Source organism: Hibiscus syriacus, unplaced genomic scaffold, assembly GCF_006381635.1.
Source record: "Hibiscus syriacus cultivar Baekdansim isolate YM2019G1 unplaced genomic scaffold, ASM638163v2 tig00117005_pilon, whole genome shotgun sequence".
Lineage (NCBI taxonomy): Eukaryota > Viridiplantae > Streptophyta > Magnoliopsida > Malvales > Malvaceae > Hibiscus > Hibiscus syriacus.
The window spans coordinates 2,173,954-2,246,042 of NW_024063519.1; the positions used below are offsets into that span (position 1 = coordinate 2,173,954).

Consider the following 72,089-nt stretch of genomic DNA (forward strand, 5'->3'; position numbering starts at 1 on the left):
TTACGTGATTATGTGGCTATGTGTGAAATGGAGTAAAATATGTAATTATAAAGTATATGAATATATGTTTATAAGATAAGTCATGTGATTATTGAGCTATATGAAATCAAGTGATAAGAAGTTATAAGAGTATATGTTTATGATAAAATATAAGAATAAGTTATAAGTCATGTGATATGTGATTTAGATGGAATTGTTCTACTTGCAAGTGATTACATGCATAATTTATCCATGTTTTAATATGACATTATGTATAATGAGCGATATTACCAAAGGATAATGCTAAGTGATATATGAAAAGATAGAGTGATCATATTTGTATATATGAAGTGAATGATGTGTTTATATGATGAATGATAAGAGAGATATGAAAATGTGAAGTGTATCCACATTTAAGCCTATGTTATTTAATATGAGAGCTGTAGGTATAATTGGCATGCCAAGAGTCGAGGGATTATCAGTGGTCCTTCGGGACATAGTGGTCCTTCAGGATATAGTGGTCCTTCGGGACATAGTGGTCCTTCAGGATATAGTGGTCATTTGGGATATATTAGTGGTCCTTCGGGACATAGTGGTCCTTCGAGACAAATATTCAGTGCCCCTAGTGGGAATTATTCGAGTTGTGGTGACAGCATTCGTGCACAACCTCAGTGTACTCACGTACCTTATGTTCTCAATAATATACATGGGCAATTCAAAGATAAATTGAAATGAAATTGCATCAGAAGATTATTTTTATATGTGCATAATATGATCATATGTGTTATAGTTTAGTAGACAAATGTGAATTACACTGTTATATTTGATTCTCTATGAATTTCTCTAAGTGATAGATGATGTGCACATTTAGTGAAGATGATAATATACAGGTGCATGTATGTATATGTTATATGAAATATTATACGGTTATGAATGATAGAATCATATTAAATGTTCATGCATTGTTCCGAATTAGAGTTTTTATATATGTTTTTTATGCCTCACTAAGTCATCGACTTAGTGTGTGAGTGTTTCACACGTAGGATCTGGATAAACGAGAAGAGAAGCGAGTTGAAGCTAGACAGATCAGACTCTCCTTTCCACAAATCAGAATTGTAGTTAAGTGTATGTATTTGGTTGTTTATAGTTTGTTGGCATGTAACAAAATTGTGAATTTCTAATGCTCTGATTAATTTGGTTCAAATTGGGTCCAACTTGTGTAAATTAACATATTTTATTTTAATGAAAGTTTAAAACTTTTTCATGCTTTTCTTTAAGAGTCAAAGTTTGAAAAGTCAATGTGAAACTTCAGACTCGTAACTGGGATGGGTACGGGTTAGGGGTGTTACAGATTTCGAGTGCAAGCTCTAGAAAGGAAGTATTGGAGAACTGCAAACCTCTTACAAAGGATCCGAGCAAGTGAAGAAGGTCTTTCTCCAAACATTAAGAAGTGAATTCGAATCCTTACACATGAAAGCATCTGAGTCTATTTTAGATTATTTCTCAAGAGTAGTAGTTGTTTCTAATCAATTAAAAAGAAATGGTGAAAAGTTAGAAGATGTGAGGATAATAGAGAAGATACTCCGTTCGTTGGATCCCAAATTTGAGCATATCATCGTGACGATCGAAGAAACTAAAGACTTGAAAGAAATGACTATCGAACAACTACAAAGATCATTGCAAGCATACAAAGAGAATCATAAGAAGAAACATGGGTTTACTAAGCAACTCCTCAATCTCCAACTCAATGATATGAATGAAAGCCAACGCAATGATAAAAACCAAAGTGGCCTAGGCAGACGTAGAGGTCATGGATGAGGTGGAAGTCACAGTCGTGGACGAGGCTGGAATTACAACAATAACAACTATGAGAAAAGAGAAAGCTCAACACGAGGCCGTGAAAGAATCAATCTGAACTCAAAGTATGAAAAATCTCAAGTTCGATGTTATAATTGTCAGAAGTTTGGGCATTATGCTTCAGAATGTAGAGCTCCCAACAAAAAATTGAGGAGAAGGCCAACTACGTGGAGGAAAAGATAGATGGCAAAGAAACTCTTCGTCTAGCACGAAATGAAACTGATGGTGGCAAAGCAAATTCCTGGTATCTTGACAGTGGTGCAAGTAACCATATGTGTGGAATGAAAGAAATGTTCATAGAGCTAGATGAGTTAGCAAGTGGAAATGTTTCGTTTGGAGATGATTCCACAATAGCAGTGAAAGGGAGAGGTAACATCGTTATCCGTTTAAAAGATAGAAGACATCAATTTATTTCAAATGTCTACTATGTGCCCAATATGAAAAGTAACATCTTAAGTTTAGGGCAACTGGTAGAGAAAGGTTATGATATTCATATGAATAATTATAATCTTTCTATAAAGGTGGTAAGAATAACTTCATTGCTAAAGTGACCATTTCAAAGAATAGAATGTTCTTTATCAACAAACAAAATGCTGTAGATGTTGCAAAGTTCCTGAAAGCTTTCTACAAAGATGCATCATGGCTTTGGCATCTTCGATTTGGGCATATCAATTTTAGAGGTATAGAGCTGCTATCTAAGAAGGAAATGGTGAAGGGATTACCTCGCATCAACCATCCTGACCAGCTTTGTGAAGGATGTCTAGTCGGGAAACAATTCAGGAAAAACTTTTCAAAGGAGTCAGAGATAAGAGCTAAGAAGCCACTCGAGCTCATCCATACCGATGTGTGTGGACCGATCAAGCCGATCTCTCTTGGTAAAAATAACTATTTTATTCTTTTCATTGATGATTTTTCAAGAAAAACCTGGGTATATTTCTTGAAACAGAAGTTAGAAGTTTTTGAAGTCTTCAAGAAGTTCAAAGCAGCAGTGGAAAGAGAAAGCGGTAGAAAGATCAAAGCCATGAGATCCGACCGAGGTGTAGAATTTACTTACAGGGAGTTTCAAGAGTTCTGTGAAGAAAATGGAATTCATCGACCAATGACAGTTCCTAGATCCCCCAGCAAAATGGTGTGGTAGAAAGAAAGAATAGAACAATCCTCGACATGGCACGAAGCATGCCCAAAAGTAAGAAACCACCCAAGGAATTTTGGGTGGAAGCAGTACTATGTACAGTCTACTTGTCAAACCGATCTCCAACAAGAAGTGTATGGGGAAAGACACCGCAAGAGGCATGGAGTGGAAGAAAGCATGGCATTTCCCACTTGATAACCTTTGGAAGTATAGCCCATGTTCACGTACCAGACGAGGGAAGAACGAAGCTTGATGATAAAAGTGAGAGTTTTATCTTCATTGGTTATGATGCTAATTCGAAGGGCTACAAGCTGTACAATCCAGACAATAAGAAGATTATGATTAGTCAAGATGTGGTATTCAATGAAGAACGAGAATGAGATTTTAACTCTCATGCAGATGACTTCAATTTCTTTCCTCAGTTTGAAGAAGACGAGCAAACAATGAGGGACCAACTAGGTGAACCTCAACAAGAACTTGAAACTCCACCCACTTCACCAACATCAACCACTCAAGGAGACTCATCACCTTTGTAATCGTCAAGTGGGAGTCAAAGTGAAAGAGTTGTGCAACATACAAGAAGCCTTAGAGATCTCTATGAGGTAACTGAACGACAAGATAATCTTACATTATTTTGTTTGTTTATCGATTGTGAACCAGTGAGCTTTCAAAAAGCTGTACAAGAAAATAAATGGAGAGATACGATGGATGAAGAAATCAAGGCCATCGAGAAAAATGACACATGAGAACTTACCTCACTTCCCAAGGGACATAAGGCGATAGATGTCAAATGGGTGTACAAAACAAAGCAAAACGCCAATGGAGAGATTGAAAGGTACAAGGTGAGGTTTGTTGCTAAAGGCTATAGTCAAAAGGTTGGAATTGACTATAATGAGGTATTTGCTACTGTTGCTCGATTGAAGACTATCATACTAATCATTTCTTTGGCAGCTCAAAACAAGTGGAAGATACAACAGATAGATGTAAAGTCTGCTTTTTTAAATGGAGTTCTTGAATAGGAAATCTACATTCAACAACCATCAGGCTACGAAGTCAAAAGCCACGAAGATAAGGTGTTCAAGTTGAAGAAGCCTCTTTACAGGCTAAAACAAGCACCAAGGGCATGGAATAGTTGAATCGACAAGTACTTCCAAGAGAATGGCTTCAACAAATGTCCCTACGAGCATGCTCTATATATCAAGATCAAAGATGGAGATATTTTGATTGTATGCCTCTACATGGACGATTTGATCTTCACCAGAAGCAACCCAAGCATGTTTAATGAATTCAAGGATGTGATGGTGAAAGAATTCAAGATGACAGACATGGGGCTCATGTTGTACTACCTTGGCATTGAAGTTAAGCAAAAAAAGGATGAAATTTTCATTTCACAGGAAAGCTATGCAAATGAGATACTGAAGAAGTTCAAAATGGAGAACTGTAAACCAATAAGCACACCGACAGAATACGGGATCAAGATGTTTAAACATGAAGAAGGTGAAAGTGTAGATCCAACATTCTTCAAAAGTTTGGTGGGAAGTTTATGCTATCAAACTTGTACGAGGCCCGATATTCTTCACGCAGTTGGATTGGTTAGTCGCTACATGGAATCTCTAACAACCACCAATTTTAAAGCCCCAAAGAGAATTCTTCGCTATCTGAAAGGTACAATTGACTCTGGCTTGTTCTATTCAGTTTCTAATGATTACAAGCTTGTTGGATATAGCGACAGTGATTGGGGAGGAGACATAGATAATTGAAGGAGCACTACTGGATTTGTATTTTTCATGGGAGATACTGCTTTCACATGAATGTCAAAGAAACAACCGATTATCACATTGTCCACTTGTGAAGCAGAATATGTTGCTGCTACCTCATGCGTTTTTCATGCAATTTGGCTTAGAAATCTATTATATAATATATGTTTGATACAAGAAGAGCCTACCAAGGTTTGTGTCGACAACAAGTCAACCATTGCCTTATCAAAGAATCCAATATTTCATGATCGAAGCAAGCGCATCGACATTCGCTACCACTATATAAGGGAGTGTGTTGCAAGAAACGATGTGGAAGTTGAATACGTGAAGTCACAAGATCAAGTTGTCGATATTTTTATTAAGCCACTAAAAAGAGAAGACTTCGTAAGATTAAGGAACTTATTAGGGGTCACAAGATCAAGTTTAAGGGGGTGTTGGATCATAAACTTGATCCATTATGGGAGGCTAAACCCAAACACAAATTAAGTTGATGTCATTACTTACATCAATTAGGAGAAGATGTCATTGCTTACATCAATTTAGTTAGGTGAGAGTTAGACATGTCTCATTTTTTTAATGGTTTTAATTAGTTTATTTGTGTGGTGTATGATTGTTCTTGAGTAGTATAAATACTCCTCCCCATTTTATTTTAAGCATCAAGAAAAATTAAGAGCTTCTAAGTGAGTGAAGAAGCAAAGTCTTATAAGAGTGAGTTATAGTTCTTGTTTTTGTGTGAGAGTGCTCTTGTAATATTTGTTTGAGTTTCAATAAAAGTTGTTTGTGTGAGTGCTTTATTTCCAACACAATTCGATCATTTTTTAATAATTCTTGGCGTGTTTTGTTTGCTTCTGAAGAAACTTGTTAAAGAGCAAGCTTCTGTGAAGACCGATCTCGAAATGGCGGTACTCTCTCTACTTCGTTCTTCCTCCTCCTCCTCCTCCTTGATGTTCATTCAGCTTCATGCAAGACATGCAGATTCAAGAGTTTCTTTACTCTTTACTGTTCTTTTGTTTGTTCTTCAATCATATAATATGGTTTAGTCTCACCATATAATGAAGATCTCTTCTTTCTCATTTTTGGTGGCTATTTAAAATCATTTCAACAACTGCATAATTGTAAGTTGATGAAATCAATGGAGCATATCCGGATATTAGATGAAAAATTGCAGAATGCTTTCAACGAGAATGCTAAGCTCAAAGTAAAGAAAAAGGAAGATGAGAAGCTTTGGAAAGGTCTGGAGTCCAAATTCTCTTCAACTAACTAAGACTCTTTATGATCAACTCACCGAAACATTACATCATTTAGCCGATCAAGTTCAAAATGGTAGGTGTTTTATACATATGCAATTTAATGTCCCTAAAAATTCATTTTTCAATTATATATTATATATTGTTTTAAGTATTTTTATTTATTTTCTTAAATAGCTGAGAAAGATAAGGAGTTTTTCGAAGTCAAAGTTGCTGAAGGTTCGAAAGCGATAGACTCACTGAATGAGCAAGTGGATGGCCTTTCATTGAAGTTAAGATCTGCTGAGGAAACTATCAGAAACCGTGAGTTACTTTTATTTTCTTCGCACAAATTCACCATTCTTCAGTTATGATGATTGTTGATATTCTTTTAATAAGAACATGAGTAGATCATATTGCATTATATGATTTATCATTTTCAATGTGTTGGACATTTGATATTTTCAATGCAGTTGGAAAGAAAATAGAAGAACTCAAATTTGAGAAAGAGGAAAATGATAGGTTTTACAAGGATGAACAGTGCAAAACTGAGAACCTCATTGAGGAAAAAGGTAAGCACATTGCTTGGCTGAGTTGGTGTTTAGGATTTCTCAAATATTTTGAAAGGGTCATTTTGGCTGATCACCAGCGTGGGTAAGCATTTCGGTCATTTTTCTTTTAATTCCAAAGGATTTTGGTTAATTTTTGGATTGATTGTGGTTGTAATTGGTGAGTGATTTAACAGGGAGTAGTTAGTTGGCAACTCTGAGCCCGCTGTCGGTGTCATGCGTCGTCAAACCGTACGTGGGGCTTGTTTTGGTCTAGAGAATTTTCCAGAACCAGATCGACCTGACTCACCTATCCGACCCGCCTGGTCTGGTCTAGTCATTGAGTCAACTCGTTGACTTTGACCGAGTTAACCCGTTGACAGCTGACTTTGATCGGTTTGACCGTTGACTTTGACTGAAAAAATCAAATTTTTCAAAAAGCTCTCTTTTATATGTTTCGACGTCCTGAGTCCGAATCCGAAGTCTATTTTGCCAAATTTGCACCCGGTAAGCCGTTTTTCCAATGTTTTACCTTCGTATTCAATATGGTTTCTCAATTAAGTTTAGTTTATACGTAAATTTGATTGCTATGTATACGATGAATTATTAGACGTTGAATTCAAGTTTGAGAGTGATCGAATGGAGTTTAAATGTTCAATCGGTGGGGCACGGAAATTGAAGTAATACATTACTACCTTTTTCATGCTTTATGGAACATGATGGTATTGATTACTGCATGGATGAATATAATTGGTCACATGTATGTTGTTAATCATTTTCTAAACTCGATCTGAATGTGAAATAAAGTAAAGTAAATTGAATAAGGCTCGGACTACATGCATAGACACAAGAAGATTGATAATAAATGATTTCAAGTTCAGTGATTATCTAGAAAAGGAAATAACCTCAGAATCTCTAAATTATATTTATTCTTGTTAAAAGCTTTAATACCGAAATCATCTGGTTAAGAAATTATGAAATTACGAATTTACTTTATGAGGTAAAATGGTTCGGATTGACCCTCATAGTGAAAGTACCCTGAGAATTCATATTTAATCTGATAAACTGTTGATTCAGCTGTTAAATTCCTGATCTGTTCGGAAAGTCACTGATAATCAGATCTTACATCCGATAATGTACAATACATAGAATTATTGATTTATCAGCAAATAACTAAAGGCTAAAACATCGGAAGTATTATTTATGTTTGCATTGTTCCGACAAAATTTATTAAATGGAAAGACCTGACTGAAGGAAATGACATAAATTCCCTTAAATCGTAAAATGACCAAAATACCCCTGAAGAGTAAAATAATCCAAAATATCTCTAAGCCCTGGAATGACTAAATTATATGATCTAGTTAAACTGAATGGAAGAACTGTATGAATCCGAATTTCAGAAATGATCGAATTACACTGGAAACTCTGAAGTAACCGAGATAGACTTGATTATTAAATGACCTAAGTACCCTTAATGACTTTGAATTAAGTGAATAACTTAGATAAGAATAACTTGGATAAGTCTGGAAACACCGATGATTATATATATATGAGAAAATCGCCTCAGTGACCAAAAATGCCTTATAATATACGATTTTAACCAACTTTTTTTGGATTTGCCAAAATGACCAACAAAATCGCAACGCGATCCCCAGAATCGCAAATCAGTTTCCAAAATCGCAACGCGATTCTTGAAAATCGCAATGCGATAGTACAAATTCGCATTGCGATTTTCAAGAATCGCAACGCGAATATGAAAATCGCAACGCGAACACATAAATCGCAACGCGTATCCGTAAACCGCAACGTGTATCCATAAATAGCAACGCGTATCCGTAAATCGCAATGCGTATCCGTATATCGCAACGCGTATCCGTAAATCGCAACGATAATCCGTAAATCGCAACGAGAATCTGTAAATCGCAACGATAATCCGTAAATCGCAACGAGAATCTGTAAATCACAACACTGAAATTTTGGGTATATAACTATGCAACAGCAGCAAATCATAAACTAAATCCCTAAATCGCAACTTATTCCATCTCCATCTATCACTCTCTCCGGCGACATCCGTTCCTATATCCAACGACATCCTTCCCAATCCGGCAACAGGTTTTAGTTTCGCAGCTCGTCTGTTTAGTAAATTAATTTACAACCATGAAATCATCTAATGTTGATCATGTTTGGATAGATTTGTGTTTTGGAGGGTCATGGGATAATGTTCATGGTGTTTTACAATATATGCCTTTACCCATGAATCTTCAACTAAAATTGTCTTTACAAAAGTTAACTTATGAAACTCTAATGCTACGTGTTTCAAATAAATTGAATTTAGAGCCCCTAAGTGGATTTAGGCTATCTTATCAGAGAAATGGTAAAGTTTATTTGTTAACCGACAATGAAGATGTTGAACGATTCATTGCTTACATTAGTGTTTCACAAGATGATGTTACATTGTATGTTGTTGAACCTAGAAGTAGTATTGTTGGGTCAGTAGCGGGTAGTAATCAACTAGGTTTTTCTCAAAACCCACAACCTTTCTCTAATCCAAATCCCAATCAACTTTCAGCACCAAATTCCGGTTTTCGTATTGACCAGTTAGACGATGATGAGCCAACAGAAAAAATTGTGAGTACTAGTCAGTATTCAAAATTTGGTCTTGGTCAATATCCGGACTTTGATATTGGTCAATACACGGATTTTGATCATGTTTCAGAAGAAGAAACAGACCCTGCGTGTAATGATTTTGATATTGGTCAATACCCGAATTTTGATGAAGAAACAGCCGTTGCCGAAGAATGTATTGTTGATGATAATGAGGAGGAAGTTACGACTGTGAATGAACATGTTGAACATCCATTCTGTAATTCATATAATCCTGAAGAAGAAAAAGAAGAAGAAAAAGTCCCCGAAGAAAAGAAAATGCCACGGGCGTATAACTGGAATATGCCAGAATTACTTCAGATACCGGAAGAAGAGTTGGTAAAGAAAGCAGTTGATTGTTACACAAAAGTTATTCGTATCAAGAAAGATGATTGTTTTGATACAAAGGAAGACTTGAAGATAGCTTTGTATACGAAATGTGTGGAAGATGGCTATCAACTAAAAGTTAACAAATCAAGCAAAGATCGTTTCGAAACAAGGTGTATGATTGACAAAGACTGTACGTGGCGTATGATTGCAAAGAGAATAAAAGATTGCGAAATGTTTCAAGTTAGGACTTTTATTGATAAACATACATGTTCAAGAACCCAAGTTTTTCCTCACCATAGACAGGCAAACAAAAAGGTGTTGGGTGGTTTTCTGGCTGAGTTAATGTTTTTGAATGGCAGGGTATATCGGGGACATGAAATTATGACTGACATGAATGCTCGGTTCAAGATTAGTATATCATATTCTCAAGCTTGGAGAGCCAAATGTTATGCCTTGGAATTGTTGAGGGGGTCGCCAGAAGCATCGTTTGCCCAACTGCCGGCTTATTGTCACAATTTAAAGCTGAAAAACCCTGGGTCGGTAACTCATATCAAAACAGATAGAGATGGACGCTTTGAGTTGTTGTTTATCGCCATTGGTGCTACGGTTAGTAAATCAATATAATTTTGTTGACTCATTTTTGTTAGTTACATGCATTTCACATTTAAATGATTATATTTCTTGTGTATATTATTTTGTAGATTCGTTCGTTTATTACTTGCATGCGCCCAGTTATTATAGTTGACGGAGCACATTTGAAAGGTTGATACCTTGGAGTAAACTTATTAGCAGTAGCCATGGATGCTAACAATGGGATATTGCCAATAGCTTACGGGGTTGGCAAATCTGAAACCTCTGATTCATGGACATGGTTTATGGGGCATCTTAGGGATTGCATAGGTCCTATTAGCAATCTGACAATCATATCCGATAGGGCAAACTCAATTGACAACGCTGTTAGAAGGTGTTTCCCAGATGCTTTTCATGGACTTTGTGGTGTTCATTTGTATAGAAATCTAAAATCAAGGTATGCTGGAATAAAAAAGCACAAATGGACATACTGGAAGGCTGTAAAAGCTTATCGGGAAGTGGATTTCAATAAGCATATAAATTGTTTAAGACGTGTTTTGCCTCAGTGTGCTCAAACACTAGAAGATGTCGGGTTTGAAAGATGGTCAAGAGTACATCAACTTGGAGCAAGATATGGTTTCATGACGTCTAATAGTGCAGAATCAATCAACGCTCTAAGTCGTCATTCCCGGAAATTACCCATTACTATGTTAATGGAGTTTTTTCGAGCCTCTATTCAACAGTGGTACTACAAGAAAAGAAACCATGCAGGTATTATTTCTTTGAATTCGTAACTTATCATATTATATATTTTACTAAGTATTGTTTATTTAAATTTACAGGAACATTGGAACATCGTGTTACACCATGGACTGAAAAAAAGATAACGAAACGTGTTGTGAAGTCAACGTCATGGAGAGTTGAACCATGTTCAAACACTTTGTTTCAAGTACTGGATAATAACTTAAATGGGCTAGTCGATCTAAATGCAAAGACGTGTAGTTGTATGAAATGGCAAACATCTGGTTATCTGTGTGGCCATGTTATAAAAGTTGCTCTTCATTTAAACCAAGATGATTCAAGCGCATACGCTATGGATTGCTACACTACAGAAGTTTATCGACAGACTTATACCGAGATTGTCTACCCTATTCCACATCCTTCTAAGTGGGACATACCAGATGACTTACAAACAAATTTTCCACCAGCCATGGACAGAAGGCTACCTGGCCGACCAAAAAGTCACGATCGTATACCGTCTAAGGGTGAAGAGAAGAAGAGATCGACATGTAGTCGGTGCAAGGAAAGTGGTCATACAAGGTTGACATGTGGATCACCAGTGCCATCAAAATCATCTTTTCCTCTACCAAAATATGGATCCTCATCAAAATCCAAAGCTCATATGGTGTCAAGCAAAAGGCAATCATCTTTAAAATCCCAATCACAATTGGCTTCACATTTTGGGACTGTTAACTTAGGTGATTTTTAAATGCAAACGTTGTATTATGTGGATTTTATGTGTGAACTTTTAACATTTTCAGTTGAATTAATGACTCAGGCCAACCATTTTGACTTAACCAACTCTTGTTATTCAGTTGTTATCACTTATTAGGCATGCATTTGACTATCGCAACACGGAAATTACAATCGCAACGAGAGAATCGCAATGCGAAATGAAAATCCCAACAAGAAATCGCAATGCGGAAATGAAAATCGCAATGCGAAATGAAAATCGCAATGCGAAATGAAAATCGCAACGAGAGAATCGCAATGCGGAAATGAAAATCGCAATGCGAAATGAAAATCGCAACGATAGAATCGCAATGCGAAATGAAAATCGCAATGCGAAATGAAAATCGCAACGAGAGAATCGCAATGCGGAAATGAAAATCGCAATGCGAAATGAAAATCGCATTGCGATTCTCTCGTTGCGATTTTCATTTCCGCATTGCGATTTTTATTTCGCATTGCGATTCTCTCGTTGCGATTTTCATTTCGCATTGCGATTTTCATTTCAACATAATGCAGATTGAAATCAACAAAATCAACCATTACATTTCAATCAATTAAACAAGCACAAATAAGAATTATGTTCGCATCAATTACACAAATCAACTTTTACAAATCAATTAAACAATCAATTAAACTATTGAATCAACTTTTGCAGCCATACATCATTTTCACGCAGTTCACTTCTGAGATTAACCTGCAGAAACCAAACATTTGCTCAAACAACACTTTCTACACATCTAAAACCTACAAACAGCAAATTATTCTATTCTAGGTACTTAACCAAACATTTTCAAACCAAAAGTCTATAAACTTACCAATTGTTTTTGGACATTTTTATAACGCGGATGCAGGTAGGCAGCGTCTCGTATATATCGATTTAGCCATATAATGCCGAAACCACAAGCCTACTGCAGCTCTATCTCTATCGGTGGGAGGTAGATACTTGGTGCTTCCCGTCGTCAAACGCTCCAACGCCAAGCATACGAGAGGACCACAATCTCCTCTGGCTCCTCCCGTTTGTTGTGGCGCGGTCTCGTCTCTAATAACTGTAATATTGAGCTTCTTTGGCTTCTTGTTTCTAGAACGAGTCCAATAATTGATCGCATCCAAGAATTTAGCCAAATGAGAGCTCCATCCCTTAATAATCTCTCTTAAATCAGCCAATGATATGTAATTTATCATGTTGTCATACACTATTGTCTTAAGGGATGGGAGCTGAAGCTCGACGAGAATCCAATGTTTACGTTCCAAAACAGGGATAAACACCTGCAATCATAAGTAATAATTCATTCATTTGCGCACTTATTTCATAAAACCTTTAAACTCAATCTAAAATAAATACTAACCTTATCGACCTCCCACCATGTAGGATAAAGTTTAGCTTGTCCATTACCCAAATCAAATGATTCATCTCGTGCATTCTTCAAGTGAACGGCGTTAAAAGACGTCGGCATAATTGTATATCGTATATTTTTATTTTTCTTAAGTTTTCTTATTATTAGAAGACGTGTCACCCACGCATCGATATGCTGTTTTACAAAAAAAGACATATATTAGTGACTTACATAAATTTAAAAAAAAAATTAATCAAATTGAAATATAAGAAAAATATAAGACTTACCCCCCCATCGAAATAGCCATTGTCTTCGACCCCTAATAATACGCCCCACCAAGACCGATCAAGCAACAAATAGATATCATCGGTGAGCTTGCATATGTCAGTGAAACACCCCTGGCTCCGCTCATGTAGATAAAAATCAACTGCGGTCTTAGCCCAAAGGGTGTTATCCAGAATTGTGTCCGGTAGTTGTTTCCTCTCCTCTTCAGATACCGGTATGGTACTGGCCGGTAACTCATACGAGAGCCAACTTGAATCCATCATGTCCGGCACGTCAGAGGGTTTCTCAAGAAGCCTATATATGACGCCATGTGAATCGGGCTCTTGAATGGTGGAAGGGACCTCTTCAATGATGACAGTGGCCTCTTGAACGGTGGGAGGGGACTCTCGAGGAATGATAGGGGGGCCTCTTCAACGATAGGAGTGGACTCTTGAGGGATGACAGGCGAGTCGGGCTTCTTCTTACGGTGTCTTCGCACTATTGGGGTGTACGGAGACTTAATAGCACGTGCACACTGTCTGATGCGTGAACTCCGTCGTGCAAGCATAACCCGACGTAAAGCATCCACTCTATCGGGCCGCTAAATAATTAAATACAAAAATCAGTAAATAAACAGACATGATATTTAAACAGTGAAAACAAAGACAAATATGTTTCAAACTTGCATTGTATTCACCCAAGTCATTATTCTATCATAGTTCACAAAATGCATCAGATAACAAAGAAAAATATGTTTCAAACTAATACCCTGAAGTTAGTATTTGTCTTTGTTTTGTCTATTGGTTGAAGTAATGCAATCCATTCAAGTTTCAATTTGCAGAAGAAGAAATAGTTTACTTTCGCAACACGAAACTTAAAATCGCAATGCGAAATGAGAATCGCAACGAGAAACCAAAATCGCAACGCGAAATGAAAATTGCAACGACAGAATCGCAACGCGAAATGAAAATCGCAATGCGATTTTGGTTTCGCGTTGCGATTTTGTCGTTGCGATTTTGGTTTCGCGTTGCGATTCTGTCGTTGCGATTTTCATTTCGCGTTGCGATTCTCTCGTTGCGATTTTAAGTTTCGTGTTGCGAAAGTAAACTATTTCTTCTTCTGCAAATTGAAACTTGAATGGATTGCATTACTTCAACCAATAGACAAAACAAAGACAATACTATTTCACAGTGTTAAAGAATACACAGTTTAGCAGAATTGGCAGCAACCGAACAAATTTACTTTCAACCAAAAGACAAAACAAAGACAAATACTATTTCACAGTGTTAAAGAATACACAGTTTAGCAGAATTGGCAGCAACCGAACAAATTTACTTTCAACCAAAAGACAAAACAAAGACAAATACTATTTCACAGTGTTAAAGAATACACAGTTTAGCAGAATTGGCAGCAACCGAACAAATTTACTTTCAACCAAAAGACAAAACAAGACAAATACTATTTCACAGTGTTAAAGAATACACAGTTTAGCAGAATTGGCAGCAACCGAATAAATTTACTAAGCAATCTAAGTGAAATGGCTAATCTAAGTGAAATTACGAGTAAATTTATCATTAAGTTAAATATGGAAAATCTTAAACTTACCTCGTTGCGTAGAGTATGAACCTCATTCTGCAACGATACTATCATCTCACGTAGAGCGGCAACCTCACTACGTAAAGTTGACACCTCCACACGCCATGCACCATCGTTATCGCGTAGAGTACCGATCTCCTCACGCAAGGCATTGACCTCATCACGTAACTCATCCCGTGGAGGTGGAGAACAAGGAGATAAATGTCGTGGCCTCTTTACCGGTCGCCTATCATGAGGTGATGGTGGAGAAGAGGCTCGATGATGTGACGGGATAGGTGATGGCTCTCGTTCTAGAGGTGTATAGTCGGGTCGATCGGGTGATGGCTCTGGGTGAGGTGATGGCTCTCGAATTGGAGGAAGTGGATGCTGCTCATCATCCGTGCCATCAAAAAAACTCTGACTAGCTTGCCACCAATCAGTGGCAAGCTCTTCCTCCGTGGGTGTCAGTCTTTGTAATGGAATGTTGGCCTCCTAACAATATAAAAACTCAAACAAAGTTAAACGTCTACTATTAATAACTTGTTTATATATTATATGAAAGTATTTGTGTTAACTTACATTATTTATTGTCGCATATGGTATTAAGTCTTCCCAATCCAACAGATTTTTCCTCTTCCAGGAAATAGCTCTGGGAATATCATTTGACGTTTTTATTGCATATGTACGTATGCTGGGGAAAGCCTCGAATATCCAAATCTACAAACAATATAATAACAAAATTAGTAATTGTTAAATAATTAATTATAATTTTAGAAACATTATATAGAAATTCTTACCTTAAAGGCCCAAACAAAGCCTGACAAAGTGTATTTCGACCCATCGCCACGCAAACTTTTGCGGTCTTCAAAGGCAGTAGACAACTTAGTCCAGGTAGCTTTCCATATATACGAACCCCATGGAAACAGATTCCATGCATTCAGGTCCTCTACCAATATTATTAGCTCCCGAGGAATAGGTTGTCTGGCCTCTCTGCCTAAAAAGCCGGCATACACAAGTAGTAGAAGGCATACTCGGACAACATCGACGTCATCCATCCGAGTGAAACCAGCTTTCTTATTAAACAATTTCTTCAGGTCGTCGACGTGTAGGTTCGGCTTCTCCATTGACTCATCCGGAAAAACCCGGGATAACCATGATGGGCGGGCGATATGACGAGTGTACCGGCCTACATCATCGTGTCCGAATCGTAGACCAGTGATTAAGCAGAACTCCTTCCGCCCAAAACAAGTATACGCTGGTGGAAAATGAAACCATATCTCTTCCTCACCACGTTGTATACTGTCGGGTAGATTTGATGTCATGGTCTGTCTTTGTGCAGGGCCCGAAGCAGGTTTCCTCAAACAATTGTCTTTGTGCAGGTGAAAGCTTCGAAGCAATTGTAGTGGCTAGGCTAACTTTATTCCTTAATGTCAATGAAGCCGAAAAAAATTTCTACAAAAACAATAAACATACCAAGTTAGATATACCAAAAACTACACTGAAGATATACCAAAAACAATAAACATAAAAAGTAGTAGTTTTTCTTGAAACTAAAATTTGCAACACTGTTTTGTCTTTTGGTTGAAATGAAAATCGCAACGAGAGAATGACTGTCGCAACGAGAGAAATGAAAATCGCAACGAGAGAATCGCAACGCGAAATGAAAATCGCAACGAGAGAATCGCAACGCGAAATGAAAATCGCAATGCGATTTTGGTTTCGCGTTGCGATTCTCTCGTTGCGATTTTCATTTCGCGTTGCGATTTTCATTTTTCTCGTTGCAGATAGTCATTTTCACGTTGCGATTTTCATTTATCTCGTTGCGACTCTTCTGCAAATTGAAACTTGAATGGATTGCATTACTTCAACCAAAAGACAGAACAAAGACAAAGACAAATACTAACTTGAAAATCGCAACGAGAGAATAGCAACGCGAAATGAAAATCGCAACGAGAGAATCGTAACGCGAAATGAAATCTAAGTGAAATGGTTAATCTATTATTGAAATGACCAGTAAACTTATCATCAGTTTCAATATGAAAAACCTACAATAATGCAAAAATTTCAAAATAAAAATAATTAAAAAAACTAACCCTCGGAGGTTGATTTTCCATTTATGAATATTGTGAGGGATTTCTGACCGTGAATGGTTGTGAGGGATTTCGCCGGAGATGGGGACGGAAATCTTCGGAGATGGGGACAGATTTCGCCGTAGAGAGTGAGAGATGGAGATGGGGCTGAGTTGTGATTTTAGGTTTTAGGTTATGAGTTGCGATTACGGGATTTTGTCTTAATATTCATTTTTGTAATTTGAAAATAAAATACGCGTAGCGATTATAATGGCACTTTAAAAATCGCGTTGCGATTTACGGATACGCGTTGCGATTTATGTGTTCGCGTTGCGATTTTCATATTCGCGTTGCGATTCTGGAAAATCGCAATGCGAATTTGTACTATCGCATTGCGATTGTCAAGAATCGCGTTGCGATTTTGGAAACTGATTTGCGATTCTGGGGATCGCGTTGCGATTTTTATTTCGCGTTGCGATTTTGTTGGTCATTTTGGCAAATCCAAAAAAAGTTGGTTAAAATCGTATATTATAAGGCATTTTTGGTCACTGAGGCGATTTTCTCTATATATATTGTACCGTCCATAAGGGTTTTGAATCCCGGATCAAGCACGTCGACATTCCTTGATATCGTTGCAATGTAGAAATGAAATAAAGACCATTGGAATAATTGTTCGTCTACCTAAGATCCATTCATCGATGATTCTGAAGATGATCAATTTGACAAGAGTTGCCAGTATTAAAGAGTGAATACTCTTGAAGTGCAACGATTTGACCGATTGTCAGGTATCATGGTTGGGATTTGTACATTTCAAGTTAACTCGATATTCCAATAGATCAACACAAATTGTAAATGCCCTGAATCTTCGTTTCTCCCTTATCAACTCAAATCACTAAGAATTCTCTAAGACCTAATGCCCAAAATACCTACGATTTTCCTAAATAATGGAATCACTCTGGTCATATCTGAAAACACAAGTAACTCATATGTAAAAGATTCTAAATACCTTTCTAATTACCTAGTGCCTTCGAAAAATGTTCAAATACTATATGATCCTGATAAATCACGTTATGAATAACTGATGATTCCGTAAGCTAATGAACTCTTTCAATAGTGATTCTAATTTCTGGCATTCTATCGGTATACTGAAGATCCGTGTTTCCCTGCCTGATAAGATTATCAAGTACCTCCGAATAATATATGGAACCTCTAGTGTGTTCCCTGATCACACGAATGTTTTCTCTGATTTTTTTTTTCTGACCTCTGCTTTGATTTCTGATATCTCTGTTTACTGACTGAAATTATTTTATACGTGGTACTCTGGGACTCTGGTATGATTGAAGACTCTGGCAGGTTCAGTCGCTGCTGGTAATTCCTTGTATAGGTTCAACACCAACTGATAATTTCTTATGGACCTAAGGCGACCCTTGGATAGGCTCTGCGGTCCTGAGATTTTTTTGGGCAGGCCCCGTGGCCCCGAGAATCTTTCTTGGGTAGACTCTCAGGCCCCAATATGCTCCCTTAGGTTATGCAGTTCTGGGGAACTACATATGGCGTTCGGTTGGAGGGTTTTACTATGGTTTTTGAAAAAAATATGTTTTAAACTACTACTGTTTTAAAAAGATTTGTACCTTTTCACTGGTTTTGTGGGAACACACTAGACACCCTATTCTGATCTCCTGAACCCAGTTATCCAAAACATTTTTCCTCTTAACTGAAAGCTTACTGTCTTTTACTATCTGAGATATCAGTGGGACTTCAGCTCAACATAAAAGTATGTAGATGTTTGAATCAATAAGGAAACATATGCTTATCTGTTATCTGCATGTTCTTCAGCATCATCTGGTAGTTCTGTATTACTAAGCTTTCCAAAGCTTGCTCTGTTACTCACTATTTCAGGTTAAAAGGATTGAACCAGTGAAACTATCGACATCAGTAAATGAGTTCCACCAGCGTTGCTTGCGGAGTACGGTGCATATGTTTAAGGAGAATGTAAGTGGCATTCTGTTTTTACATCCGAGTCTGAAATGTGTATGATTTTAACTCTGACTCTAATATATGAATGTTTTTCAAACTTGTATTTTAATTATAATTTTGTTTTATGATTTTACATGTTTTAAAAGAAACTTTAAAAAAATTTCTAGGATTTTTATGGTGAGTCACTCCGGTGGCCCTAATGAGACACCCCGGATAGGATCGGGCCAGGGTTACAGAGAGGCTGAGGAAGAAATATGCAATTTATAAATTCTACCCTGAATATTCAGATACAATTATTTGGAATATATACAAGTTACCTAACCAATAAAACGATGACATCTGTAACTTATATTTATCTAATAGATAGGGGTTTTAAGTTCATCTAGCTGGTCATGTCCCCTCTTCTCGTGGCAATAAACAAGCAGAGTTAAATACTACCATATTATATATTAATAAACTTAAAGAATCTGGAAAAATTATTGTAGCATAAAACTGAGCAGACATATTGAGTAAATTTGTTTAGCATACTGAACTCACAGAAACAAGTAAATTTTCCCATCATGGTTCATAATTTTGATCTCCTAAATGAGTGAAAAAATATTTGAAAACAATTTGTTCCTTAAGTCTGAACGGAATCATATCATCTCCATGTGTTATTAAAAGTAGTTGCAATTAAGGGTTTGTTTGTTTGTCCTAATTTATTTTAGGAAAAATGTTTTACACGTTTTCCCGTGTTTATTTAATGTAAAAGATTTTGGTCAATGTAAATTAATTTACAGTCAAAGGAAAATCCAAAGGAAAAGCCTGTGTTTTTGTGTAAAACAGCTTACCGAATAAAATCTCGCAAGTCATTTTCCATTCTTCTTCAAAGCATTTTTCACTCAAAGCAAATTCTTTAACAAACCACAACCTCTTCACAGAATGCCAACATCTCTTCCTCTTTGATGGCAACATCTCAGACGATTTTGAAGTTTTTCTTTGTTATTCTTTCCTTTTATATATGTATAATTTTTCTTAATATTTTTGTTTAAAGAAAAGAAATAACGACAATAATCTCCCCGTTCACAATCAGAAAATATTGGCGTCTATGAACAATGGGTATTGAATCCTTTGTTCGTCAAATCCAACTTCTTCGTGCTCTGCTACTCCCTCTTTAAGGAACTTCATTACTTCTCCTTCAAATTCGTTTTTTACCTTTTTTTTATATGCAATCTCTTATTTCCCTTTTTTATGCCTTTTTATCCCTTAAATTCATTTTCTTTTTCTATGTTTGCAGTTCCTTTAACATGATTGTATACGATATCCACGCACATATATACCATGTATTGCATGTTGATATTGTAGTGGAAATTTACACTTTTTTAACACAAAAAGCAGTAAATGTTGTCTGGGTTACGAGTCATCAGACATATTTTGCATTATTATTTGGCGATAGTGGATGATCCTTGTACTTTTGATGATCATATCATTTTATAAGCTGAGATTAAAGTTTGTTTGTCATTTTTTAGGCCTTGTGTTATTAGGTTAAATTTTTAATTTTTAAGATCAAATGTTGAAAGTAGGCGTTGTATTTAAGTATAGAATGAATTTTCATAATTTTGTTGAAGATCAAGAGTTAGTTAATCTATTGATGATTGCTAAATAAATTGTTGGCTAGAATGAGGATTATGCATTGGCTGGTAAATGTATTGATAATTGTTGAAGATCAAGAGTCAGCCAATCTATTGATGATTGCAATGTATTCTCTTTTTTACTATATGTTTAACTTGATTGGTGCTCGATCTAGAGACTGTTAATTCTGAAAAACGTTCATGAAGCAAGGCTCGAGATATGAAAGTATTGAGTATGTGTATCGGTTCTTTATTAGACTAGGATTTCAACAATCAGAATAAACTTACTATGAAGAACGCACAACAAGCTTAAGATTTTACAAAGAAGTTTTAGTGTTAAAGGCAATGAACAGGACATGGTGGTCGAATTTGCAAGGTTGATGTGTTGATAAAATTTAGTTGTTTTTGTTTCAATGGTGATTATGACCAAGAAAGAGCTTTGTTGTAATCTTTCATACTTTTTCAAAGATATGAAGAGATTGTGTCTTAAGAATATGGTAATCCACCTATTCTTCGATGGATGTCATATAAGGAGGGCTGGTTTAGGTGTGGCTGATAAACTCCACTGTCCACTGCTTAGATTCATATGTTAAATGTACATGGCTTCAATTTTTACAAACTGCATGTTTTAAATATCTGTGGAGTCTCTTATCCTTTCGTAAGTTAGCAGTAAAAATAATTAAGAGTATGGTAATCCACCTATTCAGTTGTTTTGTTATTTGTTCATGTGTGATCTTGTTATGTGAATAATGTGAGTGTGCGTAGAGTAACTGAAACGGTTAGGGTTTTTGCTTTATTGCGGTAGAGAAAGATTGTTTTGTTTTTTATGTTGTGTTGTTAGCAATGTAGTTTTTAGGTAGAGTATTATGGTCGTGTGTTCATGACGCTAAGTATTTTGTTTGTCCTTGTTTCAGGTGTATTTCGATACTTGTTTTTGTGTTTATGTTTCATTGAAGCAATGTAGTTTCAAACTGTCACTTTCCTTACATTTATTGTACGTCTTTCAAATTTGAAGTAAAGAATCACCTATGATTCGTTAGATTATGTTGAAAAGAGTTTGTTAAGACTTTTATTAGTACTAACTCAATCTGATAGTTTTTAACAATTCTTGAATTAAAATTAAGTTGGATCTTTATTTTTAAAGATCATTATAAGTTATATCAATAAAATAACACACAAATTTTATTTTAAATTCTTTGTATGTTCTGATTATTCAATCACATTTTGTTGATAAAGACAAATTCACAAGTGTGCTTGGTATTGTCCTGAAAAACAAATTTGTAACTGTCTTCCTTAACATGTTATACTATTTGTAATCTTACTTAAGAAAATTATACACTTAAAAAAAATTAATATAATTTTATAGTTATAAAATTAACTTCATAAAAAAAATAAATTATAATGTGTTTGTTTCACTAAAAAAAATTTTAGAAAAAGTTTTCAGAAAATTTTACTAAACAACGAAAAATATTTTACGTAACATAATTCAAACACCAAAAGATGATTTTTGTAAACTGTTTTACAAAAAAATATAATTTATTTTTCAGAATTCATTTTTTAAAATTCATTTTCAGTAAAATAAATATACCCTAAATTCATCATTTTAAAAGTGACTCGGTCTCCCATAAGAATGATGTTACCTATTTTATGACCTTGTCCAATCACTCACCGTGACATTTGTACAGTCCAACTCTCCTAGGAAAATATTCTCAAACTTTAACTTGTAAAGCTATTTCTTGAGCTCATGTTCCTATTTTTGTCGATGAATAAGATTGTAGTTTCTCTATCTGTTTGTTTTTAGTCTTGCAGCACCATCACTGAAATCTTCGTTTGAGAGTTTATTGAAGGTTTCTCACTCTGAAAGTTTATGCCGGCCTTCCATCCCATGGATATAACTAGAAGTTGGTGGTAATCTCAAAAATTTAAATTCTCGTATAATTTAAATATTTTATTTATATTTTTTTATTGATAATCTTTTTTCATCTCTTAAATTTTTTTAAGTTTGTTCCTCCCAACATAAATCATGTATCCTTATCCGCTTCCATCACCTTCATGTTTTATAATATATGTCTTAATTCATAATCCCTTCTTGAATGGGTAAAAGAGCCTGTTTTCTCATTTTATACAACCACTGTAGCATTACAACATGTCTGATGCAGCTGAATACTGCCAATGCGAGACATTCTAGTTGGTATTTATAACTAGGAAAAAAATGTAAGAATTTTGTGTGTAACGTCAAATTTTTCAAGATATTATAGAAAAAGAAAATAGAGTTAAAACATTGTTTAGTTAGATCTCGCACTTAAATTTAGTTCTACACCTGCTATAACTGTTCACTCAATGAAGCCAATAAATGCTGCTGAACTGTCGTAAGGTAGATTTGCACTATAATTTCTGATTAATCTCCTTAACCAACTTCAGGTTTCTCCTGTGTAAACATTGAAGACACTTGACTGAATTTTTTAAAAAAAGAAAAAGTCCCTGGCTTTTGGTGTATCATCTGGATGATCAGAAGCTGGTTTAAGAAAATAGGTACGTTGAAGATGAGTTTTGAGGCCGTATTATAGGTATAGTTATGCATGTATAAAAGAGAGCCGGTGAACTGTTGGAAAATTCACTGAGCCACCATGTTCTTACCCACTATGATATCCTTCTGCTTAAACAATATGAGAATATAAAGCATACCATATACATATATATATATATATATAATACAATTCGGTGCTACATAAATTAGTTTCAGTTCTCTCTCTATCTGTAGACATTCTTCATTGGAGATAAGAAGCATATATATATAAATCAGCTAAGGCATCTAGAAAAGACAATTTAGCTTTTCAAGATGAATTAAGAGATGCAAATTTTAATGTCTTTGTAATAATTTTCATGACTTTTACTTTATATACGCTTCTGTCATTAGAATTTATGAAGGCTTAAAACTAGGGTAACGAAGTAGTGTTGCTTTAGTTTAGGTTTTCACCCATTTGACTTTATTCCTTCTCGTAACTTGCTATCGTTAACTATTGTGTATCATTCTCTTCAGGTTTTCTCTTTTTAAATTTAGTCGGGTCTTACGTTTCTGTCTATATGCAGAGATTTTTATACAGGGATTAATTCCCATTACAGACGCGCATATAAATACTGCATATGAAGATTGTTAAACTATGTATTTATTTATTTATACATGCATTGCATTTTATCTTTATTTTTAATTTTCTGACTGCGTCTCCCACGGAAGCTGCTCTCAATCCTGGCAAATCCTAGCGTCAGAAGCAGCCTACTACCCTACTTCTCCTTACCCCATTGCATATGAGAATAGGGTTTTGTTGTTGTTGTTGTACACGTTGGAGTGGATTTGCTACCTGGACATAGAAAAAACTTGACTGACCTTACTAGCATAGGAGGCTAAGCCTTTGCTTGAATTGCTTTGGAGGACCTTGGTCTGGTGGGTGCATGAATTTGCAGTTAGGGCATGCAGGCGACGACTTGCAAAGCATCACCAGCATATGGCATCTCATGCACACGGTTGCTACCATCTCTTGCTCTTTCTGATTCTCCTCCACCAACCATGAAAGTTTGCGAGTTAGTCCTCCTGATGAGTTGATCTTCTTATCGGCCGAACTGTCCCTCGTGGGGCTGACAGAGTTTTGCTTGTTGAATAACTGGTGATCTGCTGTATTAACTTTCCTTAGTGATGAATCACACGGTAGGTTTAGCCCAAGGTCTAAGCTCATGTGACCAGAGCTTGGGGGTTCAGGGCTTCTCCTTGGGTCCTTTGAGGTTCTTTTATGAGTCCTTGTATTGTAAAAGTATATCTGCCCTGACTGAACACATAAGGAAGCAAAGCAGCTATAAGGTTATAGCGTGTTGTTTATGTAACAGTAATACTACTGGTGAAGCAAATTCTTCATCTAATTATTTATTTAATATATGTATGTATGTATGCATACCTGAATATCAAGACATCTTTGCCACTCCCAAGGTAATGGAGTCTCGAGGTGTAGCTCCATATCGAACATCGATTTCATGCTTTCAGGTTTGGATCGCTTGTCTGAAGTTTCCTCAAGATCATCGTGAGAATCTTCCAACTTTCTCTTCTTTGATGAATTCTCAAACTCCGGGATCGTCTTCCTGATCATATCTGGAGGGGAGAGGAGAGCTTCAAAGGAAATCATATAGAAATTGAGAGCTACTCCAAAGCTAGCTATACACAGTTTAAGCTAGCTCAGTTTTGTGTCTTTTCAGAGAGAGTGATCAAATGGGTGAAATGGTTTAGGTGGTTATATGTATAGGCTGAAATTTGGGGTGCAAGGGAAAAGTTATTGATGGAAGAAAATTAACCAAGAGGAAGGGCCTACCTATGCATGAGGTGCATTCCAAGTTGGCCCTCAATTAACTACACTCCCAAGCTGCTGCTATTCAAAGCTTAGATGTGAAGTTCTAACCAACCTCTCTCTTTGGTCAATTATATATAAATTTCACCTGATCCTGATGGCTTTTAAAACCTCTGCCGATTCAAAACTAAACCATGATCGTAGATGTGTTTCCCGGTCGTCATATCCATTACAATTACGAACATAATAGATACTATTCAAACAATTATTATTAAAATAAACTGGTAATGAATATCAATAATGAAAGAATTAAAGACCATGATAGTTGTAATACCAATAGTTATTTAAATCCTCCAAAGACCTTAAATTTTAACTTTTCTTATGCGGTATTACATAATCCTTGGCGTGGGGTTTCTAAGTTTTGAAGTCATACGTGAGCCAAGGCAAAAGTTAGTATTTAGTTCAGGGAACTTAAGAAAGGCGGTGAGAGGTGAGCTAGGGGCATTAAATGAGAAGAGTCTGTAAACAGTTGAGGGGGGGGGGAACTTAGCCTTGAATGCCAATGGATATTTAATAACATACAATAACTTCAATTTCCACAATCGGGTCACTCAGAGAACTAAAACTTTTAAAGCTTTCAACACCCTCCTTCTGCTATTTCAACAAATCCCCATATCAATTAATTAATCCATGAACTCAAGCTTTTAAAGCTCTCAACACCCCCTCAGCTATATTCGAGTAAATAATTAAATTTCCATTCCATACCTATGAATAATCTTAAGCTAAGGTCCCCAAAATTCCACCCTTTCCCCAATGTTAACCGTTTAATCTTCTTGGACCAGCAGCAACCAAATGCTCCTAGTTTTCAAATCTCCGTACACATTTTCTTAAATATAAAATCCTTAAAATTATTCATACTTTAAATTCGCCTTTTCAAATATCCAACTCGGTCATCATATTATGATTGTATGAGGAAAACGATGAAAGCAATATATATACATAGTGTATTGGTTCATGGCGGTTTACACGTTGAGTGAAGTCCTTAAGCCGATCGAAATTTCCACCAACTAAATATAAATTGGGGAGGGACCCTAAATAGAGACTATACGCTAACAGGTGACATAAATACCCAACCCATTCAATGTCGTCCTTGTAATTTTTCTCAAACTAGGCGGTTTTCGTAACATAATCAACCTTTCCAAAGATTGGAAATTATTATTAATCTATAGCAAAAACAAAAGCAAAGGATCCAAATCCAATTGTAAAAGCCATCAAAATCAGGCATCGAGAGAGAGAGAGAGAGAGAGAGAGTCTACCTGCCTTCATTAACTGCACCATCTTGAATTCACTTAAATGCAGAATTCAAGGGGGGATAACCATTGAAAACCTACCTCGCTTTCTTCAACATCTTTCCATTTCATCGTCACCCTCTTCTGTTTTAATGCACTCAACCCAACTCTTCTTCCCTTCATTTATGTACTCTCTCTCATTGTTAATCACTTCCTACTTGTGAGAATAACTGTCAGAATCTACCACTCTCACTAATAAATCACATGTGATTCCTTTAGATCCAAATATATACACGCTTTTAATCCCCTTGTCACTTTGTCAAGAAAGTCGGTACCCTTCACCAATTTCTCTTAAGTCCCACTATTTTATGAATAATTAATTGGATTTACCCGCATCAATCCCCTTCTCCTTCAATGAGTTATTCACATGATTTGAATTTTGCTTTTGATTCTTATCATACGTATTATCATATTTTAATTTAATTTGAATATATTACTAACTATAGGTGATCAAGTATTTTAAGTTCATGATTAAATTTTATATAAAATTAATTTTTTTTATCTTTATTGAATCTCTCAAGTGGCTTCATGATAAAAGGATATATTATTTTCTTTATAGGTTTTATATTACATGTGTTGTAACATCCAAAAACAGGGCTAGTGACTAAAATATAAGTTTTTGAATTTTGGTGATCAATTTAGAAAATTGAAAAGTTCAAGGACTTAATTGAGAATTTTTTAGGAAGACTAAATAATAAAATTTGAAAGATGAGAGGGTATAATGGTCTTTTCATAAGAAAGATTTTAATTTTCCCTTTATACAGGATTTAACCACATGGAAATGAGAATGAAAATGAAAGGAAAAATCTAGAGAATTGGAGCTTCTTCTTCCTCATCTTCACCGTGAGCTCATTTCAAAGGTGAGTTTCTTATAAGTTGATTATACCTTTAATTTTAAGGTTGGCTTTTGGTCTTTGGGTGTTAGAAAAACTTAAGGAAAGCTTAAAGTAGTTCAAAACTCAAAGAGGGATAAGTTATAGAAGATTTAATATAAAGAGTTTTTTTAGTGAATTATTGAAATAGAAGGAGTAAATGGATTTTGAAGTTGAATTTGACTTGTCAATGGTCTAATTAAGAAGTTAGAAGTAATAGAAGTGAATTAAAAACATATTGAATAATTGATATGATTTTTGATTCCAAATGTTCTATAAGAATATTGGATGTTAAAGTGTGTTAAAGTGAAGTAAGTTAGTCTAGGAGTTTATAGTTGAGTTTAAAGGCTTTATGGAAGAGTAAAATGGGAAAATAGCAAAGTTTTGGTCATTTTCAAATTAAAAGAAGTGTAATCTGAGATAGTAGTATCAGTACTAGATGAGTAAGTACCGATAATACAAGGCTAAAATAAGTGAAAATTTGGGATAGGTATCGATACTGCATGAATAGAATCGATACCATAAGGTAAAAAGTGGAATAAATATTCACGGGGTATCGATACTGAAGTGGTAGTATCAGTACCATGGGTATCGATACCAATGGGGAGGTATCGATACTATTTCTTATAATGAAATTACAGAATCGAAAATGGGTATCGATACCATGGAAGGGTATCGATACTACAAGTATAGAGGTATCAGTATTGTGCTTGTAGTACCGATACTACCTAAGTTGGAATTAAGGAATCAGTGCTTTGTTTAGTTTATATTGACAAGAACCTTTATGAGTATTTTGAATTCCGATATTCATTGAATTGTATATTCATGTAGATATCAATTGAAGACAAGTCCAAGACGGTTCGAAGTTATAAGAGTGTACAAGAGTTGTACGTATAGGAATGGCTAGTGAGGCCCAGGTGAGTGCATACTAGTTGATATATGATGTTTAATGGAAATTAGACTTGTGATGAGTCTATTTCATATATTATAATGTATGAATTCGTGAATGTAGGCTTGTGTTTGATATGATTGTTATGTGTGGTTGAGTACTTGAATATGAGTGTATATGTTACATGATCCATGGGAATACATGCAGTCTGATAAACCATGTGAATTGATATAAATAATATATGTGATTACATGAGGAGATAATATAAGCTATGTGATAATTTATGTGAACATGTATAATGGAATTATAAGATTAAATGAGAATTTAAATAAAATAAATAGTATTAACTTATTGGATAATATGAGAATAGTATATCAACTAGGAGACATGTACATAAATAAGTATATGAATATATTAGATAAACTTTATAGGAAGGTATATATGTTTAAATAAAACTATGATATAAAACTTGTTAAATTCCTAGGTGATATGAGGTATAGTACAAAGATCCAAAAAATTATATGAGAATATTATAGGAACTAGGTAATAATAAGTTATGAGAATCTATGGGTTATAAGATAAATATGAACATATAAGAACAAGAGATAAGATATGTGACCTTGTGATAGAAGTTATAAGATCATGAATTACGTAAATAGAAATGATTTAAGTGATAACAAGAGAATGTGATATAAGATATGTGGTGTATATATATAAATGATTATAGGAATACATGTTATGAGATATGATATATATATATGTCTATGAGAAGACATAAGAATAAGATATAAGCAATGTGACAAAAAGTGTGAAATTACATGAAAAGTTGATATAAGTTATGTGAAAGTGATCTATATGCCTATATGTATATGTGATACAAGTTATGTGACAATTACAAATGATAATGCCCATGTTATGTGATATAAGAGCTAGGGGTATAGTTGGCATGCCAAGAGTCAAGGGTTATATGTAGTCCTTTGGGACATATATGTTATATTTGGTCCTTCGGGACATCTACAAGGTCCTTCGAGACAAATTCATATGCCCCTAGTGAGACCTTATACGACATGTGGTTACATCATATGTGCACAACCTCTATGTACTCACATATCTTTAGTTCTCACATGTGTACATGAGCTAATAAAGAGATAACAACAAATACACTATATGTGATTATATGCTTTTGTGATATGAAATGTGTTACAGAAATTATATGATGATGTGTGTATTGTTTGGTCAAGAATGTTAGGTACAAGAGCATATGACTGAGAGATATGAATGATAATAATAATAAGAATAAGGATAATGATAATGAGGTTATATGCATATGTATGTATTTATGTTTTGATACATAATGTGTTTTATAGTTTAATATGATTATATGAAGCATGCATAGTAAAAGTTAGTAATGAGCCTCACTAAGTCATCGACTTAGCGTGTGAGTGTTTCACACGTAGGTTCCGAAAAGCAAGAGGAGCAAAGATGGACAAGACATGTCAGCATCTCCTTTCCAAAAGATCAGATCAGAAAAGAATTTGAACTATATGTATTTTGTTATATTGAATATAGTTGGCATGTAATAAGAGATTTGAGTTGATTGAGCTCTGAGATGTTTTGTAAAACCAATTGTTTTTATCTAATGTAAATCATTCAATTTTGATTTAAAGGTGAATTTGAAATTCTTTTCATTCTTTTGTAAAAGTAAATGTTTTGAAAATTCAATGTGACACCTCAGACTCGTATCCGGGTCGGGTACGGGTTGGGGGTGTTACATGTGTGTACTTTGTCAATTACTTAAAAATATTTTTCAACATATACTACTTTATAATCATCTTAAACTATGTAAAAATAACAATAAATTCAAAATTACTTTAAAAATTATGTATATTTTTTTTCATTTTTTTTTTATAATTTTAAACTTGACTTTTCTTTCCTAAAATTTCTTTTTTGTAAACTAAACCAGTAATTTTAGATTGAATTAATTCCCTTTTATAATAATAAATTAATTCTAATTATTTTCAAAATTATAAAAAGCATCTTATTAAAAAAAGAACCCACGTGTAATTTTTAAACATAGTAACTTAATTAAATGGCATGTGATAACATTTAACTAAACATATTAACATGTTGTGATTATAGGTCATCCACATAAGATAAAATTTCATAATTACATGTAATTCTTGTTAAATATAATATACATGATTATCCATTATAGGTTTATTAAAAATAAAGTTTTTTAACTATTAATTTTTTTCCTTTCCTCTAATTAAATTGGTAGAATATGAAAACTTTGTAGACCCTAATCTAAATTAGGGAAACGAAATAATCCCATTGCTTCTATAAATTAAAGATGTTATTAATGCTGTTTGTTGTGCCTTACTCGCTAGCTAGTAGTCACTTGTCACTTGTATTAATTATAATAATGATACATGGTGACGTAGGTTTTTCACTCCTTAATTAATAATTATAAAGTTTTACTAAATTTAAAATATTAATATAATGATAAAAAAAGGATCAAGATAAAACTTTTAGAGTCAAATACAAACGTGAACCAATTTACTCCGTTAAAGAAATCATTTCTTTTTTTTTTAAAAGAGAAGTTTTGTATTGTATTTGAGACACACAACTATAAAACAAATAAAGACATAGATTTAAGTCTCATTCAAAAATCTCTTTAATCGTAAATGGAGAAAAAAGAGTATGCAAGTCAATGTGAGGAACATAAACATATCCTCGGAACTGACACCCGACCAACTTTTTGAACCAACTATACCCCCTAGATCAGCAATCCATGATGGAATACGATACTACACCACATTAACAAGGGAGCACAACAAAAGCCAACCAGCTTAAAACCACATAACGATGCAACCAATCAACAAATAAAGATGATAATTATCTTTCGAGAGCCCATTGCCAAAGGAAAATTTCATTGCAAGACCTCAAAGAACAGGTGCCAAAGATACTCACACAAATCTTGCTCATTATTTACCTCTGACAACTTCACTACAAACAATCTTGATTATCATCAAAAACAATTGTGCGTGCACACCCGAGCTCTTCGAAAGGCACTACATCACACCAAAACAAACAATTAGCATACAAGGATTAATCATCATAACATATAACCAATCCCAACGAGCACCTTCGGTGGATTTAACCTAAAATCGCCCCTACAATAAGAAACGGTTAACTTCGAAGGACCTATCAAGCCAAGGAAACATGGGTAGTAAACATAGGAAACCTGAACCCACAAGAAATCCACCAAATATCGACCCAAAAATTATCCTATGCGCATCGGATCAACCTAGCTGATCCCACATACATATATTCTAAAATAGAAACTCCAACAATCGATTCACAGATTAAAAATTAACAGCAGTCCTTGAACCAGCAACTCCAAAAAATCCCTATGTATTATCAAGAAGACATAACTAAACAAAAAGACCCAAACTCTCACCAAATCATACACGAGAATTAGACGCCACTCGGCCTTCTGGTAAAGTCCAGAATATTTGGAACAAGCCGTGGTTATTTGCTATGGCACCAAAAACCAATCCGAAGCAGCGCCCCAACTCAGATAGAGAAACAACACCTGTACTCAAAATACTAACCATAACATGACAAAAAGCGTTGCTCCAAAATTCACAAAAGACCTTTTAAAATTCCTGAGACTCACTGTCCGACTTTTCTAACGATGCAAAATATCGAACCACATCTTCTTCTAGACCTTGAAACTAAATCCCCAAATTTTTACCTAGTTCAAGAGTTTTTCTGGCTCCCTTCAATAGAAACGACCTTCTAACTCGTATGTCTGAGTCAGAAATAGATCTTCCTACCAGCTCCGAGTTCCCCTTCTCTTTCATTTGTTTCTTCTTCTTTCGAATTGCTCGAGACCTTTTTTTCCTTTCCGAACTTGTCAAAAATTTATCTTGTATCCCTGACAAAGAACCATAACTTTTCAGATTGATCAACTTTGAACTGAAGCATCTATCTTTCTTTCGCGAAACCATAACGTTTTAAGTATTTGTTTATGTCCTTTCAACCACTTCACCTGACACTGAGCTAATATTTAACTTGTCCACCATTTGCTCCTACGATTCAACTCCGAAAGGCCTCGTCTCAACTTGTTCTTCCCATATATCAACATCTAAGTTATCCTCGAGTATTAGCCTTTTTGATAACTCATGATTTTTGAAGTCCATACCTTGAAAATCATCAAAATCCCTACTGATGAGATTATCAGCCATATCCAAAGTGTTTTATACCTCTACTGCTACCATAGTATAAAATAGCGGTTGCGGCATTTGTCGCGGTTGTAGTGTCACGGTTGTGGATGCTGCGGACGTTACGTAACGTGTTGCGGTTGTCGCAGGCGTGATTTCTTCATAAAAAATCAAAATACTTCTAAAATATTTTATCACGTTGCGTTAATATTGTTGGTTTTTTGGCAAATTTTGAATCCCACATTGGTTTTGTATAAGGAGGAGGGGAAATTCTTTTGTTATAAATAAAGCACTCCTCCTCCTTAGTTTAACATCCCATAAATATAAGTATTCTTCTATATTAAAGGCTATTTGTACTTGAGGAATCAGGATGGATCAATCAGAACCTTAACAGGTTTCCATTATGTACCAGATTTAATGAGAAATCTCATCTCTGTGGGAACCTTAGAGTCAAAAGTTTTAGAAGTGAGGGAAAAATATGGGATTATGAGGATTATTTCTGGTGCACTGGTGATAATGAAGGGAATCTGGAAAAGAAACAATGTGTATTACTTTCTGGGTAGTACAATTGTTGAGACATCAACAATGTCAACTTCTACTGATGAACAGGAGTCAAAAGCAACCAGGTTATGGCATATGCGCTTGGGGCATGGTGGTGAAAAATCCTTGAAATTGCTGATAGATCAAGGACTATTGAAGGGTGCTCGGGCTTGCAAATTAGTTTTTTGTGAGCATTTTATCAAAGGGAAGAAGACGATGGTGAAATTTGGAACAGCAATCCATGATACTAAAGGTATTTTGGAATATGTTCATTTAGATGTATGGGGGCCTTCCAAGACAACTTCATTGGGAGGAACACACTATTATGTCACCTTTTTTGATGATTTTTCTCGGAGAGTTTAGGTGTATACAATGAAGACAAATGATGAGGTACTTGGTTTTTTCCTTAAATGGAAAAAAATGGTGGAAACTCAAACAGGCAGAAAAATCAAATGTCTCCGTACAGACAATGGTGGAGAGTAAAAAAATGATCAATTTCTGAAAGTCTGTGAAGAAGAAGGTATTGTCAGGCACTTCACTGTCAAATATACACCACAACAGAATGAGGTGGGAGAGCGTATGGACCGGACATTAGTGGAGAAGGTTCGGTGTATGTTGTCTAATACTGGGTTAGGCAAAGAATTTTGGGCTGAGGCTTTGGTCTATGCTTGTCACCTTGTCAACCGCTTACCATCGACTTCTATTGGTGGTAAAACATCATTAGAGAAATGGTTTGGAGAACCTGCTACAGATTATGATTCCTTACATGTGTTTGGTTTCACTGCATACTATCATGTTAAGGAGTCAAAGCTGGATCCAAGAGTAAATAAGGCGATATTTATATGGATCACCTCTGGTGTGAAAGGCTATTGTCTTTGGTGTCTAGAAACAAAGAAAATAATCTTGAGCATGGATGTTACCTTTGATGAATCTACCATATTGAGAAATGTGACTTCAAAAAAATTAGAGCAGACAGATGGAACTCCCAACCAGGTGGAGTTTGAAGGAAGCAGAATTGTCCCAACCAGTAAAGAAACTGATGTTGACTCTCCTATAGTAGAAGAAGAGTCAGATGAAGAAGAGGTTCAGACCCAAGAACCTCCACAACAACATTAATCAATTGCACTCAGAAAGGGAAAGAGAACCATTAGACAACCTTCTCGTTATGATGACATGGTCTCTTTTGCATCACCAATTGCAATTGATGACGTTCCTGCCACTTTTAATGAAGCAGTCCAAAGTTCAGAACATAAAAAGTGGAGGATCACCATGAATGAAGAAATGCAATCCCTTCAAAAGAATCAAACGTGGAAACTAGCTAGTCTCTCGAAGGGAAAGAAGGCAATTGGGTGCAAGTAGGTATATGCAAAGAAAGATAGATTTCCTGACAAGAATAACATCTGCTACAAAGCAAGATTGGTGGCTAAAGGCTACGCTCAAACAGAGGGAGTTGATTATAATGAAGTATTATCTCCAGTTGTAAAACATTCCTCCATCAGAATTTTGCTGGCTTTGGTAGTGTAATTGGATTTGGAACTAGTTCAGATGGATTAAAAACTGTATTTTTACATGGAGACTTGGATGAGGAAATCTACATGACTCAACCAGATGGATTCAAAGTTGCTGAAAAAGAAGATATGGTATGCAAATTAGAAAAATCGTTGTACGGATTGAAGCAATCCCCAAGGCAGTGGTACAAGCGATTTGACAAGTTTATGATAGAGCAGAAGTACACAAGAAGCAAATATGATCATTGTGTGTATTTACGCAAGCTATAAGATGAATCCTATATATATCTTCTTCTTTATGTTGATGATATGATGATAGCTTCCAGGAGTCAGACAGAAATTGCGAAACTAAAGACTCAATTGAACAGGGAGTTTGAGATGAAGGATCTTGGTGAAGCAAAAAAGATTCTAGGCATGGAGATATCAAGGGATAAGAAATTGGGGAGGCTTTGTTTGTCTCAGAAAGAATATCTGAGGAAGGTACTAAAACGTTTTGGCATGAATGAGAAGTCAAAATCAGTTAGTACACATCTTGCTCCTCATTTCAAGCTCGGTGCATCCATGTCACCTAAGGATGATGCAGAACGGGAACATATGTCAAAGGTTTCGTATGCAAGTGTTGTTGGTAGCTTGATGTATGCAATGGTGTGTATGAGACCCGATATTTCACAGGCAGTTAGGGTTGTGAGCAGGTATAAGCATGATCCTGGAAAGAAGCATTGGCAAGCTGTGAAATGGATTATGCGGTATATTCTGAACACCGTAGATGTTGGTTTGGTCTTTCAGCAAGACAATGGTCAGTATGTAGTTGGGTATTGTGATTTAGACTATGCAGTTGATTTGGACAATCGTCGATCAACTATTGGTTATGTGTTTACATTTGCAAAAGCACCAGTCAGTTGGAAGTCCACTTTACAGTCAACGGTGGCTTTGTCTACTACAGAGGCAGAGTATATGGCAGTTACAGAGGCTGTGAAGGAGGCATTTTGGCTTCAAGGGTTGCTTGGTGAATTGGGAATGGAACAAAAGCACATCAAAGTGCACTGTGATAGTCAGAGTGCTATTCATTTAGCAAAGAACCAGGTTTACCATGCAAGGACGAAGCACATTAATGTTCGATATCACTTTGTACAAGATATTCTAGAAGAATGTGGAGTCATAATCCAGAAGATTCGGACCACTGAGAATCCTGCTGATATGTTGACAAAAGTGGTGACTGCGGTCAAGTTTAAACATTGTTTAGACTTGGTCAATATTGTTACAAATTGAAAGATGAATTTGCAGAGACTACTAAAGATTGGATTTTTGAGATATGTGTGTGGAATTTTCCATGGTGGAGATTTGTTGATTTTTTGGCAAATTTTGAATCCCACATTGGTTTTGTATAAGGAGGAGGAGAAATTCTTTTATTATAAATAGAGCACTCTTCCTCCTTAGTTTAGCATCCCATAAATATAAGTCTTCTTCTATATTAAAGGCTATTTGTACTATTTCTTTCTCTTTGTAATATTTTCTATATTAGTGAAATATTATTTTAGTAGTGTTCGAGGACGTAAGCATAATTTTGGTCTAACCTCGTTAAATTTTGGTGTTATTTTTTATGTCTATTTAATAACTATTGTCGGGTATAGTTATTGTTAATTATTGTCATATTAAAATTACTTATCTTGGTAGTTCTGTCTAAGGAGAATGTGTTTTAAGAGGGACCATTGTGACCCCTCTACTCTTTCTTGGGAATCTACCTTGGGGTGATTTTTAGTATAATCGTTTTCACACTAGTCACCTATATAATAGTTTTCAAGGTGAATTTGTTATTATTGGTGGAAATTAACTCGAATTCCACAACAAATATTACGTCGCGGTGACCTTCAAAAATGCGGCTGTTACACTACGTTGCGGCCGTAATTTAATACCATGACTGCTACTTCATTGGATAATAACTCTGTTTTGAAAACCGGACCGGCCGGTTCAACCGGGAACCGTTGCCTAGTCCGGTTCAATCTAAACCAGTTGAACCGCTACTAGTGAACCGGCCAGAACCGTTGAACCGTTCGAATCGGACCGACTGAAAACCGGAATTTTTTTTTTTTTTAAATTAAACAAACTTCGTTTGTTAAACGAGCCAAGTCGAACTCGAGTATTGCTGAGCTCGACTCGAACTTGAAAACTTTAAAAGTAAGCTCAACTCCACTCAAACTCACAAGTTAAAAATTATCAAGTTCAACTCGAACTCGAAATATAAATATTGAAACATGAACTCAAAAAGGCTTGAACTAAAAAAATTTTAGAAGCTCAATTGAAGCCTAAAATTTGAGCTTGATTGAAGTGAAAGAATAGTTCACTCAATGCTCACCAAAAGGCTCCATGATTTTGAATGTCAAATTACCTCTATTATTTATAGAAGTTAGTTGTGATGCTCTTCTATGTTTCTTAGTAATGTGGGATTGTTTTGTTCTCATATTTTTACTCTTTAGACTTTTGGGATGCTCTTCTATGTTTCTTAGCCATGTGGGATTGTTTTTAAAAAAAATTAAACCAAACACAATATCATTTTATTATGATTTTTTTAGCCCCAATTTTATTTTTTAATTAGTTATATAATTATATTTATTATTTAATATATTTTACCTTAAATATTATATTTTAATTAATTTGAATCATTTTGTTTCACTTGATTTTATGGTTTTTAATTTATATATGTTATGACTTGCTTTGAATATAACTTGTGATATAAAAAATTATTTTTTATTAAATATTTTTGGTATTTTTATTTAATTTTTTAAATAATTATGACATCGTCCGATTTTTTCGACCAATCAAACTGGTTCGACCGGTTGAACCAGTGAATTGGTATGATTCTAAAAACCATGGATAATAATCCCAAAATAGGGTTGTCCCCACGTGAAGCAAAAGTTGCAGCAACCTCGTCCATAACATTGCATGGACTGTCATTTACTCCATGGGACCCACCTTTAAAATTTAACACACTACGTAAAGCTTCATCATTACCACACTCATGCTCTAAGGCATTATCACGTTTTGCTTCATGATTTTCCACTGCAAACGGTCCTTTAACCATGAAATCCCACAATCCTTTAACTAAATATTCGGTGCGTTTTATTCACGAAATATAAGATTTTTCAGTAGAAATAAAAGATTATCAATTAGAATAAAAAATTATAAGGGAATATGATTATTGGGAATATTGTATTTTATGTTTGGTTGGTTTAGCAGGAATATAAGATTACCGTGTTTGGTTAAAAGAATAAAAGATTATTAGAACATATTTTTGACCAAATTGTCCTTATTATATATTTGTATAATATTACAAATTATAAAATATTTATATATTTTCTTTAAAAAATTAAATTCATAATATTTATATAATTTTTTTTATAAAATTAAAAATATAAAAAAGGTTTAATGAAAGGGTAAAATTTTTTTAACCCCTGAATTTTATATAAAATTTTAATTATAGACATTTTTTGTAAATCTAAAATAATTTAAGGATAAATTTATAATTTAATCTTCGTAGAATTTTTATTATTCAATGACAGAATAAGGATATTTTTGAAAAAAATAAAAAATTAAGGGCATTTTAGTCCAAAACGCCGGTAATGTTACAATTCCTAAGGGAATGGGGTAATGACATTCTCGATAATATACCTAATAAATCTACTATTAATAATAAAACATTACTGAAAATGAGATTTTCGGCCAACCAAACATGAGAATGTCGAACCAAACCGCAATTCCCATGCAGAAAGCTTTTGATCTCTCGCATATTACCCAGATGGCTCTCCTCGGGCGTGCAGAGAGATGATAAAACGACTAAGACATCCCTTCCATCTCCGAAGATCATGGCAGCACCAGGGTTTTCAGCGACACTACGACGATTCAGCTCCAACCCTGCTTCAGCAGAATTTTCCTCGATAGCAACTCCGGCCGCCTTTTCAGAGGAGGCACCATATCACACAAGTTACCCGCATGCTTCCCGATAGAATTGCATGGATTAACGACGTCGTTAATTTCAGCAGACATTGAAGGATCTAAACTATCGCCAGGCGCTAAATCCAATAAACCACTCTCATTATGAACAATCAGTGGTGCTTCCTCATTACCTTCCAACTGCGACGACCCCTCTCAAATGGAAACTGGACTGAAACACGGCTCAAACTCAGCTACGCTAATTTTAAACAACCTTACCCCCACCTTCAAGTCGAAGCTTTCTTTCACTCGAGCTTGGCAATCTGTTGTAATTTGAAGCAAAACCCTATCAAATGAACTCGGATTCAAGGTGTTCTCATCAATAGATACAAGTCACCCCATCTTCTTGCTATGCTATTGAATGTCTTTTAACACCATGCAAACGCCGGAATAAAGCCATGCATGAAGGCTTCGACACACTATCTCGTCCTACCAAACTTCCACCTTCTCAAACCATTTTTCCAAAGAGCTTAAATTATCCTTCAATACTTTATCCCTGCTCATTTCATCTTCAAAGATTAATAGAACTGCCAAACCACTTAATCTCATGATTGTTGGGACTTTAATTTCATCCAAATGCATCTTTTATGCAAGATCTTGTATTTTCATGAAGCACTTGCACCATCCAACAAGACTATCTTTAAGGACCACTAGTTTTTCCTCCCTTCAATATTGGACACTGGATACGATTTATCTTCTCCTCTACTCTTTACATCAAACGGTTGCACATCATTTTGTTTCTTTCTCCAAAAAGCATTACACGTTTGAAACCTTGCCATGTAGGCTCGGATTTTGTTGCCGTGAATTCTAAAACCATCCAGGCAGCCCATCGCTATTTTCGTATCCTCTAAACGTGCAAATCGTACAAAACCGAACCTGCTTCCCCCTACTTTTTTTGCTGGGATGAAAGAATCAACAACTACACCATAGTTATCAAAGATAAGCCGCAAACCTTGATAGTGGAGATTCTCTGGTAGATTAAACACAATCAGAGTTAAACAATTTTCTCTCGAACTCTCTCTTGCCTGAGTTGCTTGCTTGATACGAGTCGCCTGATTGATAACACCTAACATTTCGCCCAGTTTCCTTACAAAGCAACTTTTCAGAAATATTGTTGTTCTTAAAGGTCACATGTTTGTGCATCAGCAAATGCAGTACGGTAGGGTGATTAGGAGTTCATTGTTAAATGAATGAGAGTATTTAAAATAAATATTATTTTGTAATTACTTTAGCTTAATAAAAAATCAAATATAAAATAATAAAATAAGAATTTTAGTTTAATTATTAATTCATTAATTTAAAATTTTAAAAATATTAAATATTAATATCTGATTAGTTTAATTTTAAAATTGATATTGGACTAAAATTTATTTAAATTAAAAATAAAATTTATTTTCCTTAATTTTAAAATTAAAAGAACCTGAAAAATAATTAAAATATAAAAGATTAAAGAATCAAGATTAATTTAGTTGATTTTAAAATTAAGAAAATTAAAAACGTAATTTGAAAAAAAAAAGGTTATTAAGACCCTTCATGCACTTTGTTTGGTCGACACTGAAAATGATATCCATTAAAGTGATAAAATATTAAATATAATTAATACATTAATTTTAAATTGAAAGAAAGAGGTTATTCAAATTTGAACATAACATCGAGTGCAAATTATTGAAGATTTAATAATACTACAAACCTTTTAGTACTATGTGGATAAATTGTTGATTAAACAGTGAAAAAAAAATGAAAGATAACAGTGAATTGGAAAACTCTCATGTAATCCCATCGATTCAGATGATCGTGTCATTATAATATTTATTATGAATGGGGAAAATATTCTAACATATATATCATGTCAGGTATATAATTAATATCTTAATTAATTAAGATAATTCATTTTTTACTCGTATTAAAACCTTCTTCTTTGTTTAATTCGACCATAAATAATTATTATTATTTTCCATCAGAATATTTTGTTTTTAAGTTTGAAATAATATTACCGCATTTATTATAATTGATGATCATAGGGTGTGAAGAGAGTACTGAAGCCGAAGAATAAGTGCAGCGTTTATCTGTGGGGAAAACGAAACGGGGACCTCCATTTGTCTCCAAGGAAAGAAGAAACTGATGAGACATTAATGCATATTGGACATTCACCGGTATAGATTAACTACTGCAGATATATTGGTGCATTTATTTTTTTATCCATATGTAGTTATATGTTGGATTGCGATCCCTATATGCATGCATAAGATAATCTATGCTTTTCGTTTTCATACATACATGCATGCGTTTATATGAATAGAGCAGGGTACCTGCGTTGCTGCGCATGAAGAGATGTTTTCAGTCACCGTTGGGTTGGTGCCTGGTGGTGCATTTTAATTATGTTTGCCTAACACAGAAACATATACGGTCCTTTGCTTATTTTCCATTCAGGTCATTCAACTTTGATATTTATCATCTTAACCGTGACATTGCCATTTCACTTTCCAGGGCTTGGACTTTTATAACTAAGAGAAAGAAAATCCGTTCTAACAAAGGAATCATTTGATATTTACTTTAGTACGTGCGTATAGCCCTTAATTTCTAATCCACGTACAGGAGACGAAGACAAGATTTTATATTAAAAGACTGATTTTTAAATTTTTAAAGAACAATGAATTTATAAAAATTCTAAGAGTTTAAAATAGATTATAAAAAATGCAAAAAAATATATAAAATAATAAATATAGTTAACCTTATGAATTTTTATGATAAATTATAATCTAATAACAACTTTAAGTTTCAATCTTAATGAGACCACCTATGATATTTAATTGTATTCCTATTCTAATTCTAAATCAATAATTCAAATCTCATCAAGTCGTCTCAATGGTTAAACAAGGTGTTGAATCCTGAGTTCAAACAATTGTGTCTATAGAATATATGTGTTGTCAATATTTAATCATCCCAAACTAATAAAAAATCAACAATTTCAATAGTCGAGATGAGGATTTTATTGTGGGTCTTAAGAGGAGTTTAGTGTTCAGATGTTGTTGTCGCATGAGTGTGAAAAGATGAGACTTAGTGGGATTCGTAGCCTTTGATGTAATTTGGTTTTGGTTCGTTAGATGCTATGGTAAGCGAATTTGAAGCGGGTGGTCTATAGGGAATTGTAAATCACGTTTCTTTTTCTGTTACTGGCTTGGTTATTTTGGGTGTATTGGTTTAAGGAGTCACCGCAATCACGGTTGGTTTGCTGTTATGTTGGGAGAGTGTATGGCAAAGAGTGGTGCTGCTAGTATCATGTTAGACGAGTTATGGAGATCGGAAGATACGACATAGTTTTACTCAGACGACAATCTGATGAATGTTGGTGTAGTTCGGGATAGATAAACTCGAGAGTTGGGGATTGATTTTTGGTAGATCCTTTTGAGAAATCTAATTCGAAGAAGTGAAAGGGGACGACAATAGGAAGCAATTCTTTGGTTGGCTATTGAAGTTCTGCTGGTTGTTAATAGGTTAGTTTTATCTTCGTTACTCTGCTGGTTTTGTTCTTATTGTTAGGTGTGTCAGTTATTACGAGTGTTTTTAGAGAGTTTTTTAATTACATTTGTGTTTGTTCTTTCCTGCCTGTTTGTCATATTTGGGTTTGGAATGGTTCCGAGGGTGTTGATGCTGTTTGAAAGAAGTTTGGGCTGTGTGGGAGCTTTGTTTGACTCATTGGGAAGGGATCTTAACTAAGAATATGTTGGATAGAGAAAAGGCATTGTTGGACGTCCTAAAAGAACGAACTCATGACATGGTTTTGAAGCGTGTTGTCCCGGACAGGTTAGTATGTTCAATTGATTAAGCAGGCCATTGTTTCATCAAGTTTAACCTGCAGAAACATTCCTAGGTGTGATGATTGGAGTATTTGGTATTTGAATTAATTTAAGAGGGTGTTTGGTTCAAAGATTGTGGAATTCCTATGGGATGGGAATCCCACATTCCCATGTTTGGTTGGCCGGGAATCTCATTCCCGGTAATGTTTTATTACCAATAGTAGATTGTTTTGGGTATATTACCGGGAATGTCATTACCTCCATTCTCTTAGGTATTGTAACATTACTGGCGTTTTGGACTAAAATGCCCTTAAATTTTTATTTTTTTTCAAAAATATCCTTCTTCTGTCATTGAATAATAAAAATTCTACGAAAGTTAAATTATAAATTTATCCTTAAATTATTTTAGATTTACAAAAAAAAAATCTATAATTAAAATTTTATATTTAAAAAAAATTTACCCTTTCATTAAACCTTTTTTATATTTTAAATTTTGTAAAAAAATTATATAAATATTATGAATTTAATTTTTAAAGAAAATATATAAATATTTTACAATTTGTAATATTATAAAAATATATAATAAGGACAATTTGGTCAAATATACATTCCAATAATCTTTTATTCCTTTAACCAAACACGGTAATCTTACATTCCTGCTAAACCAACCAAACACAAAATATAACATTCTCAGTAATCCTATTCCCTGGTAATCTTTTATTCCCACTGGTAATCTTACATTCCGTGAACCAAACGCACCCTAAGGGTGTGCAATGTAAGGGTGGGCAGTTTGGTTCATATTTGGAATTGTATGAATGGATCAATTGTTTGTTTAGTTGTTTTCGTTTTGTTAACTTTGGTTTTGTACCTTTTACCTAGTTTTGAGTACTCTTTTCCTTCAACTAGGTTAGGGGGGTTTTTAACGAGGCTCTTAACTAAAGTTTGATGAATTATTAATAAAATTAAATTTGCTGAGCAAAAAAAAATGTGGAGTACCCACGATACTTTTTCTTGATTTTATATTTATAGTAATAAGGAGTGAATATTTTATAGAATTTTAATCTTAAGAAACATAAGAATTCTACTAATAAAGTACATTAGAGTCCTATTTATTACTTAGATGTCCATGGAAATCGTTAGATGTCCATTGAAAATAACATACTTTGTTAAAATATTATTAACATAAAAAAATTATGTGCAAAAAAACTCTTGGTGAAAGGAAATACCACACATATCTTTAATACGCACAAAAAATGAAATACAATAAAACTTTGATTAAGGAAAAAGAGTACAACATGTATTAAGTACACCTCATAACAACATCACATAAGATCTTTGATTTTTTTAAAATTTAATCTTAAACGTAACATTCAAATGTTGAAGTAGACAGTGCAATAGGGAATAAATCTTTCAAATTAGTAATTGAACGGTTTCGCTGGATACTTGTATAAGTATTCTTCTGAAGATGAAGTGAGAGGAAATTTTTTAAATATATTATAAAGAATGATGTTGAATATATCATAGACTATGTAATGAGATATAATATATTAATATAAGACTTTTTGTTTCTAGTCAATAAGAATAATATGTTTGATCACTTGATATAGTAAGATTAAAAATAAATGATTACACTCAGTTGATATTTCGTACCTGATTAATTCAAATCGATATGCATAGTTAGAGCTATAAAGGAGTCGAGTCGAGCTCGAGTAGTGCTGAGCTCGACCCGACTCAAAAATTTTCAAACTTAAAATTGTGAAGCTCGAGTCGAACTCGAAATAAAAAAATTGAAGCTTGACTTGAATTCAAACCCGAACTTTAAGTATTTGAGAGCCTTATATTGTATTTTTTTAACAAAATAATATATAGATGATAATATTATTATTAATTTAATTTCAAAAATCTAAAAATTTAATACATTATTTTTTTTGAGTAGCTCGTGAGCTTTTCGAGTCGATTATCAAGTAGCTCTTTTTGGCTCGTTAAAAATTCTAGTTGAGTTCAAGCTCGAGTCGAGTCCATTCGATTCAAGTGTTGACCGAACTTTGACTGAGTCTGTCTTGAGTAACCCGCGATCTATCTGTCTCATTTGTAGCCCTACGCTTCGAGCAATACTTTTCTATATATACAAATACTCGAACTCGAGACTTGTTTAAATAATATCAAACTTCTTATCACTTAAATTTACACATTGGTCGTACTTGTTTATTTATGCATAACCATAAACAATAATCACATTTGTCAAATATGAAAGTAAAACGAAGAAGCAATGGAAAATTTGAAAAGAAAAAGAAAACGTAGAAACAATGGAAAAGATGTTGGCATCAAGTTTTTCTTCTTCTTTAAAGTGGTAATCTGATTTGTGATAATCAACATGGTTATAAATAATGTTGGTATTAAGTCGTTAACCAGTAACAAACCGACGCCAATACCAGTGCTTCTCCCAAACAGAATTCATGCAGTCGAGAGGAATGCCTTTGGTTTCGGGCAAGAAGAGGACAACGAAAATGGTCATCAAGGCGTTCCACGCGGCGTAGAACAAGAAGGTCCCATATTTGAAGTGGCAAAGCATGGTCAAGAAGGTTTGGGAAAGCACAAAGGTGGTGGCGAAGTTGACAGCGACGCTGATGCTTTGACCCGTGGGTCGAATTTTGATTGGGAATATTTCACTTGGAACCAGCCAACTGAGAGGACCCCAAGACCAACCGAATCCAGCTGCGTACATGCACATTAGAACCAGTACCAGTATGGCGTATCCCTTGCTGATTTCCTTTGTGCCCGAAACACCCGTTGTAACTGCTAGCACCACTGCCACCCCAACCTTCACAAAATTCCCCCAACCAAGATAAATTTAGCGATTAATTTCATGAATAGTCTTCTTGCTGGAAAAAAAAAAATCAAAATCTGATGCATACCTGAGAGACAAACATTTGGATTCCACCTTCCATGAACAAAAACTTCCGACCAAACTGATCGACTACACCGGCTGAAACTACAATTGATGCAAGATTAACTGAGCCCAATATGATAGCCGCTATCAAAGCTGAATCATTTCCAAAACCAACTGATTGGAATAGAACCGGTGCATAGAATGCAATGATGTTAATCCCTGTAAGTTGTTGGAAAAATGGTATGGCAATTGACATAACCAGGTGAGGCCTATATTGCCTCTCAAATATTGTCACAAATGGTTCTTGATTAGCCTCTTTGGCTATGCCACTGGCCATTTTAAGCTCAGCTAGCTCTGGTTCCACATCACAATCTTTCCCTCGGACTTTTCGAAGAGAATGTCGGGCATGTTCCATTTTGCCTCGTTGTATTAGGCTGCTGGGAGTGTCCGAAATGAAAAGTGCGCCCATTGTCATGATGACAGCGGGTACTACGGCCAGACCCAGAGAGAGGCGCCAGCCCCAACTTCGTTTAGCAGTGACGAAGTTTATGCAGTTGGCTGCCAACACCCCTATGCCTATGAAGAATTGGAAGCCTGTGTTGAATGCTCCTCTCCATTTTGGTGGTGCCACTTCCGACAGGTATACAGGAGTTGCCTTTATTGGGGATTTACAATAAACTTTGATGTAAATACTTCGCAGATTAGGAGCAAATTAATCACTTCGAGTATTTATTATGCTTTTTAAAATATAATTATAATTACAAAAATTCATTTATGCTGACTACAATTAGATTAAAAACCAAAACATATTCTGATATAGATCGTAATAGTTCATTTATATGATTATTACTATATTTTATTATATTAGTTGTTACTTGTTAGAGTTGTGATCCAATTTCTTTTTGGATTAGACCATGAAGCTATAATCATAACAGTGATAAAAGTATGAGGCCTACAAAACAGGCGAGCACACATGACAGGGGTGCGCGAGCCGTAGGTCCATTTATATGATTCTTTCTATGCAAATTTTCTTTGTTTCCTATATGGGTTTTGAGATGTTATGTGACTTGTAACAATTGTACCAAATCTTATACTCCTTTAATATAGTATATCTTTAAAGATAACTCTCAATCACCTAATATTGAACACTTATATCTTGACATTCATAATACTCGAACTCGAAATTTTAAGAAATAACAACACCTAATATTAAACATTTATATCTTAACATTCATGATACTCGAACTCGAAATTTTAAGGAATGACAACAACCCCTCTACTATAGAGGTTGCTTGGTTTAAACTATGTACTACATCCTTAAAGAAGAATTTAATAATTTTTAACTTGGTTGATGTCTAATTAATCGAATATACCAAATTTAGTTAGATTTTTTTTAGTTTAAGGTGATTATAAGTGATTGTATTTGTTTTAATTTTATTAAAAAAATTAAAAATCTAGGGTAAATACATTATAATATCTATTCAAAGATTTGAAATCAATTTAATTAAAATTTTAAATATAATAAAAAATATTAAAAACTACTCATATAAGGTTCGTGTTCATCATAATTTATATATAAAGCATTTACCAATAAACTTATCATCATTATTAAATCAGTTTATGAATATAAAAAGGTGAAAAGAACATTAAAGATATTTTTAAATTTAAAAATATTATATGTAGGTTATTAATTATAAAAGGAGTTGGTGTTCAAATTACTTGTCTAGCAAATTCAATCAAAATTGATTCAGAATTTTAATTGTCAAAAACATTAGTAACGCATTTACTGCAGAACAAGTGCTCAATCAAATTTTTTTAGTAAGTTAAGGTGATTACAAGGTAGTATATATATTTTAAATACTTTTAATTATTTGAAAATTAACGGTTAATCACCCTTCTATGGTCGTTGGTGCTCGAACCTCTGACATCTAAGAACAACAATGATTCTTTTAACCACTGAGATAAGTTGATTCGTACAAGTACTTCATCAAATTTAATTCACAATTTTAATTAGGCTTGATATAAAACTAAGTGTCTAAACTATATTCTAAGTTAATTTTATATGTCTAAGTTTTTTTTTTGTTAAAAGTGTGTATTTAATGTTTTCTCCGTTATACTTTTAAGTATCATGTCGTAATGACTTTAAAAAATCCATTAAGTGACATATGTCATGTTTATATATTTTTAAAAAATTTATTTTTTCAAAAAAATTAAAAATATTACTAAATAAAATAAAATCAAAATTTACTAAATAAAAAAAACTCTAAAATCTTTTATTTCAACCATATCACCAATTGTCATCAGCTATCACCAGCAGAGGCAGAACACAGTAAGGACATGCAAGGAACATGACCGCCAAAACTTAGAAAATTATAATTTGGGCCTTTAAATTTTTCAAAAATCTAATTTAGACCCACAAAATTTTTAGAAATATATATTATGCTTTTAATTTTTTGAATTTTTGAATTTTTTTAATTAAACCTCTCCTATAATTTTTAAAAATTCTCATTAAACTTCTCAATTTTTCAAAAATATTAGTTAGAGCTCAATTTGTTTTTTTTTTTGAAAAATATAAATTGAATTCTTCAAAAATTTTGAAAAATTTAATTTAAATGTCTAAATTTTGTAAAGTTTTAACTTGCACCCCAAACTCTATCACCAAGTGTCGCCACTGATCACTAGTCACATTCGTCATCATCAAACAATCATCCCTCTCTCGCAGGACCCAAGGAAGGATGCAAGATTTTATGTTAGGGGGACGAACTTGAATTTATAAAATTTCAGGGGGTAAACTTGAACTTATAAAATTCTAGGGGGAGCTAAAATAGATTCTTAATAGAAAATATAAAGAAAAATCTAAAATATATGATAATTTTAAATTTTCAGGAGACAATCCCCACCCGCCCTATCTAACTCCATCCCTGATAAGACCTCCTTTGCTGACCATCTCTCTTAACAATTTTTTTTAGAAAAAACCTAAACGTAGTGTGTGTCACTTAACAATTTTTTTAACGTCGTTACAACATAGACATTTATAAAATATAACAGAAAAAATGTTAGGCACCTACTTTTAACAAAATATTCTTTAAGCAACTAAAGTTAGGATATAGTTTAGGCATTTAATAATTTCTACCTAAGGGTGGAAAATTTTACTCCTAATGAATATTAATCCCGCAACTTGAAATATGAGGTGTCAATTGAGAGTTTTTAACCACTTGCTCTAGAGATTATTGAGTAGGTCTTTTAATTTTTAAAAAACATTACAAATGCATTTACTGCTGTACATGTGCTCAAAGACTTTCACATGTTACTAGTTTTTGGGATGGAAGACTTGCATATTACTCTAATTAGAAATTACAAATGCATTTTAGTTTATGATCAAATTGATATTCATCCTGTATAGATTAGGATCCTGAAATCGTAGAAACATGTGCATTGTTCGCCTTATAAACAAGGAAGAATTAAGCCATACATATAATGCAAATAATGTGCTTGTGCTCTTAGAAAAGGACAGGGAAGAAAATGGAACAGCGAGCTATAGTTACCTGATTGGTGAAACCAACCCCAAAACCAAGCAAGATACGGCCTATGATAAGCATGGCAACATTAGCAGCGCCACCGTTAACAGCAGCACCGGCAAAGAAGGTGAGGCCACCTAACATCATCGTGTTTCGTCGACCAATTTTCGCAGTGAGGCGGCTAGCAGACAGTGATGCAACCAAACCAGCAATATACAAGGAAGAAGTGAAGGATGTTAAAACTTGGCTATCGTACACGCAATACGTGTTGGTTTTAGCCTCTGCTGCTTTCCTTAGAACCGATGGGAAAAATTTCTGAAGAAATGGTTGCATAGTTGTCACACCCCCTTCAAATATTCAGCCAACAATACCAAGGAAGTGTCAGTTTCAGCAGAACATCCATGGTTTCTTTGTTTTCGGGTTCTAACAGATAATGAGAATATGAGATTACATATTCCATTTCTGTTCAGATCAAAAATGCTAATCAACACACTGAAAAACATGTGAATGAATCCATGGATGCAATTTTCTCAATTTAATTTAGTGAAAGATTGAAAACAATTACTCTGTTTTGCAATCATGGAAATGGTTATTTTTAATTCTACTAGAAACTGTCTCATTCGATTTGTTCCTTCCTTAGTACCAGAAATTATAATAAAGAGTTTGAAGATTAAGGATAAAAAAGGTCATACCTGAAATTCCAATGTCATAGCCAAATATGAGGCCGCTTGAAGCAGCAACGATGCAGGTGATCACCACCGAAAGTGTGATCTTACCACTGAAGCTGCCGACAGGTCCATCGACACCGCCGAAACCTCCGACAACCATTTCTGCTGCTCTTTCTCGGTGTCCAAGAAGGAACTTCTACCGACTACCTTGTGGTGACTGACAGAGAGAAGCGATCAGACCACTACTTTATATAGTGAAAATTAGTGGGTGTTGCTGAGGTTGTAGGAGCTAACAGCCGATTCTGATTCCAATTTGACAATTTATTGTAATAAGAATACATTTTGAATATGGCATACCTACCCGTCTATCTGTCAACGAACATTTACATTTAATCATATAAAAAGAAATTTGGCTAATAAGCAGATATTCAACCAATGGCGGAACGTAGTGGAGACCCTTAAAATTTCAATTTGAAAATTTCAATTTTAGACCCTTAAAACTTTTTAAAAATTAATTTGGCCTCAACAAAACTATGAGAAATCCATATTAAGTTTTAAAATTTTTAAATGATCTTAACTAAATCCTCCTATAATTTTTAAAAAATCTCATTAAGCCTCTCAATTTTTCAAAATTTTAGTCATACCCTAATTTTTTTTGAAAAAAACGTAAACTAAGCTCTTTAAATTTTTAATTTAAACTTTTAATTTTTTTAAGTTTTAAATTAACCTCCCTCAAATTCTATCACCAAGTTCTATCACTATTTTCAACTACATCCATCTTACCTCAATTCTTTTTTGTAGATATGATAAAAGTACGTAGATTAATTTAAAATTGTACTTACATAACCTATACAATTGTATCTTTAAATTTTAACATTGGTGTAATTTATTTAGGGATGGATATGAATTGAATTAGTTTAAATTTTGTTTGATTTGAATTTAATTTAAGTATTTTATTTTTTTAAATATGTCACTCGATTCAATCTAGGTTTAAGGAGATAAAAAGGTTGATTGTGACATAAGGTCACTTGAAAGTATGGGAACACTTAAACTACTAAAGCAATCTAATTATTGATATATGATACAGTATATTGTATATTTTAAAATATAGTTAACGTAAGATTTAAAATAAAAATAAATTTAATATTTTTTGTATATTTATTTTTAAATTAGATTTATTGAATAAAATTGATAAAATATATAAATAATAAGAGTTAAATATGTAATTATATCAATTTTGTTAATTACCACATTAGCTCTTTTATTAAACGTTAACGACAAATAATTTTGATTGACATCATTTAAATAATTAAATAGTCTAATTGATTAAATTCAAAGATCGATCATCACATTAAACTCTTTTCATAATTAAGTGATTATAAAGGTAATTTATGTTATTATTTAAAAAGTTGCATTATCCATCGTTCAAGTCTTTTGTAAGAAATATTTTTAATCAGTTTTAATTAACTTATATGTACGAAAGTAATGCAAATTAATTTTAATTTTATTTTATTTTTAATTAACAGCTATTTTACTTACATGTAAAGTAAAAATATTAATATATAATCATATAAGATATATATGAATGTAAACAAACTAAAACATTTTTTAATGAAAAAGAAAAGCTAAAGTAATACATCAGTCTTTAAGATGCAAATAAGACGAGCTATGAACGTTTCTATGAACAATAGGATAAAAATCAATTAAAATCAAATTGTAAATAACTAGAAATCCATCATTTCTAAAAACGTATTTGGTCATGTAATCTAGAATATGAATTATAAACAAAGTGTTACTAAAATGTTTTTTTCTTACTTTTAATTAAATACTACATCATATGAACAAACTAAAATGTTTTTTTCTTACTTTTAATTAAATAACACATTATTTATAATATTTATAAACAAGATACTAAATACTAGTTAATTAAAAATTAAAAAAAATTAAAATTAAAACTATATTATGTTGTTTTTAATGAGATTTGAACAATATCTCGCGTTTACTAAAATATCTGTTCATATTTTTTACATGGAAATTAATTAAAAGTAATTAAAGTTATTATTTAATGGTAGGACTCGAATATAAGACCATAAAAAATTAAATAATTTTTATAATATATATACTATTTAAATTTTCACTTATTCATGATAAATGAAAAAGATTTTAACTGTTTAATCATTTGATCTCATATTGTTCTAAAGACTTAGTAATTTGATAATAAAAGCTCACCACATTTGTAATCTCTGATGCTCGAACCCGAGAGCTTCAGAGATAACAATCATCTCCTTAACCATTGAGTAGTTTGATTTGTGCAACTCAAACAATAAAATTAAACATTATCTAACCAACAGGACAACATAAATGAAATGAACCTTAACACACCAATATTAATACCAAAACTGTGTTTGATATAAAGTACTTTCGAGATATACGTTTGATGTAAAGAACTTTTTAATTATGTAAAATATTTGAGTGTTGCTTTTCGAGATATAATGGTGATGTTTTCATAAAAAGGCCCCTCGTACAAATTAGTAACTTGAGCTGGGTTTGTGCGCAAGATACCAAGTGCAGTTTTATTAGCAGTAAGTCGTATTGCACTTACGGTCGCCAATGATCAATCTGCTTTGATTGTTTGGCTGCTTACATTAATTGCTTTTGTCATCCCAAAGTCGAAACGAAACTAGTAGTTGGCCTTTGGCCACGTGAAATACCAACATCACCAACCAAAGCCAAAACCAAACTAGTAGCTTGGCCACGTGAAATTCCGATATCTTCACTTCTCCCAGCAATTTATTTGAAGTAAGATTAATACGCACTTGGAACGATAAAATAATTTCAACCTTCTCCTATAAGTTTTCTTTCCGAATGCCGTTAGCTAGAATTTTTTTAGACGAATGAATGTGGCACATGGGATTATGCGGTCATAGAGCATAAAACTATCTGCAATTTAGCAATTTAAGAGAGGATCGAAAGTTTGTCCAACCATTGAAAATTACATATATGATCTAGCCATACAACCTATCCTACTTTATTTGTTTAATGAACCATATAAATACGGTGGTGAATTATGCAATATAGGGGTGGGGGTTGGCGTGAATTTTGTTTTTTGTTTTATATAGTTGTTGGCACATTAAAGCTCTTCTATCAAGCTTTTGGTTTGCCTTTCCTTTTCTAGTACTTCCTTTTTATATGTAATTTGATTCTCAATAACTTGATTATATTAAAATTTTGTCATGAACTTATAGCCTGCAAATTTGATTAAATTACTGTTGTCACTGTTTAGTTTTAGCAAGAATAAATTATATTATTGACATCTTTCAAAGAACTGTTTCTTTGATGTAAGGTTTTCAAATAATAGTTTTTATAAATTTATTGAGTTGTTTTAGTCACGTTATTCTTTCTAAAGAAATAAATGTGTTTGTAAAATACATGCGGGGACATTATTAATTGGCTATATATATTTATTGTGGAATAAGTCATGCTCGTGTTAGTATTCAATTAGAAAGAGATAATAAACCCCAACACTAACTACCCAACAAACAGAAAATGGAAGACCAAGAACAAACAATCTAAAAAGTAATGGAAACTTTTAAAACTATGGCTAAAAGAAAGAGTAATCTGGTTTATGCATTAAAACACACACACACAACCGATGACTGACCAAAGCCATCGCCGTCTCCTTGATATTGAAGAACTCGTACAAGCGACCGGGTAAAAGGAGGCAAGAGGAAAATGTTGTGAGAAAAAGACTTACATTTTGAAGTTTTATTGAAAATATTTATGGTGCATAAAACTACTAATGTATTGATATTCAAATCTCTCCTTCATTTGGGCAACACAAATACCTCCTCCAGTTGTTTTGCTCTTCCAAATTATAAGTCAATCTGATGACATTATCTTTTCAATTTTTTTAACCAATAAATATTCAAAAATCATATATATATATATATATATATAATTTATTTTATTACCTATAATTATTTAATTTATTAAACTAATTTTCTGAATCCGTGAAATCTTTATTGAAGTTTTTAGAAGCCTGGAAACCCTGCCCTTAAATAAGCATATTAGTATTTTCTTTGCTAACAATGGCCTTTTAAATAAGGCCTGTCAAAGAAACCAGGGGGCAAAAGCCCAACTTATTTTCATAAATTATATGAAACACACGCTAGAGAATCATTCTTTTTTATTTTTATAAATGGATTGAGAAATTATCAAGTATAGTAGTAATTATCATTATTAATAGAATAAAAATTAAATTAATAATACATAAATTTTTAATCTTTTTTGTAGAATTAAATTTCTCTCTATCACCCGCACGTGGTGTAATATTCTTTTATTCTCACAAGAATGAATGGTGAGGATAAATTATATAGTTGGTCATTCAATTATAATTTCTTTTTCTTTTGGTTATTAAAATAAAATAAACATGATAGATCAGAAAAGAATGCTAAAAAAGCATACATAGGAGTTGAGAGTAGTGGTGTAGTAGTTTGGTGAAGTTTTGTGACATGGGTTTGAATCTTAGGTCCTCTAATACGAACTTCGAGTAATATAATCTAAGTTTAGGGTTTTTTTGGTGGCTAAAATGAAAATTTTGACTTTAGGAATATTGGGGGTGGATTATTTTATAACTCTAGAATTTTGAAGAAATGCTTGCTAATGTCTTTTCCAAGTCGAGTAGCCGACGATGGAATGGAAGATCCGAAAGGAGGATACTTTTCTAAGTTATACCCTTTTATCGTTTTATTTTTAAAGCATGGGTATTAAGATTCAATTGTGGTATATGATTAAAAAAAACAAACACCAATAATGGAAACTTTGACTGCATGCTGAGTTTGAAGACTATAAATCACGAGATATATCCAAGTTGCAGATGAACATACTCAATTACAGTCATCAATACTTAATACTATTTCGATGAAGAAGAAGAGAGTTGCCTTGTTTGCTTCCTTGCTCCTGTTTCTTACGTTGCATGCTTGTTTCTCCGATGTTCAGTCTAATTCTACTGCAGAAGCACTGGCGCTCCTCAACTGGAAAGCCAGCCTTCATTCCCTCACAAACCCTTCTGTTTTGCCTTCATGGACGGTCTCTTCCGGAAGTGAATTAGCAAATCCATGCCGTTGGTTTGGAATCCATTGCAAGGGCCACAGCGTTTTCAGAATCAATCTTACGAGCTATGGTGTAGTAGGCGACTTCCGTGCATTTCCCTTCTCGTCATTGCCTAATCTTGAAGAGTTAGACCTTAGCATCAATGGATTTTTCCGCGCAATCCGCCTCAAATCAATCAACTCTCTAAACTCACCTACCTTGATTTGTCATACAATGATCTGTCTGGTGAAATCCCTCATCAAATTGGTCAGCTCATTCATCTCAAGATTCTTCATCTTGTTCAAAACCAGTTTAATGGCTCCATTCCTGAAGAAATAAGTCAGCTAGAGTCCCTCCAAGGGCTTGCCTTGCAAAATAATTATCTAAATGGTCCCATCCCTTCTTCTTTGGTCAATCTGACCAACCTGTCCTACTTGTATATGTCAAATAATTCCCTTACTGGTAACATTCCTTCGGAAATGGAAACCTTAGCAGCTTGCAGGAACTTTATATTGACACCAACCAAGTCACAGGTCCCATCCCTTCCGGTCGCTCTACTCTACTCTATCTCCGGGCATATGAAACGATGACTGATTTTAGTAATTTATAGAAACAATCTATCTGGTTTCATCCCGGGTTCACTTGGGAACTTAACAAGTCTGATCATTCTCCAACTTTATGAAAGTAAACTTTTTGGCCACATTCCTCAAGAGTTAGGAAACTTGCAGTCATTGGTTTTCCTAGAGTTGAGTCAAACCAACTCAATGGTTCTGTCCCATCTTCACTTGCTAATTTGAGCAACTTGCAAACTTTGTTCCTCCGAGAAAACCGGCTTTCCGGTCCCATACCACGAGAAATAGGGAACTTCATGAATATGTGGATGTTGGAACTCGATACAAACCGATTCAGCGGGGAGCTGCCACAAAATGTTTGCAGAGGTGGAGCACTGGAAAATTTCACAGCCAATGACAATCATTTCAGGGGTCCAATACCCAAAGACTTGAAAAATTGCAGCAGCCTTAAAAGATTGCGCCTTGAAAGAAACAGGCTGACCGGAAATATATTAGAAGATTTTGGAGTGTATCGTAACTTGGACTTCATAGGCCTTAGTGACAATCACTTTTTATGGTGAAATTTCACCTAAGTGGGCATTGTGCAATAATTTAAGCGCCTTATTGATTGCTGGGAACAACATCACTGGCAGAATACCACCTGAGCTTGGAGACTTAGTTCAGCTTCAAGCACTAGATCTTTCTTCAAATCATTTAGTTGGGGAGATTCCAAAGGAGCTGACAAAACTGACTTCTTTGTCAAGGCTTATTTGTCTGGAAATCAACTCTCTGGTGGTATACCACTGGAAGTTGGATCTTTCTCCAAACTCGAGTACCTCGATTTGTCAGGAAACAGATTGAGTCAGTCCATCCCTGAGACAATAGGGGTTATGTTGAAACTGTACTACTTGAATTTGAGTAGTAACAATTTCAGCCAGAGAATTCCAACTCAACTAGGCGAGTTAACTCAATTGAATGATTTAGATCTGAGTCATAACAGGCTTTCAGTGGATATTCCAACACAATTCCAATCTTTGCAGAGTTTGTCAAGGTTGAATCTCTCTTATAATAACCTCTCTGGTAGCATCACTATTTTTTATGAGCTCCGAGGCTTGGTCTATGCTGGCGTAGCTCATAATAAATTGCAGGGTCCAGTTCCTGATGTTCCCGCATTTCAAAATGCTTCAATACAAGCATTAGAAGGAAACGAGGGCTTGTGTGGCAATATTAGTGCGTTGAAACCTTGCAATCTTTCCAGAAAAGGGCACCGCAAGTTACTCTACGCAATCATTGTTCCGCTGTTAGGAGCTGCTATCCTTTCAATTGTCTTTCTGGCTTTGTTTTTTGGCTTCAAAAGACGGAGAAATGATGCGGTAGTAGTAAGGAAAGCGGCATGAATAATGCAAATATCTTTGCAATATCATCCTTTGATGGAAAAATGTTGTATTCTGAGATAAAAGATGCAACCAGAAACTTTAGTTCTCAGTGTTGCATCGGACAGGGAGGATACGAAAATGTATACCGAGTAGAGCTGTCATCAGGTGACATTGTAGCTGTGAAGAAAGCCCATGCACTGCATTCTGATGAAGTTAGAACTGCAAAAGAATTCCAAAATGAAGTAATGGCGCTCATTGACATTCGGCATCAATCAAAATATAGTGAAATTTTACGGGTTTTGTTGGTCTCATGGGCACTCATTCTTGGTTTACAAATACCTTGAAAAGGGTAGTTTGGCTGTCAATCTAAGCAATGAACAAGCAGCAAAAGAGTTGGATTGAGATAAAAGGGTGAATATAATAAAAGGGGTTGCTCATGCCTTGTCTTACTTGCACCATGATTGCTCACCATCGATTGTTCATCGGGACCTTTCCAGCCACAATATTTTGCTCAACTTGGAATTCGATGCTCACATTTCGGATTTTGGCACAGCTAAACTTCTCAATCCAGACTCATCTAATTGGACCGATCTTGTTGGAACGTACGGATATGTCGCACCAGGTCTTTTAGTTCACAGAAATCTTGTGGCATGAAAGGTAGATCATCATTATACAATTGATTATAATCTTTTTTTTTCTCTTCCTTTTGCAGAGCTTGCTTACACAATGAAGGTTACAGAAAAATGTTACGTTTATAGTTTCGGATTATTGATTATTAAAGTTATCATGGGATCATATCCTGGTGATTTGATATCCACGCTACCATCTTCATCTCTTGAAATATGGCTTCTGTTGAACGATGTTTTGGATCGAAGGACTTTACCTCCACCACCAGACGTTCAGGACCAACTGATATCCGTGATGAAGATAGCTTTTATGTGCTTGGCAGACAATCCACATTTTAGACCAACAATGTACTCTGTTTCTCAGCTGCTAGCCGATTGAAGCTGTTGAAAATTGAAGCAAAGCACCGAAAGTTTGGAATAAATAATTCCACCGAATGCACATGGTCAAAGTGGTAGGTTTTTTTGTTGAAAAAATGAAAGGGTAAAATTACAAACTTTAGTCATTGTAAATTAGGTTATTTACAAATTAGTCCTTAAGTTTCAACTATAAATACCCGAGCTCATTTAGCTTCAAAACCATCCCAAAGCATTCTAGCTTTCTTCCAATACTAGAGAGAATTTAGAAAGTTTCTTGAGAGTTGTTTTCTCCTTTTTATCAAGAGAGAATTATCATTGTTTTCTCCTTGGTAGATCGAGAGAGGTTGTAATTCCTATTTTCTTATAGTGAAATTCTTCTACCGTTGCCCGTGATTTTTACCCTATTTTATTTAGGGGTTTTCCACGTAAATTTTGTGTCTTCTTTATCTTCATTTTTTTTCTCAAATTATCAGTTGCATTTTTGCTCTATCCGATAGCCGTCTTCCGTAACAATTGGTATCAGAGCCAGATTAGAGTGTGTAATATCTGCTTATTGTCTTTGTGGTTGTCACCAAAAAGGTGGATCCTCCAACATAAGAAAGTAAGAAGTTATTACCCATTCTTTGAAGGTTCCAGAGAACTATTCACGATAATGAAATAGTGAGAGCTATCCGTAAACGAAGCAATGGTAACGAAATTTGATATTGAAAAGTTCAATGGGAGAAATTTCTCATTGTGGAAATTGAAGATGAAGGTCATCATGAGGAAAGACGGTTGTCTAGCAGCTATCAGCGAAAGGCCAGTAGGTTTCACAGACGACAATAAATGGATCGAAATGGACGGAAATGCTATGGCAAACTTTCATCTAGCATTAGCAGATGAAGTATTGTCAAGTATCGAGAAGAAGAAGACAGCTAAGGAGATATGTGATCATCTCACCAAACTGTACGAGGCCACATCGTTGCACAATAAAATTTTCCTTAAGAGAAAATTGTACACTCTCTGTATGCCAGAATCTACTTCAGTGACGGAGCACTTAAATACATTGAACACTTTATTTTCTCAGCTTACATCCTTAAGCTGTAAAATAGGAGAACAAGAACGTGATGAACTTCTACTTCAAAGTCTACCGGATTCGTATGATCAACTCATCATCAACTTGACAAACAGTAATGTCACCAGTCTAGTCTTCGATGACGTTGCAGCTACTATTCTACAAGAAGAAAATCGGTGCAAGAACAAGGAAGACAGACAAGTAAATCTGCAACAAGCAGAAGCATTGACAACGATGAGAGGGAGATCAACAGAACGTGGCCAAAGCAGCAGTCACAAACATGGTAGATCGAAGTCGAGAAGCAAGAAGAATTTAAAGTGTTACAACTGTGGAAAGAATGGTCACTTGAAGAAGGATTGTTGGAGTCTAAATAAAAACTCCAATCCACAAGCCAATACCGCAAACACTTCAGATGATGGAGATGCTTTATGCTGTGAAGCGTCAACCACCGTGGAAGGAAGAAAATGATTTGCAGATATATGGCTCATTGATTCGAGAGCAACATATCACATGACCTCAAGAAGAGAATGATTTCATCATTATGAACTTGTCTTAGGAGGATCTGTGTATAGTTGCAATGATCATGCCTTAGAGATCGTTGGCGTGGGAACCATCAAATTGAAGATGTATGATGGAACAATTAAAGTTGTTCGAGATGTACGGCACGTGAAATGCCTGAAGAAAAATTTATTATCCTACGGATTGTTGGATAATAATACAAGCAAGATTGAAATACGGAAAGGAATCATGAAGGTGTTCCGTGGAGCGCTTATGGTGTTGAAAGGTGAAAAGATAACAGCAAACTTGTACATGTTGAAGGGAGAAACTTTGCTAGAAGCAGAAGCCTCTGTTGCCTCATGTAGTTCAGATTATACAATACTATGGCATCAGAAACTTGGACACATGTCAGAACAAGGAATGAAAGTCCTTGTGGAGCAAAAGCTACTTCCAGGCTTAACAAAGGTATCACTTCATTTGTGTGAGCATTGCATAACAAGTAAGCAGCACCGGTTGAAATTCAACACATCAAATTCTAGAGGAAAAAGTGTTCTAGAATTGGTTCACTCTGATGTATGGCACGCACCGGTTACATCCCTTGGCGGAGCAAAATACTTTGTCTCATTTATTGATGACTACTCTAGGAGATGCTGGGTGTACCTTATTAAGAAGAAGTCAGATGTGTTTTCAACTTTCAAAACTTCAAAGCGTGGGTGGAACTTGATTCTGGAAATAAGATCAAGTGTTTCAGAACAGATAATAGAGGAGAATACACAACGAAGAATTTGATGACTTTTGCAGGAAAAAGGCATCAAAAGACAGTTAACAGTGGCGAACACTCCTCAACAAAATGGAGTGGCAGAGCGGATGAATAAAACCTTGTTAGAAAGAACAAGAGCAATGTTGAGGGATGCAGGCCTAGAAAATCATTCTGGGCAGAAGCAGTCAATACCGCCTGTTATTTGGTGAATTGCTGCAATAGAGCTGAAGACACCAATGGAGATGTGGACTGGAAAACCAGTTGATTATTCAAACCTCCATGTATTTGGAAGTATAGTGTACGTGATGTACAACTCCCAAGAAATTTCAAAGCTGGATCCAAAATCCAGGAAATGCAAATTCTTGGGGTATGCTGATGGAGTAAAGGGGTATCGCTTGTGGGATCCCACTTCCCGTAAAGTGATCATCAGCAAGGATGTTATCTTTGTAGAAGATAAGCTACAAAGAAAAGAAGATGATGATAGCGCTAAAAAGTCAGAGACTACACAGATACATGTGGAAAATGAGGTTGAACAAGGAGATTATTCTGAAGCAGAACCAGCACAAGATGAACAAGAACCAGAGAATTCTGAAGCTCCAACAACTCGTCAATCAGATCGTGTGAGAAGACGTACCAATTAGCACTCATATTATGTTATAAGGTAATATTGCATACTGTCTTTTAACAGAGGACGGTGAGCCATCAACATACCAGGAGGCAATAAACAACTCAGATGCTTCACTGTGGATGATGGCAATGCAAGAAGAAATCGAAGCCCTTCATAAAAATAATACATGGGACCTTGTGCCACTACCACAAGGAAGGAAGTCAATTGGTAACAAATGGGTTTTCAAAATCAAGCGAAATGGTGACAATCAAGTTGAGAGGTATCGTGCAAGACTGGTGGTCAAAGGATATGCTCAAAAAGAAGGTATTGATTTCAATGAAATATTTTCTCCTGTGGTTCGACTAACAACAGTTCGAGTATTTTTGGCAATATGTGTTACATTAGACTTACATTTAGAGCAGCTAGATGTTAAAACAGCTTTTCTTCATGGAAATCTTGAAGAAGAAATTTATATGCTCCAGCCTGAAGGTTTTGAAGAAAAAGAAAAGAAGAACTTGGTTTGCAGGTTGAACAAATCTCTGTACGGTCTAAAGCAGGCACCGAGGTGTTGGTATAAGAGATTTGATTCCTTCATTATGTGCATTGGATACAACAAACTTAGTGCTGACCCTTGTGCTTATTTCAAGAGGTCGGGTGATAACGATTTTGTTATATTGTTGTTGTATGTGGATGACATGTTGGTTGCAGGACCCAACAAAGATCATATTGAAGAATTGAAGGCACAACTGGCTAGGGAATTTGAAATGAAGGACTTGGGATCGGCAAACAAGATTCTAGGGATGCAAATTCACCGAGACAGAAGTAATAGGAAGATTTGGCTTTCACAAAAGAATTATTTGAAGAAGATCTTGTCACGATTCAGCATGCAAGATTGTAAGCCAATTTCTACCCCTCTTCCTATTAGCTTCAAATTATCCTCCAGTATGAGTCCTAACAGTGAAGAAGAGAGGATGGAGATGTCTCGAGTGTCGTATGCATCGCACAAGCAGTGGGAGTGGTTAGTCGATATATGGCGAATCCAGGCAAAGAGCATTGGAATACAATAAAGAGGATCCTGAGATATATCAAAGGGACCTCAAATATTGCATTATATTACGGAGGATAAAACTTATTAATCAATAGGTATGTAGATTCTGACTATGCAGGGGATTTGGATAAAATCAAATCTACTACAGGATATGTGTTCAAAGTTGCTGGTGGAGCTGTAAGCTGAGTTTCAAAATTGTAGTCAGTTGTGGCTACATCCACAACAAAAGCAGAATATGTAGCTGCTACACAAGCCAATAAAGAAGCAATTTGGTTGAAGATGCTATTGGAGGAGCTTGGGCACAATCAAGAGTATGTCTCTCTATTTTGTGACAGTCAAAATGCCTTGCATCTAGCAAGGAATCCAACATTTCATTCAAGAACAAAGCACATATGAGTTCAATATCATTTCATTCGTGAAAAGGTGGAAGAAGGAACGGTAGATATGCAGAAAATCCATACCAAAGGCAACATAGCAGATTTCATGACGAAGGCGATCAATACCGATAAATTTACTTGGTGTCGATCCTCCTGTGGCATGTTAGAAACGTAAGCAACATGATGGTACAAGGTAGAAAGAATAGTGTAAAGATATGATTGTTCCAATCAAATCTTCAAGTGGGAGATTGTTGAAAATTGAAGCAAAGCACCGAAAGTTTGGAATAAATAATTCCACCGAATGCACATGGTCAAAGTGGTAGGTTTTTTGTTGAAAAAATGAAAGGGTAAAATTACAAACTTTAGTCATTGTAAATTAGGGTATTTATAAATTAGTCCTTAAGTTTCAACTATAAATACTCGAGCTCATTTAGCTTCAAAATCATCCTAAAGCATTCTAGCTTTCTTCCAATACTAGAGAGAATTTAGAGAGTTTCTTGAGAGTTGTTTTCTCCTTTTTATCAAGAGAGAATTATCATTGTTTTCTCTTTGGTATATCGAGAGAGGTTGTAATTCCTATTTTCTTATAGTGAAATTCTTCTACCGTTGCCCGTGGTTTTTACCCTATTTTATTTAGGGGTTTTTCACGTAAATTTTGTATCTTCTTTATCTTTATTTTTATTTTCTTAAATTATCAGTTGCATTTTTGCTCTATCGGATAGTCGTATTCCGCAACAGAAGCAATTCCTCCCAAGGGTCTTAGATTGAATTGCAGACCACCATATACGCTGTTTCTAAGCTGAATATTTTAATGTTGTGTCATTCCTTATATACAAGTAGATTAGCAAGAATAACTTGCCCAGGTTTTCATGTACTCATGTTTCTAGGTTTCACTTTCTGACAAGTGTAACACATGTTTGCATTTGTTATACAGCTTTCTATTGGTGAGACCATTCACTACTTTACGACTAATCTTTAATGAAAATGTACACTAGACAGATCAGGAAAATATTGTTAGGTGTTAGGGTTGGAATTCAAAAAAAATCATTTCCTAAAATTAATTGCGTAAATCAAGTAGATTGAATGTTAATCGGATTACGTAAAGCACTGTGACCTGAACCCATTATATATATGTAAGCATTTGAGTGTGAATCCATAAAGCAGTAACAATGCTTAAAACAACAATAGTGATTAAAGGGGAAGCCAAAAGGCTCTGCCTTTCCAAAAGATTAATAACACTACTGCCTGAATTATTAGTATTGTAATCATTCATTCCCTTTGAAGAAACAGAGTGAGTAGCAGCCACATCATCTTAATCTTACCCCCAAAAATATCAACAAGCATTGTCATTGAGATTCACGTGGGTCCAAATTATTGGTCAGGTTTGACCCCGATGACCTACACTGACAGTGACGGGTAGCAACGTGATAAGCTTCGTCGACGTGGGAAAAGTGGAATTTTACTTGAGACGCCGCATATGCCGACAGACACATCTTCCTTAAAACCCGCTACGCTGTCCTTAAATTGATATCACCTTCTTGCTTTCGTTTCTCAACAGATTCAACAAGTAGAGGAAGAAAACAAACAATGGCGACTCTTACAGTTCCCTCGGCTATTCCTTCAGTGTCTGAAGACTGTGAGCAACTAAGAAAAGCCTTTTCAGGTCTCTCCTCTTTTAGCTTATTCTATCTCCCCTTTTTTATCGTATGTTTAATCTTACTATGTTTGATCTGATCATCTCAATACAATATATACTAGGATCTATCATGATTGACCCTTTTCTGAATTTATTCTGTTTCGGTGGGGGTGATCTCGCTTTAACCTGCCGAGATCTATGTAGATTGTGTTGAAATACTGATAAATATGGCGATCATCCAATGATGAGGCCCGATCTCGGTTAAGCAAGTTGCTTGATTTATGATCTGCCCGATACTGGCTTAGTTGTTTGATGATCTGATTATATGTTTTCTTGGGTTTCTGATCAGTTTGATGATCTGGTGGTATGATTTTTTCGTCTTTTAAACTATGCATCCGACCATAAATTTGTTCTGGTGCTTAGATAAAAATAAAAAATAAAAGACTTTGAACTGACCTAGGTTTGATCTCTAAGTTTTTAGGTGTCAGTCCATCATGTAGTTTCTCTAGACATCAATGTATGGTTTGATTGCAGGATGGGGAACCAACGAGGACTTGATCATAGATATATTGGGTCACAGAAATGCCGAGCAACGGAATTTGATCCGAAAATTTTATGCTGAAACCTATGGAGAAGATCTCCTCAAATCACTGGACAAGGAACTCACAAGTGACTTTGAGGTAAGTCTGCAAAAGCAGTTGCTTTTTTTCAGTGGTAGGCAATATTCTACGCATGCTTATCTTATATAACGGAAGTGGTGGCTTTCTGAGTTCTTATCTAACAGAGGCTGGTTACGCTTTGGACTCTTGATCCCGCTGAACGCGATGCACACTTGGCTAATGAAGCCACCAAGAGGTGGACTTCCAGCAATCAGGTCCTTATGGAAATAGCCTGCACAAGGTCTGCCAACCAACTCCTTCACGCAAGGCAGGCTTATCATGCTCGATATAAGAAATCGCTTGAAGAGGATGTTGCTCATCACATCTGGTGATTTCCGTAAGGTATATTAGATGGACGCTTAAGTTCTGTCAAAACATAACGAAGCCTTGTTTATTATGTTAGTGGATCAATGAAGTTTTTATTGCTTGTTCTTTGTTGTGAATGGCTCTGCTTATGTAAGCGTCTTTACTCCTTTCAGCTTCTCGTACCTCTTGTGAGTGCATACAGATATGAGGGGGATGAAGTGAACATGAGTTTGGCAAAAACTGAGGCCAAGTTTCTCCATGAGAAAATTTCAGAGAAAGCTTACAGTGATGACGATGTCGTCAGAGTTTTGGGGACGAGAAGCAAGGCCCAGATCAATGCAACCTTGAACTACTACAAAAATGCACACGGAAAAGATATAATTGAGGTATACCAAATTTGATTGTTTGTGGGTGTTCTTTCAGAGCCCCTCATCTTTTTGTACGTATGGTATTTCAAGATATTTTTGCACATGTTATATTCCCCCTGATAGGCTTTCCTTGGTCTTTGACTCACCTATTTACAGGACTTGGAGGATGATCCTAAGGATGATTTCCTTGCACTACTAAGGTCCACAGTGAAGTGCCTTGTCTACCCAGAAAAGTATTTTGAAGAGGTTCTTCGTTCAGCAATTAACAAACGAGGAACAGATGAAGGTGCTCTTACAAGAGTTGTTTCCACAAGGGCTGAGTTCGACTTAAAGATAATAGCAGATGAGTACCAGCGAAGGAACAGTGTCCCGCTGACTCGTGCCATTACCAAGGACACTCGTGGAGACTATGAAAAAATGCTTCTGGTACTTGCAGGACATGATGAGGCTTGAATCTGATATCAGGATATAATTCTGTTGAATAAAAGAGTTGTGATGATCAAACTCTTGTGGTTTAGTGGTGGCTGTATTTCATCTTTCTTTGTGCTACTGTGAGTTTTATGCTATTTGAGATTCTAAGTCTACCTAAAAATGATGTTCGAGTATGTTTTGCAGTTAATAAAAGATTCACTTTCATGGTTGTTGATCCTTTCAAATATCAAGCAGAAGCTGGTATTTAGAAAATAAAATTCCTGGATCTTGTGATTTATAGATGCATGAGATTGCCAATTAACTCTTGATGAGTACTAAATTGTCATTTGATTTTTTTTCCTCCGGGAGTACTTACCATTAAGCAATATTGTAACCATAAAGAAACTAATTTATCTCCATATTCAAAATGAAGAAACTGTGAAACCTAAAATGACATTCAGACATCAGATTTGCAATAAGCATGAAGTCGTAAGTTCGGATCGACAAAAGACAACACGATAACAGAATAATACAAGTTTAAACTACATAGTGAACAACTAGAAGCAAGATTTTCCTCTGCGTCCTTTGGATTCTTGAAGGTAATTTCACTGATCTGAAGCTGTAAAGCCTTCCACCACAACCAGCAGGCACCAGAGTTCACCTACATTCTATGTTTCAAGAAACCCAAGGACATGACTACTTGTAGTGAACAGCTAGCAACTTCGTAAGCACAACACCATCGGCAAGGTAACTCCGTCACTTTTTCAGGAGGTTACGGGAGAATATTCTCTTGCAATATGGGCTGGTTCGCAAGATTATGTGAGGTCGGACAGCTCCAACTAGAGAATCATGAAGAGGGCCCTGCTCAAGGTAAAATGTTTTGTGATGAAAATCATGAATCCTCAGACTAAAGCTACTTATACAAGAGATGAAAGGAGCCACTCAAGAGATCTCATTGAAATTTTATCAAATAAATAAAGCATGGAAACTACTCAAGTACTTGTACCTTGGTTACAGCTAAAGCAGATTGAATGACATAGTTGGCAAAAGGGTCTTGCAATAGTTGTTCAAAGTGCACATCAGAGATTAACTCACGGATGATTAGCGACCGGCTTTCTGCAAAATGCTTGAGGCATTTTTCAACCACATGACTGCAAATTTCTGCATTGAGAGGTGAACATAGTGCCCTTTGAATTGAGAAAGTAAGCGGTTGGCAACAGCAGGGGCGACCTTTAGCTCTATAATGTACTGAACAACATAATTTCTGTTTCATAAACAATTGAATAATATGAATCTGAGAGGAACAAAAGAATTAAAAATCCATGATAAAAAAGCTGGTTCTTTTCGGGGGAGGAAGGAATTACTTGAGAAAAGAAGTAACTATTTCTGATGTAGCTAACTTTGTTGAAAGGTTTTTTGCCCTTTTAGGTACCTCATATGCACTTTAGATTAAATAAGACAAACAAAATCATGAAGAACTAATTATTGATAATGCAAAATCTGCAAGATATCAGAGCTTAATTCGTCATATTTATTCTTAATACCAAGTGAGTACACCCATGCTCATTTGACTTAAAAGGAACAAACATCTATGAGACTCAGTCTCAGATACTTGATCAGTAGGTCATAAAATCCTAATGGATTGTGTCGACATGCATGAATTTTTTACATTAAATAAGGGTTTAAATACTAGTTTTGATGAACTCATAAACATGAAGAAAAAAAATCGTTTAACTACATAAAGCAACTGACTTTAGTGATTCATATATTTCATTAGCATCAAAAACATAAATACATAGAATGGATTGCTTTCTTTAAGCTTGATCCAAGTTTACTCATTGAGCATTACTGAAGCAAATTTATAAGCTAAGATCAAGACCAGAATAAGAATTGTAATTGTCAGAAAACTCAGATGAAAGAAACAAACAAGAAATACTTAGCTTATTACCCAAAAGGATCTTGAGCAAGAAGAAGTCCATTTCGGGAAATTTGAGTAATTAGGTTTTCTCGATGTTGCCCATTAGAATGAGAAATGCAGCGTTGCAACACACAGCATCCATGACGATGTGTAGCAATATCTACGCAAAAGTGCGCAGCAGCATCAAAAATAACCTGCATGGTAATTACCAGAAACAAGGACCAAAAAAGTTTCAGAATCAAACTTGACAAAAAAATACATTCATATGAAAATGCCTACCAAATACAGTTTAAACAATAAGCATACTTCTGGAAGAAGTACAGGTAGTTTATAAGAAGACACAGAATGTGACAATCATGACTGGACAGAATTCTAGTCTGTAGTTCATTACCATGCCTATCATGAAAAATTTCAAGCCAAAAAGGATTCTCCAATGGACAAAAAACTCCTCAAGAATTGTGTTGGTTTAGTTATTATCTACCTCACACCAGTAATAGCTTGTTATAGGTTAGTTCCTCCCATGGAAAGAATGTTCATACTAATAAATGTTCAGAAAGAAAAGATTCCTTCAAACTGGATCCTTGCATTTGCGTCAGTTGGTTCTCAAGCAGTGGTATAATATGCAATACCTGTAATTAAGCCAGTACCAGGAAGAGATGTGTCTGCCTGTTTACGAGGCACACTTACCAAACATGAGTCAAACTATATAAAGGTGTCTCATAACATACACACAAAAGGTACCCTGCACTGACCAAGAGGAGAAACACATACACACAAATATGGCATTGCCTCAAACCAGATCATGCAACCAAGCATAGGTAATAATAGGCCATAGGATAAAAAGCACCGAGACTTTATTTATAAAACTTGAGCACCCATGTCAAGATGCAATGAAAACAAGGTATATTAGTCCAAATAATTAACCAGAGATGAACCATTTAGTGGATCGACACAATGAAATGAGACTGTTGTTGATAACAAAAGCTAATGGTCAATGTAACCTTATATGTAAAAATAGAAGAATGGCATTGGTTAGGATCATTTGTGAGCACAAGTACTGAACCTCAGAAGTTAATTCACCCTCATTATTTTACCTTATTATCTTCGTTGTCAAGGCATTGCAAGCAGCGCTGCAAAACATGATTTCCATTGAGATCCTTGATAAGGTCAAGAATTCCAGGTTTAAGAGCAGATATAATTCGAGAAATCTGTTGTCTGTATTTGAGAGTCTCAATCAACTTCTGTACTACACGAGTACTGAAATATAGAAGTATATTAGATTAGCAACAACTGTATGTGTAGAGAATGAAGAATTAATGATAATGAAGCAGTTACCCATATGTGTTCAAGGAAATCCTCACAAGCTGCCCTGCTTCTTTTGTCACCATGAGAACAATCTGCAGTCTTTGTTCTTCAGTACACATCCAGCAACTTTTGCACAAGGTAATTGCCAAAGGGATCCATCATAAGCTCAACAATATTATCAATAATTTCATTGAATATTATCTGAACATCTAAATAGCTTCCTTCATCAAAAATCCTTTGTAAGAAGCGACTATCATTCTGGTCCTTAGCCATATAATTAATACATCCTCGAAACTCAACTAAGGAATAAGGACTTGGCGTTAGTCTGACCTTTTCTCCATGATTTCTGTCAAATCTAGAGTTTTTCTCTCTAAGGTTTTGCATTGCAATCCCTTTGGGAGGTTTTTCTTATGACACTTCAATGTATCATGGCCCAAGTTGTCAAAACCATATTTCAAATCTCTTTCTTGAATGATGACACTATGATCCTCCACAAGAGGAACCTTGCTGTGCAAGGACCTAGGAGAGCTCAAAGAATTAATGACTCCTCTACCTCCATTACCATCCATTCCACACTGCTGCGAGCAGAGCTCAAAAGGATTTTCGAGGTAGGGCCTAGCACTAAAGGCATTCTGTAATAGAATTCCCCCATTGTCAAAACTCCTGCACTGTTCCATTCCCTGGTCCAAATATAGTGTCTATGAGTATTGTACCAACTCGATTTCGAAACCAAATCATTTGACTGATTGTAACCAAATCATAAGACCCCAATGAATCACCCTTTTCGTTTCACCATGCAAACCAAGCAATGTGGACCTCATCACATCATTACCATCAAAACACTTGAATGAATCATGGCCCGAGTTGTCAACACCATGCTTCAAATCTCTTCCTTGAATGATGACACTATGATTCTCCAGAAGAGGAACCTTACTGTGCAAGAATCTAGGAGAGCTCAAAGAATTAATGACACCTCTACCTCCATTACCATCCGTCCACAATGCTGTGAGCGGACAAAAGGACTATCAAGGTAGGGCTTAGCAAAAGGCATTCTGTAATAGGATTCCCCATTGTCGAAACTCCTGCCCTGTTCCATTCTCTGGTTATTGTGCCAACTCGATTTCGAGACCAAATCATTAGACTGATTGTAACCAATACCATAAGACCACAATGAATCACCCTTTTCGTTTCCACCATGGAAACCAGGGAATGTGGACCTCATGGCATCATTACCATCAAAACACAGAAACTTGCTGTGGCAAAGATTGAAACCCTTCATTAAACCCTTCATATGAAATATTTTCCACCATGCAAACCAGGGAATGTGGACCTCATGACATCATTACCATCAAAACACACAGAAATTTGCTGTGGCGAAGATTGAAACCCTTCGTTAAACCCTTCATATGAACTATATTTTCCAGCGTTATAAGAAGATACATCACCAAAAACTAAGGCCCAAACCATCTGGATCGCACTCGGATCTCCTCCTTTCAGCAGAATCATCCCCGTCGATTCTTCATCTCCAATATGCATTTGGCATAGATTCTCACACAAATCAAAACCATCATCGACCCAATTTTTTCATTTGCGTTCTTATTTCTGAAATGAAGAACAGGCAATGACGTAGGATCCAACCAGAGTCCATGATGATGAATATCGGGTTGTCGTTGTTGTTGTCGGTCTTCAAATGGTGAACTCTTCTCAGGTGAAGGAAACTCGTTAGAGAAGGAACTTGAGGGAGAAGGGAAAGTCGAGTTATTGGTGAACGGTGTTGACGACTGAGAAATGGAGGAGTTTGAGGGTTCTCTCTCGATAAAGTTTCAAGCTCACTATTTCTCTTCATGTCCCTTATCAACATCATCTTCTCCTTCTCACCCACTTTAAACATCTTCCCGGAAACCCAAAAACAAAAAAGAAAAACAACAAACAAACTAAATATATGCAAAGAGCATACGTTTACACGAAAACAGAGAATCAAAGTTTAAAAAAACCCAAATATAAATTTTAATTTGTTCTTAACAAAGTTGATGAAGCAAAAAGAATACCAAAGGTTCACATCGAAAAAATAAAAATAAAACGTTTCCTTTTCAGTCTCTTTGGCTGATTTGGGTTTTTCCCTTCCAGGGAAATAAAGAGGAGAAAGAAAACAATAATGGGTATATCGACAGTTACAAAAGGGATGATGGTGTACGGACTGGTAATGGTATAAGCTCACTCAATTGCAGTAGGTGAGCAGGCTCAACGTGTGAAAATATATACACATAAATAAAGAGATTTAAAAAAAATATTTTCGTTGTTGGTTATAGTCATCGGCATCTATCTCGAAACACAAAACAGAATGCTTGATTTTCTCTGATGATTGACTTAATTTTCTTAGGTATACGATTAGTTTTAGTTTTCTGTAAGTGAAAACAAAGATTTAAAGCCATTCGATCTGTTGAAATTTGGAAAGTTCTCTAAGGTTTCCGAATTCAAAGGTTTAAAATATAGTGTGTGATTTGGTCTTTTGGGTATATACGATAGAGCTAACCGCACCAGAGTCCGTTTTCCTCCGATATAATCTTAACTGTGAAGTTGCTTTGTCAACAGAAAACACTGAAGAATTTCTGTTTCTTGTTGGCCAAGAAATTCGGTTTTAAATGGTAAATCTTTTATACAAGTTTTTTATATTGTTTTACTATTTTAACTCCATCTTTTTTTTTGTTCTTCAAATATGTAATTAAAGTCAATTTCTATTGATTTTCTTAAAAAAAAAATTACATGGTTAAAAACATGCTACACAATATAATACTTTTTCATGACAAAAAGGTTACATGTAGTAAAGTCAATTTATCATTTTCATCCCTATAAATTTTTACATCAATTTAATCCTCGAGGTTGTCTATGATGTTCATCCTAATCCTTCGAAGTCCATTTTAACTAATATAACCATTAGTCTTCTGTATTTTTTAACACCAGCAATTTCCAAATCAACCAAAGTGACTTGATGATTATGTGACATTTACTAAAAAATGAATAATAAAATATCTAAAATATTTACTAAATACAACGGTTAGAAAAAATCCCTAAAAATTTGACCTAATCCCTTAATCTCACTTAAATAAATAATAAAATATTTTTGAATTTGTTTGAACCATTTTGTTTAATACATATTTTAATCTAATCCTGTAATCTAAAGGCACAGAATACTCACAGTTCTATTAGTAAAAAAAATCAACTGATTTTGAGGGTTAGGATGAACAACATAGACAACTTTGAGGACTAAATTGATTCGAAAAACGATATGGGTGAAAATGATAAATTGAGTTTACTACAATGGTAACATTGACCCTTAAGCCTACCTTTTTTTTTATCTTTTATTCCAAAACAATATTAAAATAAAAAGTATAAAATTTGTCAAATTGCATCAGAAATGTCCCTACACCTTTATTTTAAATTAATCTCTAATTTTTTTAAAAAAAATTAGTCTCTAAATTTTAAAATATTATATTGATTTTAAATTTCTTTTCAAAAATAGTTTTTAAATTATAATTCTTATTTTAAATTAATTTTAAACTTTAAAAGTATTATATATGAATCATCAATTTATCAGTCATAGGTGCAATTTTTAAAACCTTTGAAATAACTCAACTTTTTTAGTCATTTCTAGTTTTCAGCCTTTTCAAAAGAAAAAGAACAACACATTAATAGAAGGATAAATATATTTTCTTTATCTAAATTTCATTCCAGAATAAGTCTAGAAATATGTATTTGATCCAAATATTACGGGCTTGTTAAGTGTGGATCCTTAAAATGTTATATTATAATAAGAGATTAAAAATGCACACTTAAAATTTTTATATAATATTCGACTATTTGGTGTTAGTTTTGGAGTGTTTAATGAATTGAGTATCTTGTGAGTTACTTGTATTTAACTTGGTCAAAATTCGATTAAAGTTGGATTCGGGTTGACTTAACTCGAACTTAAGTTTGACTCAAGATTTTAATGGGTTGAGTCTAGTAAAATCTAACTCGGCTCGATAATTTATGGAGCAACTTGTTACTTTTTTTTTATAACTTTTTAGTAGATTAATAATTGCAAGCAACAATAAATTGATTGAAGAGTGTTGATTTCTTATTTTATTGATTATGTATAGTTTAACTTCTTTTTTTTTTAATAATGTTGTTAATATGTTAGTTT

General features: G+C 34.7%; 4 protein-coding genes and 1 pseudogene across 6 annotated transcripts; 2 read left to right on the forward strand and 3 right to left on the reverse strand.

The window, feature by feature from the left end:
- Positions 1-15,945: 15,945 nt before the first annotated feature.
- Positions 15,946-24,611, reverse strand: LOC120194994. 2 transcript variants are annotated; one of them, XM_039197141.1, is made up of 3 exons: positions 24,331-24,611; positions 23,749-24,204; positions 15,946-15,956 (listed from the first exon to the last, which is right to left on the reverse strand). In XM_039197141.1, the coding sequence occupies exons 1-2, from the start codon at positions 24,553-24,555 to the stop codon at positions 23,773-23,775; spliced, it is 657 nt and encodes a 218-aa protein (XP_039053072.1). In that variant the 5' UTR covers positions 24,556-24,611; the 3' UTR covers positions 15,946-15,956; positions 23,749-23,772. The 2 variants fall into 2 exon arrangements, with proteins under 2 accessions (XP_039053072.1, XP_039053071.1); XM_039197140.1 differs by lacking the exon at positions 15,946-15,956 and having other exon boundaries at positions 23,700-24,204.
- A 19,578-nt stretch (positions 24,612-44,189) lies between these two features.
- On the reverse strand, positions 44,190-49,166 carry LOC120195145 (sugar transport protein 5). 2 transcript variants are annotated; one of them, XM_039197245.1, is made up of 5 exons: positions 48,983-49,166; positions 48,318-48,637; positions 45,122-45,427; positions 44,798-45,085; positions 44,190-44,703 (listed from the first exon to the last, which is right to left on the reverse strand). In XM_039197245.1, the coding sequence occupies exons 1-5, from the start codon at positions 49,116-49,118 to the stop codon at positions 44,287-44,289; spliced, it is 1,467 nt and encodes a 488-aa protein (XP_039053176.1). In that variant the 5' UTR covers positions 49,119-49,166; the 3' UTR covers positions 44,190-44,286. The 2 variants fall into 2 exon arrangements, with proteins under 2 accessions (XP_039053176.1, XP_039053175.1); XM_039197244.1 differs by having other exon boundaries at positions 44,798-45,427.
- Positions 49,167-53,878: 4,712 nt separating this feature from the next.
- On the forward strand, positions 53,879-55,997 carry LOC120195058 (MDIS1-interacting receptor like kinase 2-like). The gene is made up of 4 exons (XM_039197184.1): positions 53,879-54,316; positions 54,361-54,623; positions 54,761-55,177; positions 55,319-55,997. The coding sequence occupies exons 1-4, from the start codon at positions 53,879-53,881 to the stop codon at positions 55,995-55,997; spliced, it is 1,797 nt and encodes a 598-aa protein (XP_039053115.1).
- A 6,816-nt stretch (positions 55,998-62,813) lies between these two features.
- On the forward strand, positions 62,814-64,912 carry LOC120194907 (annexin D1-like). The gene is given in 6 exon segments (XM_039197080.1): positions 62,814-62,966; positions 63,474-63,619; positions 63,724-63,920; positions 63,922-63,940; positions 64,078-64,290; positions 64,429-64,912. Coding segments are annotated over 6 exon segments (948 nt in total). The 5' UTR covers positions 62,814-62,890; the 3' UTR covers positions 64,726-64,912.
- Positions 64,913-65,377: 465 nt separating this feature from the next.
- On the reverse strand, positions 65,378-69,820 carry LOC120194942 (annotated as a pseudogene).
- Between the last annotated feature and the right edge of the window lie 2,269 nt (positions 69,821-72,089).

Coding starts and splice junctions, on each gene's coding strand:
- LOC120194994 (XM_039197141.1), bottom strand. CDS start 24,555: ATGATTTCCTTTGAAGCTCTCCTCTCCCCTCCAGATATGATCAGGAAG. Junction 24,205..24,330: donor AAAGATGTCTTGATATTCAG/GTATGCATACAT, acceptor TTATGTGTTCAG/TCAGGGCAGATATACTTTTA.
- LOC120195145 (XM_039197244.1), bottom strand. CDS start 49,118: ATGGTTGTCGGAGGTTTCGGCGGTGTCGATGGACCTGTCGGCAGCTTC. Junction 45,428..48,317: donor GGGTTGGTTTCACCAATCAG/GTAACTATAGCT, acceptor TCCCCAATAAAG/GCAACTCCTGTATACCTGTC. Junction 44,704..44,797: donor TCCAAATGTTTGTCTCTCAG/GTATGCATCAGA, acceptor AATTTTGTGAAG/GTTGGGGTGGCAGTGGTGCT.
- LOC120195058 (XM_039197184.1), top strand. CDS start 53,879: ATGAAGAAGAAGAGAGTTGCCTTGTTTGCTTCCTTGCTCCTGTTTCTT. Junction 54,317..54,360: donor TGAAATCCCTCATCAAATTG/GTCAGCTCATTC, acceptor GTTCAAAACCAG/TTTAATGGCTCCATTCCTGA. Junction 55,178..55,318: donor AGTGACAATCACTTTTTATG/GTGAAATTTCAC, acceptor CAAATCATTTAG/TTGGGGAGATTCCAAAGGAG.